Source organism: Pleurodeles waltl, chromosome 9, assembly GCF_031143425.1.
Source record: "Pleurodeles waltl isolate 20211129_DDA chromosome 9, aPleWal1.hap1.20221129, whole genome shotgun sequence".
Classification (NCBI taxonomy): domain Eukaryota; kingdom Metazoa; phylum Chordata; class Amphibia; order Caudata; family Salamandridae; genus Pleurodeles; species Pleurodeles waltl.
The window spans coordinates 627237545-627309633 of record NC_090448.1 but is presented as its reverse complement, the minus strand read 5'-3'; positions in this window follow the sequence as shown (position 1 = coordinate 627309633).

Here is a 72089-nt window from a genome sequence, read left to right as displayed (position 1 = left end):
CTGGCTGGGGCTGTGACTGGGTGGATGAGGGTCTGAGTGGGTCTGTGAGTGGGTGCATGAGTGTCTAAGTCGGTCAGTGATTGGGAGAAAGATGGAATGAGAGAGAGAGAAAGAGAGGGAGAGAGACAGAGAGTTTTTTAGGCTTTGATATATGACATACTATATAATGAGATATTTCTGGACCAATTGAAGAGAAAAATGTATTTGTCATTTAAAAATTGTAAGATCACCTTTCAGTATGAGCCTTAATCATTTGTAGTTAAAAAAAAGAGGAAAACGAGTCCGACTAAACGCTCAGTGTGAAGGTCTGTGACCTTCACACTGAGCTATTCATTCTTATGTTTTCTTTTGTTTTTTTACCCCTTTATTGGCTATCTGGTACAGCGGGGAAGCCCTCAAGGGCTCCATATGGTCCCTACATGTTTTATTTAATATTTATTTTTTTATTGTAAAACAAGCCTTTACGGGCTATCTGGGACCATGGGAGAAGCCTCAAGGCCTCCCCTGCGCTTCCATTGCTTCAGCAACCAAGGAGCTGCTTTAAGTGGCAGCTCCATGGTTGCTGAAGCAAACTTTTCATCTCTGTTCCCTGCACGCATATCTGCATGCAGGGAGCAGAGATGAAAGCTTTAAGTTTTGACAGCAGGGCCTGTTACAGCTGTCAAACAGCTGTGTCCCGGGGTTGGGAACCCTGGGACATTGCAGGAGCCGGCCCTGGGGGGTGGCGGTCCCCAGGATCAGTAGTGGCTCCTCGAGGGTGGGCAGTGCGCCCCCCCCCCTCCAACATAGGCATAGCCCCGGGGAGGTGATGGTCCCAGGGGCTAAAGGGTGTCCATAACGGACCCCCTTTACATTATTTAGTTTGTGCCCAGGGGAGGTTGTCGTCCCCGGGGCTGTGGGGAAGGCCTTCGGGCCTCCCCCACATATTAAAACCATTTTTGCCCCAGGGGTTGGTTGTCCCCAGGGTGCAGGGGGGCCATGTGGCCCCTGCTAATATTTAATTATAGCCCCGGGTAGGTGGTCATCCACGGGGCTGTGGGGAAGGCCTTCGGGCCTCCCCCACATATTAAAAGCATTTTTGCCTCGGGGTTTGCTGGTTTTCAGGGCGCAGGGGGCCATGCGGTCCGCGAACATTTCATTATAGCCGTGTGGAGGTGCGGCTGTGGGTGGAGCTAGGAGCCCCCCCATTATAACGAAAAGAGTGCCCCCGGAACCTGGCCCACCTGGGGGCTTATTTAAAAACAAGCATGCGAGCCTGCACTTGTTTTTTAAAACATTTTACTGCAGATTTTCAACCCCGTCTCCTTCCCTGCCTTCCTCTGTTTGTTTTCTGTGATGGGTTGCCCCAAATCAACCCTCTTTCACCCCATTGTCCGTGTTGGCCTGCCCCCTCCCACCTTCTCACCATTGTCTGTGCTGGCTTGCCCAAAACCTCTGTCCCTCCTTTCATCATTGTCCATATCATTGTGCCCCACCTGCCCTTGCCCTTCCTCCTTTCATTCTCAATGTTTCACTAAGCCATCTTTCCGTAAGTTGTTTATATCACCACCCACCATAACAAAAAGAAATAGCACTTTGAATAGACACCGCTGACCTCATCAGAGAGCTTTTTTACTCACACCCTCCACTCTCGGTTTTGCCTCTCTCCATATTGCTTCGCGCCCTGTCCTCCCTTTCGCCAGCAATAAAGAAAACCTATAAGACACAGCTATCACTGACATCATCAAAGTGCTTTTATAAAGAATTTTCTGTCTTGCTACATGTGACTGAAACAACATTGGTAAAGCCAATTTCTCAGGTCGGCAAGACTTATTGGCTTGGCAATGCTTTTTTAAGTTTGTTTGAAGGTTGGCAGTGTTCCCCTGGACCACTGCCTACTCCCCAGCAAATATTTGTTTAACATTCACAATGGGGAAGTGATACCAAAGGGGCATTGCATACCAAATTGGTATTTAGAATGACACCAACAAGCCCCTTCCAAATACTGATTTGTTATCTGGTTACAATCCCATTTTATGAGTTAGTATAACTTACAGGTTCCTAAAATGGGATTAGTCATTTAAAAAGCATTTATGCAGTTGCAAACTCCATTTGAAAGGTTTTCAACCATAGAAATGCATGGTATATTTGGCCCTTAATGGAATTAAATGCCTTCGACTCTCTCAAGGCTAGTATATTAATTCCTCAGTTCGCTAAGAAATGTAATTTATTGTGTCTGTTTTCAAAAGCAAGACTAATTGTGGCATGTCAAAGTAGTGTAGTGCGGCCTGTATAGAGTGCCCATTAAATGCCTCAAGAGTAAAACACCCTTAGGCTTGTAACAAATAAAAAATGTTGTAATTAAAAAGTACATTATTTTCATAAGGATTAAAGATCACAACTGTAATCATATAATAAGACCACTGTCCATATGTTATACTAAACAACAGTTACGAACATCAGGCCAGTTATCCTACATGGCTTGTGTTTTCTTCTACAGTTCATAATCAGATGGACTACTTCCACAGGCAGATAGATTCTGTCTTGCATGCTCATGTATCCCCATTGCATGCCATGAATTCATATAGGATGCCAAGCAATACCACTATGATGCCATGGTCACCTTTAAACCAGTGTTTAGCATCATCAGTCAAGGCATTGCCACAATATGTGAAGAATTACTGCCAATATGCCTGGCAATTATAATACCAAGGGTGGGCAGCACCATGCCATGGATATTTAAATTAGTCCAGTAATTACTATTAATATACCAGAACCAGCATTATACCAGGCACGAGAGCTGCCATGCAGTTAATACCTCTCAGATGACACTGATTACCACCATTAATCCAGGGCCAGCATTGTACCAGTTATGGGCAACACCATGACCTGGGCAATGACAATAACCAGATATGGACCCCAATATTCCTGGGCAGGCATTATATCAGAGGTTGGCACCATTATACAATAGACACCTGCAATATGTCTGGAGTTACCATTTTTATTCCAGGGTCAGTGTTATACCAAGAGTGTACATCACCAAACCATGGACTAAATAAAAACTATTCTTTTCTTTTTAATTTTTCTGAAGTCTTCATACAGTTTAATTGAAACTGGCCGTTGGAGATGCAGTGTTTCAGAGATTCCTAGATCTCAACCTCACAGGTTTCTCAGTTTAATCCCCAGCCTTCCATTTAAAAGTCTTTGGGTGCCCTTGTTCCTAATACACACACAATACATCAGGAATGAACACCATTATGCCAGTAAAACATTATACCAAGGATAGGCATCATCATCTTACCATTTATTGCCACAAAGAGCAAGGTATTGCCACCACTAAGCCAAGGCATGGTCAAGAAATTCGGGCTGGACTGTTTCCATCGGAGCAGGGTCAAGACTAATTTGGATAAGGCTGGGTCCAAACTGAGGTGGCATTGTGGCTGAAAAACTATGGATAGAGATGCTGTCTGAGTGATTTCCATTGGGCGAGACTGATTCAAGCATTACATCGATCACTTTGTTTTTGATGCTCATAGTGTAACAGGTATGCCCAGACATGAGTCTTGTGCTCGCTGTGCCACTGGAACCCTGCTATACCTGGCTGAAAAGCCTCAATCATGGCTAAACTTGTGCTGGGTAGGTTGTATTCCAGTTCAGGGAGAACCTGACCTGGCATTTCAGGCTGGATTGGTTCCACTGGAGCTGGGTCAAGACTGGTTTGCATATGACTGAGTCCAACCTGACGTAGCATAGTGGGTGAAAAATGATGGATTGGAATGTGGCCCTGAGAGATTGTCCATGGCTGGTGTTATTTCAAACATCCTGTTCATCAATTTCTTTTTGATGCTCTATGTGTGACAGATATGCCCAGACATAGGTCCAATGCACACTGTGCCACTGGAACCAAGCTAAACCTGGCTGATGAGCCCTATTCAGGGCAAAACCAGTCCTGGGTTGCTTGTGATCCGGTTCATAGAGGACCTGACCTAGCCGTTCAGGCTGTAATGTTCCCTTTGGAGGAAGGTCAAGGCTGATTTGCATGTGGCTGGATCCAAAGTAAGGTGGTATGGAGGGTGAAATATGATGGATTGGGATGCCTTGAGTAATTGCCTGTGGCACTGGTGCTGGAAACAAATTCTGAGTGGGGGTACTGCCAGTAAGAAAAAAACACTTGTGAACCGCATCAAAGGATGCTCCAACAGTTGCAGGGTGATCTTCTCAATCATCAGGGATTTCACCTCACCCTCAGCCACTGCCACCAACATCGCTGCCTCCCAGCAACTCTGCGACATCCTATCCAACTTTTTCCACAGCACAATCTCAAACATCTACAGCAACTTCGTACACCAACCTAATCCTAGAGAACTTGCTGCTAACCTACCCACCAAAAACCAACATGGTTACCTGACTGAATGGACAACCCTCACCAGAGACTACACAGTGGCAATCATGTGGACCATCCACTCAGGGGCCCCCACCAATTCTACAACCTGTGAACATCACCAATCAGCACCACTCTAGCCCACATCATCAACACCTCCATCACGTCTGCCACTTTTCCAGATAAATGGTCATTTGCAAAAATCCACACCTTCCTCATGAAGTCCACAGCTGACCCAAATCAACTGAGCAACCTCCGACCCATCTTCTCCCTTCCTTATCCAGCCAAAGAGATTGAGAAGGTCATCAACAAGCAACTCACAACCCACCTCGAACTTCACCATCAGCTAAACAAAACTCGATCAGGCTTCAGAAATAACCACAGCAATTAAACTCATCGTGGGCACCGATCGCATTCAAATTATTGCGGCCTGAGGAGAAATAATGGCCATCATCCTGCTCGACCTCCCTGTGGCCTTCAAAATTATCTCCCATAACACTCTCAACAGAACACTACACAAGATTGGCATAAAAGGATCCGCTCTCAAATTGATCTGTTCCTTCCTCACTGAAAGAACCAAAAGGGTCAGGCTGCCATCCTTCACATCAGAGACCAAGAAATTGGTATGTGGAGTCCACAGAGACCGTCCCTCAGCCCCACTTTTTTGAACAAGTACATGACACCACTCACCAACATCATCTGATCACAAGACATCACCTCATGTCCTATGCTGATAAACCCCAACTCATCCTTTCCCTGAAGGACAAAACAACCCATCCAGAAGTAGCTTCACCCGCTGCATGACCATAATAGCAGACTGGATGTGAATCAGCTGCCTGCAGCTCAACAATGACAAGACAGAAGTACTGGTCTTCGGCTGCAAGATCTCTCCAGGCACTCCACTTAGTGGCCGTCAGAGCTAGGACCAACACCCACACACAAAGACCACACAAGAAATTTGGGGATCATCCTGGATGACAAATTCAACATGACAGCTCAAGTCAACACAGTATGCACTTCTTACTACCACATCCTATGCATGCTGCAAAAAGTCTTCAAATGGTTTCCTCAGAACACCCAATGGACCGTCATGCAAACACTTATCACTATCAGGCTGGACTACAGCAACACTCTCTACACTGGAATCTCCAAACAAATCCTACACAGACTCTAGGCTGCACCTCAGGAAGCTTCACTGGCTCCCCATTCACAAACACAGCCAATTCAACACAAAGTCATACACAACACAGGACCAGAATGCTGAACAGCCACAAATACTTTTGCCAACTCACAAGACCCCTGCGCTCTGCCACACTCACTTGCACACATTCCCCGCATCCGCAAAATAAAAAATTGAGGTAGCTCATTCTCTTATATTGCACCCAAGACATGGAACAACCTCCTCCTCACTTCTTAAGATCCACACGAAGCTGAAAACTTTGTTCTTTATATAAGCACCTTGAGGACCACATAAACTACACACATGCACAAGCATTTGGATACCCTCTTTGGTGATTAGTGCGCTACACAACTCAATATAACATAACATGTGACATTCCCATCCAGCCTGAATGGTACAAGGGAGTGGTATGTAACCTGAGGGGCATTTTCAACCATTGGTGAGATAGCATAGTGTTATTTACAGACAGCCCATTTTTAGTTGAAATAGGAACACAATTTGCATAGACATGCAGTTTACCGGTAAAATGATATAGCCCAAAAATGATAACATGTGGAAATCATTTTTCAGTGAATATTTATTATTTGCACATCACCAAGTAATATGTCTTGATTTGTTTTGATCCTATTAAAATTTATGTTTCCATCATACTTCAGAATTACAAAAAATAGGTTTCATTAGTGCTTTCCTAGTTGCTGATATATTTTGAAATATGTGTGTAGTTCATTTACCAGTATTTAATTGTTGTGTGTTAGAAATAAATGACATCCTACAGCCTTTCTTATCATGTGTTGTACCGCAGGAGAATTATCACCTAGATCCCTTTTACAAAATCCTTTCACTTGCAGTCAGAGAACTAGAAGTACACACCAGTTTCCAAATGAGCAGCAATTTTTCAGACATAGCCTGACAGTGGACTTTTATCATTGAAGGGGCAGCAAATGTAACCAGATAAACACAAAATGTAAACGTTTTTTTCTGCTCATTCTCCTTTGAATTCCAACATAATTATTTCTGAGGGTGCTGTATCATGCCTACTTCCATCACCATGGCCGGTGGTTGAGATTAATTCAACCTCTCCACCCACTACTTTGTTTTTGATGCCATTAAGCCAGGGTCGTGAATGAACAAATGAAAATATACTTCATTTAGTTAATTAAAACCATGAAAGGAAGGGGGATTTCACCAACACACAGCAGCAAACACTTCCCAAAATTTCTTATAATTTAAAACATCGTTTTAGAAACCAATAAAAGTCCAGCCATCAGTAGAACCAAACATACTCAAATAGTAGGTAACACTACAATAAAGTTAAAATCTCACAGTTCAGTTCACCCTTAGAATAACTATATAAAAAACTTCCATACAATAGTGAAGCCTCTGTGTGATACTGTAAAATGGTTGAATTAAAACTAGGCTATTTACAATTCTCAATCTCAACTGATTGGTAAGAGTATGGTATAAGTAATAATTGGTTTTGATAAGTTTAAATCTTCCTTTGCAGTTACCAGCTTTACTGCCTGGTGAATGAATTTAACTAAGACGTATGACATTTGCAAATTATCCAATATAAGGCATGTCTTAAGGCCTCAATGACACTACTGTACAGCTGCCCTTTTTTTTAGAAAACTGGTTCTTTATCCATTTAATTATTTCACAGAGCAGGTGGGGACATATACGTACAATGTGTGTCAAAGATTCATTCTTGTAGCTGCGTGGGCGGCAGCTGGTGTTGGAATGGGTGCAAGTGGATCATGCCTTATGGAATTCTAAAGGTGGAACTAGAAAAAACTGTAAACCTAAAAAAGGAGTGTCTAAAAGATTTGAACATAGTAGTTACCAGATAGGCCTTAATTATTATATTGTCTATATATGAATCAAACATATACAAGGACGCCTTTTTACCTTGAAGGCGACTAAGTCAGCTGCATCTGAAGTAACTTCCACTTGCTTTTACAAAACTTTCTTAAACTGTGTTGCAGATGTTGGTAGGCTCCAGAGGGTATCAACCAGAAATGTATGCAAAGTAGAGTTGAGACAGTTTTTCTAAGGGGGGGGGTGACTGGCAGAGTCTGATGACATGGTAGGCCAGATTGCTGCCTTCATTGAAGGAGCGCTAGGTCTTTGCAACCATTAGGCCAAGGTCAGTATTTTACCAGTAGTAGTTACCACCTTGCCTGGATACCACCATTATCCCAGAAAATTCTCTATACAGCATTTGAGAAAGAGCTATGCACATCCTTTACCTTGGACCTAAGGACTGGGTGCAAAGTTCTATTGAAAAAGAACCAAGAGGCATATTTACTAATCTTTCACACAAAGCAGGTGTTGGAGTGTAACTTTTAAAATTAATATTAACATGAAAAGCTTGCAATATAATGTGTAATGAAGCCACGTAGAAGATATGTTAACCTAGAAGAAAATTAATATACGCATTTTAAATGTGCCCACGGGGAGTGTATGATTTTGTATTAACATTAAGAGTTATGTATTAAGGTTTTGCCAATCACTAGGCCTTAGTTAGCAAGGGTCTGGGCCTAGATGCCTGGTCTCATATTAACTGTGTTTTTCTAACATGCAATGTGCTGCTTTCCTGAAGGATACAAAGCTGTACTTTTCCAGAAGCCAGGGATATGTGTGTAGCCATAGTAAATTCTTTCTCATGGGACCTGCCTTGCTCAAGGAGACATTCTTGCTGAATGCAACAGTGTAATTTGCAACAAGTGCAAGGTCGCCTGGACTAGGAGAAGACAATGAAACTACTGACTGGAGTGACAAGTGTAACTTTTCTTACCTGACATTCCACCCGTTGAAGACATCAATCACAGGAGCCATTCAACAGCATGAGAACTGTCTTAGGTGAAAATTCTAGTAAGGAGTGTGACGGATTATTGGACAGAGATAACGATGCACCAAATATTGCCCAATGGGAAATTAGAGACTTGTTCGACAACTTTGATATAACGGCGAGACCCGAGGAGAAATCAGCCATTCTTATCAATTCTTCCTTACCATTACTGAGCTATCACTCTGCCATTCCTCATCATCCCTTTGCCAGTTAGAGAGACTTTGGGGCTCATTACAACATTGGCGGTAAAAGCCGCTTACCGCCGTGCAGAAGACCGCCATCACACCGCCGCGGCCATTATGACCCACAGCTCGGAATCTGCCAAAATTTAGACACCCACACAAGTCCGCACACCAAAGGTCAGTGATAAACAGGCGAAAACAAAACCTCCACCGTCACGCCAACAGGAATACGCCCACACTATCACGACCCAAGAATCCACGCGGCAGTCTTTCAACCACGGTATTCCATTGGCGGTACACACCGCCGCGCTCAAAATACACACACATTTACAAAACACTACCACATTGGACAATTCCAAATACACACACCTGATACACATACACACACCACTCTCACACACCCAATACAATATAAAACACACACCCATATCACCCACAAACCCCTACTACCAAAAATTCCGAAAGAACGCCAGAGAGAGACACCACAATCTACAAACAAGCATCCACAGGCACTCAACACCATCACCCACATAACATCCAAGCACCTCACACAACACACCACTAAATATCACCCCACACATCACAACACACACCAACCCACACATCATCCACACCACCCCATGGCATGGCAAAGACACCCCAGATTTTCTGAGGAGGAGCTCAGGGTCATGGTGGAGGAAATCATCCAGGTAGAGCCACAGCTATTTGGAGCACAGGTGCAGCACACCTCCAAAGCTAGGAAGATGGAGCTATGGCGAAGAATCCTGGACAGGGTCAACGCAGTGGGACAGCACCCAAGAACACGGGATGACATCAGGAAGAGGTGGAACGACCTACGGGGGAGGTGCGTTCCATGGTCTCAAGACACCACCTTGCGGTTCAGAGGACTGGCGGCGGACCCCCACCTCCTCCCCCACAACTAACAACATGGGAGGAGCAAGTCTTGACTATTCTGCATCCTGAGGGCCTCGCAGGAGTAGCTGGAGGAATGGGCTCTGGTAAGTCAAATCCTAACTATTACATCCCCCACCCTACCTGCATGCCATCACATACCCCCACCCTCGCCTTCACCCCCATCACTCCAACTCCTCACAAATGTCCCAATAACACAAACCACCCATCCCAACACCAAGCCCTGCATGCAACAACAAAGCATGGACACCCATCACCAAAGAATGGCCACTGCACATACCCATACACCCCTCTAAACCATCATCACACAAGGTCCCACACAGGAATGCAAGCACTGGGGTACACGGTCACCCACACATTGCACACCATGGCAAACACAGATGCAATAATCATGCTTTTACACCCCTGCAGGACCCCTACCCAACGTCACCGGACAGGAGGGTCCAGACATGTCCACACCACCAACAGAAGAGGCCCACAGTGATGACAGCAGCTCTGTCCAACTGGATCTAGATGACCAGCCCGGCCCATCTGGGACCTCGGGACAGTCGGTACCCCTGACACAGTCACAAGCTACCACAGAGCTTCCCCCCTCTGGAAACACCAGCACAGTACCCACCCAGCGGGCCCATACCTCTGTCCCCAGGACACGTCAATCAGCAGTGTGTCCACCACTACAGGGAACCCAGGCTAACCCACCACCCCAACAACAACAGGGACCTGGGGGCAGTGGTAGTGGGCACACGGTCGAGGGGACGGAGGCCCAGGAACACAGGGGAACTGGGAGGGCTGCTGTACGACAGGGGGCGGACAGGCCAAGGGAACCCACTCTCCACGAGGCCCTCTCCTCCATCATGGGAGCATACCACCACTCCCAGAAGACGATGGTAACGGTACTGGCCAAGTTTCAGGAGACCCAGCGGCTACAGGAGGAACAGTATTTGGGCTTCAGGGAGGAACTCAAATCCATCAATTCCACTCTGGGCACCATCGTAGGGGTGCTGAAGGAAGTCCTCAACACCAGGAGGGACACTGTGGCACAACAAGGGCCCCCTGACACTAGCCTGGACAATGAACTGCCCACCACCTCCGCCGGTGCTAGTGGACAGGAGGCACCGCCACAGGACCACCACACCAGCACCCCACCCCCTGCAGATGGAGAACCACCCTGCAAACGGTCCCTGAGATCCAGGACAAAGACAGAGAACGATGCCAAGACCCCCGCCAAGAAATGAGACCACCCTGATTGTCATCCTTTTGTCCCACCTTGTCACCCTGTCCATCCTCAAACTGCCCCAGCTCCACTTCCTATGCCCCTTTGGACAATGCACCTGTGAGACTAATAGCTTGGACTCTGCCATGGACATTCCTCCACCATCACCCCTCACCATTTTACAACCCCCTCCAATATTGAGCACTTAAATAAACAGCCTTAAAGCATGAAACAATCTGGAGTCTTTCTGTGATTTCAAATTAGTGTATTAGCAATTACAGTGACAAGATGCTCTTTCAAATGTAATTTCAACATACCTATGTCACACAGCTCTAGTCCATGAGGAAACAAAGCAGATGTCACACAGTGGGACCCACATCTGTGAAATCGTAAGGGAAAGTGAAAACTCAGTGACCATACACTGGGTGAAAAGGACAGACAGTAGAGAGGTAGTAGTGTTAAAGTACATGTAGCAGGCAGGTTTGTCTTCTTACCTGTGTCTCACTGGAAGTATTGCAGGATCACCGAGTTCCTGTTGTCAATGTCCTCTTCTTCTGCTTCCTCGTCTTCACTGTCCACAGGCTCCACAGCTGCCACAACACCTCCATCTGGACAATCCTCCTGCAGAAAAGGCACCTGTCGTCGCAAAGCCAAGTTGTGAAGCATACAGCAAGCCACGATGATCTGGCACACATTCTTTGGTGAGTATAATAGGGAACCACCTGTCATATGTAGGCACCGGAACCTGGCCTTCAGGAGGCCGATGGTCGACTCTATAATCCTCCTAGTTTGGCCATCGCCCTCATTGTAGCATTCCTCTGCCCTTGTCCTGGGATTCCTCACTGGGGTCAGTAGCCATGACAGGTTGGGGTAACCAGAGTCACCTGCAAATGGCGAGGGACAACTGTTAGACACACACTAACTCTTAGGGATATCCCCAGACAACTATTCCCACTGATTTGGTTCCAGGTGCTCACCTAATAGCCACACACGGTGCCTCTGGAGTTGCCCCATCACATAAGGGATGCTGCTATTCCGCAGGATGTAAGCGTCATGCACTGAGCCAGGGAATTTGGCATTAAGATGGGAGATGTACTGGTCTGCCAAACACACCATCTGCACATTCATCGAATGGTAACTCTTCCGGTTTCTGTACACCTGTTCACTTCTGCCGGGGGGGATCAAGGCCACATGTGTCCCATCAATGGCACCTATGATGTTGGGGATATGTCCCAGGGCATAGAAGTCACCTTTCACTGTAGGCAAATCCTCCACCTGAGGGAAAACGATGTAGCTCTGCATGTGTTTAAGCAGGGCAGACAACACTCTGGTCAACAAGTTGGAAAAAATAGGCTGGGTCTTCCCTGAGGCTATGGCCACTGTTGTTTGAAATTTTCACTTGCAAGGAAATGGAGTACTGAAAGCACCTGCACTTGAGGGGGGATTCCTGTGGGACGGCGGATAGCTGACATAAGGTCTGGCTGCAACTGGGCACACAGTTCCAGGATTGTGGCACGATCAAGCCTGTAGGTGATGATCACATGTCTTTCCTCCATTGTCGACAGGTCCACCAGCGGTCTGTACACCGGAGGATGCCACCATCTCCTCACATGCCCCAGCAGACGGTGCCTATGGAGGAGAACAGCGAGCACAGAGTCCACGAACTCTGCGGTACGTAAACACTGCTTACTCAGAATACTATTCATAAAACAAAATTTGCCTGTATGAGTGTTGAGCCAAGGCCTAGGTATGTGTGACGCAGTTAAAAATAAAGCCATGTGGGCTCCTGAAATGGCGGATGCCTGACCTGTAAAGTGGGACAATGGGATATGAGGTAACTGAGCTGGTGTTGTACACTGTTGCGGTAGGCGATCGAAGACCGCGGCACAATTCTGCATTGGTTAACATTGTACCCTATGGGTCCCAGGAGCCAATGACGATGTACGCCGGCGGTGACGGTACGCACCGCCGCGGACGTGACCGTCATTTTCTATCTGTTCAATCACTCAATACCTGATCATCGACAGGAGAGGACCAGCACTGCAAGTGCTGCTGTGACCTCAGTCTGGAAGAGACAATGCCTTTTTTCGTCTGGGTAAAGGGCCCCTGCCTTCAGCACGGAGGAGTTGGAGAAACTCATGGATGGGGTCCTCCCCCAGTACACACTACTCTACGGTCCTCCAGAGAAACAGGTAAGTACACTGGGAGCATGCTGTATGGGCAATGCTTGTGTGGAGTGGTGTGGATGAAAGATAGGGGGGGGAAAATGAGGCATGCATGAAACGACGTTGATTGCATGTGCCACATGGCAAGGGTAGGGATGCGGGCCAATGACTGTGACGGTGCAGTTGGTAATAACTTCTCTTTTTCCCCTGTACAATTCCTGTAGGTCAGCCCCCACCAGAAGAAGGACATTTGGCGTGCCATCGCCAAGGATGTCTGGACCCTGGGAGTCTACCACAGACGGAGCACCCACTGCCGGAAAAGATGGGATGACATTTGCCGCTGGAGCAAGAAGACGGCGGAGGCCCAGCTGGGGATAGCCTCTCAACGTGGGAGGGGTGCCCGTCGCACCATGACCCCCCTGATGTTCCGGATCCTGTCGGTGGCGTACCCGGAGTTGGATGGGCGCTTGAGGGCATCACAGCAGCAACAAGGGGGTGAGTACACTCTCATTCAGCTGATTCGGCGCATTATAGGTGTCTGGGTGGGGGAGGTGGGCTGTGGGTTCCCTTAGGCCAGGGCGAGTTTGCTAGTTAAGTGCCCTTTTTCAGGCAGACCCTGTGGCACCCCACCCCACCTGGGTACAGTGCCCAACTACACCTAGTCAGGCTACTGTGACATCCATGTGTGCAGAAATCGGCCATAGCCTTGTAAGCCATGTCCCAGGGATTGAATAGTGGACCCCAAGTGCGCGGCGTAGTGCAGGGGGCTTCTGTGTCTGTCGTGTCCGCCAACGGTAGCGGTATTGCATGCACTCAACATGTCTTTCTTCTGTCTCCCCCCCTTTTTGTGGTCTCCCTGTACTTGTGTGCATTAGCATCCTCAGGCGGAGGAGCAGTGGCACCGGAGCAGGAGGGAGCTGCATCCCACATGGCCCTGGAGGGTGAGACTACGGACTCCGAATTCACCAGTGGGACGGAGGGCGAGGGGAGCTCCACGGCGGGGACAGGAGCTGACACCAGCTATACGGACTCCTCCTCTGATGGGAGCTCCCTTGCGGTGGCGGGCCCATCTGTCCCCCCGCATCTACAGGTACAGCCGCCACCCCCCCTCCGGCACCGCCCTCCCAGCAGCCCCTCAGCCTTTACCCCGTGCCCGCTCACTCAGGAGGGTGGGTATCACCTTCGCCCCAGGCACCTCAGCCCCTGCCCCGTCACCCCTGCTGCCCTCAGTGAGGAGGCCATTGACCTCCTCAGGTCCCTCACTGTTGGGCAGTCTACCATTTTGAATGCCATCCAGGGTGTAGAGAGGCAGTTGCAACAAACCAATGCATTCCTGGAGGGCATTCATTCTGGTCAGGCAGCCCTTCAGCGAGCTTTTCAGACTCTGGCCTCAGCACTGATGGCAGCCATCGTCCCTGTCTCTAGCCTCCCCCCTCCAACTTCCTCATCCACACCCCTGTACCTCAGCCTATCCCAAGCACGCCATCATACCAGCATGCACACACCTCAAAACACAAAGGAAGCTCAGGCAAACATAAGCACCACACATCCCACAGGCACTCACGCAAGCATCAGACACATGCAGACATACCAACATCCACTGCCTCCACTGTGTCCCCCTCCTCCTTGTCTCCCTCATCCCTCCCTGTCTCGTCTCCACTCACACCTGCATGCACTACATAGTCAGCCACTACGTCCATCACCAGCACACCCACCACCACACCCTGCTCACATGCAGTCACCACCCCCACTACCATTCACACATCCCCTGTGTCCTCTCCCAGTGTGTCTGTGAGGCCACCTCCCAAGGTACACAAACGCAGCCACACACCCACCCAATAGCCATCCACCTCACGATAGCCTCCAGCCCACGCACCTTCACCCAAAGTCAACAAACGTACACCTCCTATGACCACTACCTCTTCCTCCACTCCCAAACCCCCTCCATCTACCCGTCCCAGTGTTCCAAAGAAACTTTTCCTGTCCACCCCTGACCTCTTTCCCTCACCTCCCCCACCCCATCAGTCTCCTAGGGCCCGACTCTCCAGGTCCCAACCTAGCACCTCAGCCACAACATCGGCGGGACCAGTGGTGCCAGTAGTCACTGGATTACGGAGTGCACCAGGCAGCAGGGCAGGCAGTGTGGCAAGGAGCCACAGCACGGACAGTCCCCCACCTGTCAAGCATCAAAAGTTGGCCAGTGCCCGGCGGGAGAGGGGGAAGACACCAGCCACCAAAGCCGCTCACAGGGGTACAGTTGGGATTGTGGAGTCAGCTGCAACACCTTCCAAGGTGGGGAAGGGGCACAAGAAAACCGGCATGTCTGGGAAGATCAGCACAGCGGAGAAGACGGCCATCAGCCCCGCTGCCTAGGAGGCGACCGCCAGCAGCCCCACTGCCCCAGACAGGACCGCCAGCAGCAGCCCCGTTGCCCAGGAGGCAACCACCACCAGCCCCACTGCCCCAGACAGGACCGCCAGCAGCAGCCCCGTTGCCTAGGAGGCGACCGCCAGCAGCCCCACTGCCCCAGACAGGACCACCAGCAGCAGCCCCGTTGCCCAGGAGGCGACCGCCAGCAGCCCCACTGCCCCAGACAGGACCGCAGCAGCAGCCCCGTTGCCCAGGAGGCGACTGCCAGCAGCCCCACTGCCACAGACAGGACCGCCAGCAGCAGCCCCGTTGCCCAGGAGGCGACCGCCAGCAGCCCCACTGCCACAGACAGGACCGCCAGCAGCTGAACCGCTGCCAAGGACACCGACGCCACAAGCACCGCTGCCAAGGACGCTGCCGCCACAAGCACCGCTGCCAAGGACACCGCCCCCACAAGCACCGAAGGCCCATGAGCGCCAAAAGCTCTGACGCTACTGAGGCCGCCACGAGCAGGATGAAGCACTCTAGGCACAAAGCCCCCTCCAGAACCAGTGGAGATTGACATCCACTACCTCAGTCCTTGGCAGGATGAAGCACTCTGGGCACAAGGCCCCCTCCAGAACCAGTGGAGTATCACATCCACTACCTCAGTCCTTGGCAGGATGAAGCACTCTGGCCACAAAGCCCCCTCCAGAACAGTGGAGACTATTATCCACTACCTCAGTCCTTGGCAGGATGAAGCACTCTGGCACAAGGCCCCCTCCAGAACCGGTGGAGACTGTTATCCACTACCTCAGTCCTTGGCAGGATGAAGCACTCTGGGTACAAGGCCCCCTCCAGAACCAGTGGAGATTGACATCCACTTGAGAGACTGTGGCTTTGCACTCCCTAGGATAAAGCAGTGGGCAAACCACCCACTGTAGAGACGAGAGACTGTGGCTTTGCACTCCCCAGGATTGAAGAGTGGGCAACCCACCCACTGTAGAGACTTGAGAGACTGTGGCTTTGCACTCCCCAGGATATGGCAGTGGGCAAACCACCCACTGTAGAGACTTGAGAGACTGTGGCTTTGCACTCCCCAGGATATAGCAATGGGCATACCACCCATTGTAGAGACTTGAGAGACTGTGGCATTGCACTCCCCAGGATTGAACAGTGGGCATGGGACCCCCTCGTGGATTTGGCGTCGTGCACTCAACTGGCTGAGGTGCCCACCCTTTCCCTTCCCCCTGAGGTGCCTGTTTTATTTCTATCTGATGCCCCTGCAGTGTTCTCCCCGTCTTGTTCGGGTATCTTGTGTCGGCCTCGCCCATGCCTTTTGGGCCCAGTGATCCACGAACTATGATGGTGGACTCCCTTGGACTTGTGTTCTTGATGTATTTAATTGTATATAGTATAAATGTATATATTTGTAAATATTTTTGATGCATGTAATTGAATATATCACAATTTTTCGTCTCATTTCCTTTTGTCCTTGCATTCTTCCAGGGGGGTTGGGAGGTGTAACTGTGATGTATCATGATGTATTAGTGTGTGTGTGTTGTAGTGGGTGAGGGTGGGGGTGGGGGTGTTGCGTGTGTGTGTGTCACTGTTTTTTACCTCCCCTCCCCTGTGTCATAGGTGCAGTACTCACCGTGGTCTTCCCCACCGGCGTTCGTGCTCCTGGTAGAGGAGCAGGAAGATAAAGGCTGGAAAAATCTGGAGCTCTGGTTCCATGGCGTCCTGGTTCCTCGTGGCGTGTGCAGAGGTGAGAGTTTTCCCTTCGAAGTCCTGTTTCCGCCGTGTTTTTGTTCGCAGTGAATCCGCCCCGGAAAAGGTGGCGGATTGGTGGGTTGTAATTCTGTGGGCGGTACATTGTCCTCCGCCTGTCTGTTGCCGGTGATCGCCGCTGTGTTTGTTTGTACTGCCGTGGTGGTCGGAGTGTTACAGTGGCTGTCCATGTTGGCGGTTTCTGCCACGGTCATAATTCCATTTTTTTTACTGCCGGCCTGTTGGCGGTCTTACCGCCGCTTTAACACCGACCCCCAGGGTTGTAATGACCACCTTTGTCTTATACCTTAAACCATCCTCACCTTATTCCTTGCCTGAGATGCACTTCTCCTCCTTATGAGGGAATAGCCTTTTTCTTACTATGCCCTACTGAGACTTACCCGTTCTATCCTGGCTGATGGCGAATCCACTGATGACCTGAGGAAGAAGGCTGGTCTTCGGATGGGTAACTATCTGATGATAAATTGTAATTGTCTGTTTGCCTTTTCTTTCTAGGTACCAACTGCTCTTTTGATAGAGACCATAGTTAGATGTTTTCCAAATTCATGTTGCTAAATTGTTTTGCATGAAGCCCAACATGCTGATGCTAATTAGAGGTTAGTTAAGGAGTTCACTAAATCGGATGCAAATAGACAAATGACTGAATTCTTGCTTTGTTGAATAATGCACTAATGTTACTCTGCTAATGTTGACTCATATTAACGTCATGCTTTGTTTTAATGTTCATGACCTATGCTTTGATAAAGTCTTACTCGAGTTGCCAAGTTATAGTGGTATTGATGTGCTTATTGATGTTGCGACTAATAAATATGATACTAGAGTGTAACTACTAGGGAATAAATATCCTAAACCTTATTAGATTTGTGTGGTTATTCATGGCTGAAAGGTCATGGTATGTTTGACTCTTATTAAATGTTATTGATTAGTTTGATTGATTAGCTATTGTGAATATCGATGAGGCTATTGATCTATTGACTGTAATGCTAAACAGATATCTTGTTCTGGGAAGTCCCCAAACATGGTCAAAAGATTCATTGGCCTAAAACGAGTCCCCTTGTAAGATAAAGTATCAAGTTTCGGACGCGTTATCAGTTCTGGTAGCAGAGGACAGTTTCGGCCCTTTGGGGCCCTAGGACGAGGGACCATTGTTTGAAAATTGTTTAGAGATAATGCAAATTGGAGAGATGATGTGCCCCTAAATCCCAAATGACTTTCCCGGAATCTCAGAGCTTGCCGAAGTAAGTAGGGTATATTCTCGGCATTCTAGTGATAGTGTGAGTGATGTAGGGTTTGCTCTTGCACAGCTTATGCATAACGCAGGTGAATTGTGAGGTTTGTGAGAATTTTAGGCCAGGTGATGTTTTAGTAGGAGTGTGCGTACTCCGCAGTATGAGTGTGGCGATTTGTTCTCAAAAATTGTCCACGTGGTTGTTGGTGATGTACGAACCCTGCGTGGTCTAAGACTCGGGAGTATACTGATGGTTTATGTTGTAATTTGTGCGGTTTAATATGTCAATCATGCGTGGTTGGCAAGTCGAGTTTGAATCAAAGTGAGTGGATGAAAACTTCGATGGAGATTTGGTGAGTTCTAAAGTGTACTAGGACAACCCATTGGCAAGTCGAGAGTAGAATTTGCGGGTCAAATTTTGCTTGCGAGCGCGGGATCTGAGAATGAGAGAGTAGCCGCTGAGGTTAAGCAAAATCTCTGTAAAGTTGTGAAGCGCCTGTGTTACCCTTCACTGCAGTAAACCTGCAAATTTGAGTTTTGTTAGTGCTTGCAATATATTGCATTAGTTTTTGTGTGAATAGAGAGTGAGGAAGACAAGCCGCAAGACTTTGTCAGCCGCAGTGTGTGAGTGTGACGTCATTTGAGCCGCGCTGGGATAGGTTGGTTAGTGAGAAGGGTCATGCACAGATTGGCAGCCGCCCATGAGAGGCAATTGGTTGAGAAGGTTGGGCGAAGAGAGTTCTGGGAATTAAAGTTACTTCCTGATTCGATTGTAAACAAAATAAAAAAAGTAGACATGAAGTTTTTCAAGGCTTTAGAGAGCGCTTTGAGGGGAGATGTGTACATTACCGCAAGTGTGGGGGAGCCTACACCGCCAGAGGATACACCGGCTTATGCTGCAATGGAGGACAGGGGAGTCGCGCCATGTCTTTGGCTAAAGCAATGGTGCAAAATGACAGAGAAAGAAGGGTCTTCGGCGTTTCCGGAGCACGGAACATTCAATATAATGATTTTGGAAAATTTGCGGAGGATGTTAAATGAGCAAAAGCCACCTCCGAGGCCAGCACAGTTTGAGGCATTAGCAATTTGGGAACTGATGGCCATACGGCAACGGCAACAGAAATTTGAGAGTAGGATGAGGAAAGCTGAAAAGACACTAGTGGAGGCTAGGTGGGATAGTGAACAGAGGATTTGGAGAAGAGAGATAATAGACGGAGTTAGGATGTTTCCAGCAATAACTCAAGAAGGTGGAACCCAAGGAGGGAAAGCCACTTGTAAGACGGATAAGGGTTCTAGCAAAGAAAAGGAGATTAAGAAGTCCTGGGCAGAGGCAGATGACTCGGATGATGATGAGTTCCTTAATCAGTTGCTACATGATCGACCACCGCTGTATGCCTTAGATGATAATAGACCAAGTACTAGTGCAGGTCCTGTAAATTCAACACAGAACCAGGGGACAACAAACACGGTACAGGTAAATACAGTCGCAACACCAGTTCCGATACAGAATAGTGTCAGTGTGTCTACTGCTCCAGAGATGCAGACACAGCTGCAGCCACCACCGGTTCAGAGACTCTACCCTGATGTCCCAGTATTAGAGACTACTACAAATTTGATGGTGCCGTCAGATCCGGCATATACAAGACCAAAACTAATCCAGATTGAGCCAACTCCACTTTTACTGCCTCAGGCGTAGCAACAAATGGTTCCGAATTACACCTCGGTCACGGGACCGCAGTTAGCTACAGCACCGATAATAAATCAGAATATTGGGGCTAATGCCCCACAGGGTTTGGGAAGCAGGCAGTTGCCAGCCGCCATATCCTTACCCATCACAGTTGGTCCGCCAGTATCATTATATGCACAGGCGAAGCCTAGTGTATGTGATCAGGGAATAATGACCCAGGAAATGACAATAGGAGGGTTCGTAGGGAGCTCTCAAGGGATGACTCCAGTGGAACAAACAATAGAAAGATCCAGGTCCTTGTTAGACTTCAGTCCGATTGGGGTTCCCCCAGATACCATGAAACAATCAGGTTTGGGACTGATGACTCCGCAGATCTCAAGTTCGAATGTACCGCAAACACCGATAATGCAGGCTGGAAATATCTCATTGAAAGGCTTAACTGCGCAACAACTGAATGAATGGTTAGACAAGCCAAATTCACCACAGACCACCCCTGCGACAGCAGAGCGGTCGGAGAGAGAGGAGTACCTGAATTTTGTAAGGTTGGGCATGGAGGCAAATGAACTAGTTGAAGGGAGCATGGGAGTGAACAGACTAGAGTCATATACTGAAGCCGAGTTGAGGTATCTGTGCCCAAAGATAACTAAAGAAGTGAGCAAGGTGCACCAGAAATTGGCAAACCTGGCAGATAAATACGGCATAGACTTAGACAATACTAAACATCTTAAGAGGAGTTACAGGTTTGACTTTGAGCCGAAGGATTTTGATCACATGAGGTCTACTGGGATGAAGGCACACCTTAAAGAAATACGGCAGAGTGCACAAGTTTGGGGAGCCTTAAAGAAGTGGGAAGGCAGATGGGCAAAGAAAAGAGATAAAAGGAAAAGTGACTGCCCGGAGCAGCAGCAGGCGAAACCAGTGCCGGATACCGGTACAATAAAGATGCTACCCATGAGAGAGATGGCTGGAGAGGTTCTTGTTCATGTACCATGGTCAAGAGGTGACATTCTGTCATTCACAAATTACTTTCCCAGGCTGAGGGAGAAGCCAATAGAGTGGTACCAGCAGAGAGATAGGTTTGTGAAGCTTGCGAAGTGTCTTTGGGAAGACTTGAATACCCTTTTTGAGATTATAGTTCCAGCTGATTTGTGGCTTGAGTGTAAGAGGAGTGTGGATTGGCCAAACACGGAACCAGCAAGGGATAGAGCCACAGGAGCACCGTCTCCTGAGGTGATGAAGTACTACTATAAGGTGATTGAGTTCTTGAAGCAGAAGGTGTCGCTGCAAAATATTGATTGGCAAAAGATTGATCGAACAGCGCAAGAGGCCAGAGTCGATACATGCCTACTATGAGAGGTTGTTGAAAGCGTTCAAGCGCTACAGTGGTACAGAGGTCATAGAGGCGAAGGACATGAATCACCTTGTGTTCAGGTTTGTCGAAGGATTGAGACCTGAGATTAGTCAGATGATTAAGAATCATTTGATCTTTTGGCAAGCGAAGCCGATTAACGAGGTGTTGCAGTATGCAAAATAATGTAGTGACGAAATTGAGTGGAAGCAGAGAAAGTTGAAGGAGAAAGTGATGGTGATGCAAATTAAGGCAGCACAAGCAGGGATGCAGGGAAATGGTCTACAGCAGATGGTGCAACAGGATGTTCCAGGCGCAAGGGAGAGGCAGAGGTCGAGGAGGTTTTGTGAACCGTGGTCCAGATTTGAATACCATAGTGGTACAAAATGATGTGCAGGGGATGAAGAAGGTGTTAACTTGTCATGCTTGCCGGGGCGTTGGACACTGGAAGCGGGAGTGCCCGATGATGGTGCAGGAGGGTGTTGTTCAACAGAGCAATGATGTCAATGTATTCCAAAATGTTAAAGGTCCAAGAATGAGGGGTCCAAATCTGAACTTCCGGAATAACATTGTTCAGATGCAGGGTCTTCAACCCATGCAACAAGTGAAGATGCCAAGTGTACAACCAGTGCAGATGCAGCAAGTGCAACAGCAGATTCACGTGGTACCTAGACAGCAAATGCAGTTGCCCTTAGCACCAATGGGACAGCAACAGGTGATGCTTCCTCAACAGGTCACAGGTCAAGGAATGAGTCAAAATAACACAGTACAATAGTTCCCATTGCGTGGTGAGAATGGAATAAACGATGAATGGTCGGGTGAAAGTTCAGATGGTGAGGAGTGTAGGCTTGCAGCATCCTTAGAGGTAGATCAGAGGGGACCTTACGTGCAAGGGAAGGTGATGGGTCACAAAGTTTCATTCTTGGTTGACACAGGAGCTACACGCTCTACAGTCAGAAGTGCAGAGGTTCCGAAGTTGGCTCTTTTGGGACGTACATTCAAGGTAGTAGGAGTGGCGAATCAGCTCTTGACTAAGCCGATCACAGATCGGGTTCAGGTTGAGATTGGTACTTTTCAGGGGTTGCACAGGTTTGTAGTTTGTGATTCGAGTCCCGTGTCCCTATTGGGAAGAGACTTACTGTGCAAGACAAGATGTTCTATCACCTGTTCCAATGAGGGAATTGAGGTGCAGACAAACAGTGATGATGAAGGGGATGACGGTCAGATCTCAGATCCTGAAACGGAGACGACAGATGAGGATCATCCTCTGATTAACTTCTTCCCAATGTTCGCAGTGACTGATCTGCCAGCAGATTTGCAGGGGACAGTTTGAGAGAAAGTGTGGGACTTGACAGGAAAGGAAGTGGGACTGATAAAAGGAGTAGAACCAGTTAAAGTTAGTGTGAAGGCAAATGCTGTGTTCCCCCAGGTACCGAAGTACCACATGTCGCAAGATGTCCTTATACAGGTAACACAAATAATTGCAGACTTTGTGAAACAGGAAGTCTTGAGAGAAGTGATGAGCAGTCCGTGTAACTCACCAATAATGGGACTGAGAAAGCCTTGTGGGAAAGTTCGAATTGTCCAAGACTTGAGGAAAATTAACGACATTGTGGTGAAATATTGCCTAGTAGTGCCAAATCCAGCTGTGATTATGTTCCAGGTTCCATGTGATGCAGAGTGGTTCACAGTAGTAGATTTGTCCCAAGCGTTCTTTTCTGTGCCTCTTCATGAGGACAGACAATTTATTTTTCGTTTAAAATTCTTGGACAAGGTCTACAGTTGGTGTCGAATTCCTCAAGGGTTTTCGGAATCACCTTCCATCTTCAATCAGATACTGAAGAAAGATTTGGAGTCATTGGAATTGCCTTTTCAATCGACTCTAGTACAGTACATTGATGACTTGGTCATTGCGTCCAAAACGAGAGATGACTGCAAGTATGATTCCATTGCCTTGCTGAACCACTTGGGAAAGAATGGGCATAAAGTGTCCCCTAAGAAGCTGCAGTATTGTCAGAAAGAGGTGAAATATTTAGGTCATGTAATTGAGAAAGGGTCGAGGAAGTTATCCAGGGAAAGAGTGACCGCCGTATTGCAGATGAATCCCCCAACAACACGGAGAGACGTTAGGATGTTTCTCGGTATGGTGGGATACTGACGCCAGTGGATCCCGAATTTCTCAGTCATCTCCAAGCCATTGGTGAGACTGACGGTTAAGGATGGGCCAGATGTCCTAACATTGACAGAGAAATAAATAAAGGCGTTTATCGAGTTGAGAGAGTGTATGTGTAGGGCTCCAGCTTTAGGCATGCCTGATTACATGAAGCCTTTTGTCCTGTTTCGTCATGAACGTGATGCACGTTCCTTGTCTGTCCTGACACAGGTCCATGGAGGTGTAAACCGACCAGTAGCATATTTTTCAGCTACTTTGGACCCAGTCGCAGCAGCCTTACCGGGTTGTCTGCGTGCAGTAGCAGCAGTTGGTCAAAGCCTCGCACAATGTGAAGGCATAGTGATGGGACATCCTTTAACAGTTATGGTCCCACACTCAGTTGAGATCTTGTTAACCCGTACCAAAACGCAACACATGACAAATGCAAGACTGACGAAATATGAAACGATCATATTGGGGTTACCAAATGTAACGTTGAAAAGATGTACAGTGCTGAACCCGGCAACTTTGCTTCCAAATGAAAATACAGAAGTTGAGGATGCTGATAATGTAGAACATGATTGTCTTGAGGTAACAGAAATGTGCACCAAACGAGGCCTGATATTAAAGATACCCAATTGGAAGAAAATGACAAAATTATCTTTGTTGATGGCTCATGCTTGAGAGACTCAGTAGGAGTACTGAGAGCCGGATACGCTGTGTGTACGATCACTGGTATCCTGGAAGCATCTTGGCTTGAGAGAGTATATTCTGCTCAAGTGGCTTGATTGGTTGCTCTTACTAGAGCTTGCCATGCCGCTGCCGAATTGAGAGTAACTACTTATACTGATAGCAGATACGGATTTGGAATTGTTCATGATTTTGGCCAACTATGGCCACAGAGGGGTTTCCTCTTCTGGTTCTCCAGTGAAAAATGGTGAAAGAATTAAGGAGTTGTTGCACGCAGTTACCTCCTGAAATTGCAGTGGTAAAATGCAGCACTCATGTGAAATCACAAGACTTTGGCCCTCATTCCGATATTGGCGGGCGGCGGGCACCGCCCGCCAAGCGGAAACCGCCATTTGGCCGCTGTGCGGTCAAAAGACCGCGGAGGCCATTCTAGCTTTCCCGCTGGGCCGGCGGGCGCCCTCCAAAGGAGCGCCCGCTGGCCCAGCGGGAAAGGCCCTGCAACAATGAAGCCGGCTCCGAATGGAGCCGGCGGAGTTGCAGGGGTGCGACGGGTGCAGTTGCACCCGTCGCGATTTTCACTGTCTGCAATGCAGACAGTGAAAATCTTTATGGGGCCCTGTTAGGGGGCCCCTGCACTGCCCATGCCAGTGGCAGGGCAGTGCAGGGGCCCCCAGGGGCCCCACGACACCCGTTCCCGCCATCCTGTTCCTGGGGGTAAAAACCGCCAGGAACAGGATGGCGGGAAGGGGGTCGGAATCCCTATGGCGGCGCTGCAAGCAGCGCCGCCATGGAGGATTCCCCCAGCCGGGGGAAATCCGGCGGAAAACCGCCGGACCCGGCTGGGCGACCGCGGCTTCACAGCCGCGGTCGGAATACAAAATGAAGCACCGCCAGCCTGTTGGCGGTGCTTCAGCCGGCCTCCACCCTGGCGGTCATGAGACCCTTTGTGTCAATGGGAAATGGATATGCGGATCAAGTCGCAAGGTTTTGTGCATTGAACTGTATATTGTTCAAGGATCAGTGGGAATTGTTACCTGAAACAGAAAATTAGACATGCACAGGTTACGCATTAAGGGTGGTTGACACGTTGGAGGAATTGAAGTTGTTGCAGGGACGTGCCAGCAGAGATGAGAAACGTTCTTGGGTTAGGATGCAATGTGTACAAAGACCAGATGATTTGTGGGTTTCAGACGAAGGGAAGATGGTTTTGCCGAACAGTCTACTGTCACAGTTTGCAAGGTTTTACCATGGGCAAGCACATATTGGGAGAGATGCCATGATCAGGTTGTTCAGAATTGACTGGTTTAACCCAAAGTTCAGACAAGCCGCAGAAGTGATTTGTCACAGGTGTATCATCTGTCAGCAGATGAATGCGTGGAAAGGGACAGTGGTGAACTTGAGCCACATTGGGAGAGCAGGAGGTCCATTTAGCAGAATGCAATTGGATTTTATTAAAATGCCTGTGTGTGGAGGTCTGAGATACGTGGTGGTGATTGTGTGTATCTTTAGTCACTGGACTGAAGCTTACCCTACATGCAGAAATGACAGTCTCACAGTAGCGAAGATGCTGCTTAGGGAATTGATTCCACGTTTCGGGTTTCCGATCTCTTTAGAATCAGATAGGGGAAGTCACTTCAACAACGAGGTGGTTAAGCTATTGTGTGCAGCACTAAACATTGAGCAGAAGTTGCATTGTAGTTACCGCCCTGAAGCATCAGGATTAGTGGAACAGATGAATGGCACCCTGAAGTCGAGAATGGCAAAAATGTGTGCAGCTACAAATTTGAAATGGCCTGATGCATTGCCTTTGGTGCTCATGTCAATGAGAAACACGCCCAACAAGAAAACAGGACTGTCTCCTCATTAAATTCTCATGGGCCGAGCTATGAAACTGCCCGCAGTGCCTGCAAATGCTCTTGTGGATATCACGGATAATATGGTGTTGGACTACTGCAAGGGGCTGGCTGACATGGTCCATTCTTTCTCTCACCAGGTGGAAGCCACCACACTGCCACCGATAAGTAATCCAGGTCACAACCTGAAAGCTGGTGACTGGGTGGTCATCAAGAAACACGTGAGGATGTCGTGTTTGGAGCCACGTTGGAAGGGGCCATATCAAGTAATACTAACGACTACCACTGCTGTGAAGTGTGCGGGAATTCCAAACTGGATCCATGCCAGTCACACGAAAAAGGTGACGTGTCCAACTGATGAGAAAATTGAATTGTCGAAAGTAACAGAAAAGGAAGTCTCAGGGCCGGAGAGTGATCGAAGGGGAACTGAGACAGAAGGAGAGCCCGTTGAGGACGGCTTAGTCACTCAATATGCGACGAAGGAGGAGAGACCCAGAAGGGTGACGGTGAGCCTATCTCAACTGAGGTGCCAGGAGGACCGAGTCAGAAGGAGGTTCTCCCAGAAGCAGATGGATATGGACAAGAATTTGAGCCCCTGACAGACCCAGAAGGCAAAGGAGTTGAGGCGGAAGAGAGTCAGAGTGTCCAGACTCCTCCTGAGCAAATTGCAGGTCCATCAAAGAAAACACCATAGAATCAGAGGAGGGCGACAAGCTGCCACAAGGAAGATCAAGGACTAGAGAGACACTGAAAGGAGATAAGTGGCCAGAATTGCAAGTGACTAAGGGAAAAGTCGTAGTTGAAGATGCAATAGAGGAAGAAGTCGATACTACAAGGAAAGAAGATCTGAGTGAAGGAGAGTTGCAAGGTGACCGCACGTTAAAAAGAAAGAGAGTAGCAAACAGAAGGTACGCAGGTCCTGAATGGGCATGTGCAACGTCAGCTGAGTGGCAACAGGAGTTCTTGGCATTCTGCTTTGATCGAGAAGTTCCAGGTCAGTACTTTGGCACCTGAGTCTGGCCAGAAGAAGAGACTGTGTTCATGTGAAAATTGAGTTAAAGAAAACTGAGAAAAGAGACTGATAAATTGCCGGATGTGACATTGTTAACCTGAATTGACTTTTGAGAACTGATTTTGACAAGCTGGTAACCAGTATTGACAAGGATCCTGGGAGGGAATGTGAAAGCTGTAAATAATAGCTGAAGAAAGACTTTCGCTTGCTTTACCTTGCTGAAAAAAAAAAAAGGGGCTTTGACCATCCTCAGTTGGTTGTTGTTTGGACTTATAATACTTCGCTTTCTGATTCTTTGCAGATCATGGCTAACACTAGAGATGATAATAGGGGAAGTAGGCGTTGTAAATGTTTGGGTGTTAGTTTGGGTGTCGTGTGTGTGATATTAATCATAGTTGTGATTGTGGGAATGCCATTGGTGGATAAGAGTGAAACTAACAATGCTACAATTCGTGAGACCGCCGCTACACTAACAGCTTGGGAGAGGTTTGAGCAGGACACAAGATATTTGCATGAGGGAACTAACGCGAAACGGGAACTATCAACTAATGTTTTATATCGCTTGCTGAGTGAGTACGTTGACACTATGGATGCAAAAGATTGTTATGTGTGTACACAGATTCCTGTTTCAGTGCAAGAGGGAGATACCTACCATAGTTTGCCACTAACATATGGGATAAGCTGTAGTTTGTTGCTAACACGTTTCTATAACCAGGAAGATATTCAATACTTTTATTCGAACAGTGATCTTGTGTTTTCTTATGTGCCTATCATAGAAGATTTGACTAGTGTAGCTAAATACTATAGCATAAAATTAGTTAAAGGGTTCTTTGAGGCGACATTAACAATTAGTACATCTTATGCACACCGCAATAATCTGACATGTTTGCTTACATCTGTAGAGAAAAGTTTTCTAGATCACACGGAAGACAGAAGGAGGGCATTGAAGGGGAAATTAGAGAAAGGATTGCAGCAGCAAGCTTTTATTAGTGGTGAGAGTTATGGTGCCGTTAGGGAACAGGGGAAATTAGCTTTAGATGCACTACACGTAGGCAAGCTTTGCATTACGCGACCAAAGTCATATTCTGACAATGTGTTTGTGGGAACGAGTGAATGTAAGCATGTGTTTTTGTTTCAGAGTAAATGGACGTTCATGTTAAATGGACAGGATCCAGCGATCCCTGGGATCTATTATATATGTGGACTTAATGCTTATTACCGTCTTCCAAAGGCATGGTATGGGACATGTTATTTGGGGATAGTTTTCCCAAAGATATATCAACTAAAAAGTTTCAGAAATTGTCTGAATTGAATCGTACTAGACAAAGGAGAGAGACTGCTGCTGGTGTAGTAGGAGACATATTTGATGTGATAATTCCTTCAGTGGGAGTTATTTTGAATTCCATAAAGATTCGAAAGCTGTCTACTATTGTGGATAACATGCTGACAAATTTCACAGGGACTATACTCCTGATGGATACTGAACTTGCTGCGGAGAGGGCTATGACTCTTCAAAACAGGCTTGCTTTAGACATTCTTTTAGCGAAAAATGGCGGAGTTTGTAAAATGCTTAATGAGCAACATTGTTGTGCCTATATACCTGATAATAGTAATGAGATTAGAAGTATGCTTACTAACCTAACAAGAGATAGTACAGATTTGAAGGAAGTGAAAGAACCTGGAGTTTGGGAAAAGGTTGGAAAGGGACTTGCTAAAGTGGGAAGTTGGTTTAGTAACATTTGGCATAAAATATTGGCAAAAATAATACAGGGATTATTGATTGTTTTAGCTTGCTTATTTGGATTATGGGTGTCATACAAAATTAGTAAAATAATTAAATTGAAAATGGCGAAAAATAATAAGGGGAGGGAAGAAAAGAAAAGGGAGAAAATGTTCAGAGCAAAATTAGAAGGGGCAAAGTTGAGGGAAGAAATTGAGATGAGAGAATTCTAAGATGCAAATTGTAAACGAAAAGGTTTGTGTGATGACAAGAGTCATCAGAGGAGGGATTGTTGGAGCGTAACTTTTAAAATTAATATTAACATGAAAAGCTTGCAATATAATGTGTAATGAAGCCGCATAGAAGATATGTTAACCTAGAATAAAATTAATATACGCGTTTCAAACGTGCCCACGGGGAGCGGCCACCAATGTATACGATGATTAATGAAACTGACTAATAATGAATTAACAATGTACTAATGTATGATTTTGTAAGAACACTAAGAGTTATGTATTAAGGTTTTGCCAAGTTAATCACTAGGCCTTAGTTAGCAAGGGTCTGGGCCTAGCTGCCTGGCCTCATATTAACTGTGTTTTTCTAACGTGCAATGTGCTGCTTTCCTGAAGGACACAAAGCTGTACTTTTCCAGAAGCTAGAGATATGTTTGTAGCCGTAGTAAATTCTTTCTCATGGGACCTGCCTTGCTCAAGGAGTCATTCTTGCTGAATGCAACAGTGTAATTTGCAACAGGTGCAAGGTCGCCTTGACTAGGGGAAGACAATGGAACTACTGACTGGAGCGACAAGTGTAACTTTTCTTACCTGACATTCCACCCGTTGAAGACGTCAATCACAGGAGCCAATCAACTGCATGAGAACTGTCTTAGGTGAAAATTCTAGTAAGGTGTGTGACGGATTATTGGAAAGAGTTAACGATGCACCAAATATTGCCCAATGGGAAATTAGAGACTTGTTTGACAACTTTGATATAACGGCGAGACCCGAGGAGAAATCAGCCATTCTTAGCCATTCTTCCTTGCCATTACTGAGCTATCACTCTGCCATTCCTCATCATCCCTTTGCCAGTATGAGAGAGTTTGTCTTATACCTTAAACCATCCTCACCTTGTTCCTTGCTTGAGATGCACTTCTCCTCCTTATGAGGGAAGAGCCTTTTTCTTACTATGCCCTACTGAGACTTACCCATTCTATCCTGGCTGATGGCGAATCGACTGATGTCCTGAGGACGAAGACTGATCCTGCATGCTGACTCATTCAGATGGGTAACTATCTGATGGTAAATTGTAATTGTCTGTTTGCCTTTTCTTTCTAGGTACCAAGTGCTCTTTTGATAGAGACCATAGTTAGATGTTTTCCAAATTCATGTTGCTAAATTGTTTTGCATGAAGCCCAACATGCTGATGCTAACTAGAGGTTAGATAAGGAGTTCACTAAATCGGATGCAAATAGACAAATGACTGACTTCTTACTTTGTTGAATAATGTACTAACGATGCTCTGCTAATATTGACTCATGTTAACGTCATGCTTTGTTCTAATGTTCATGACCTATGCTTTGATAAAGTCTTACTCGAGTTGCCAAGTTATAGTGGTATTGATGTGCTTATTGATATTGCTACTAATAAATATGATACTAGAGTGTAACTAATAGGGAATAAATGTCCTAAACCTTACTAGATATGTGTGGTTATTCATGGCTGAAAGGTCATGGTATGTTTGACTCTTATTAAATGTTATTGATTAGTTTGATTGATTAGTTATTGAGAATATTGATGAGGCTATTGATCTTATGACTGTAATGCTGAACAGATATCTCGCTCTGGGAAGTTCCCAAACGTGGTCAAAAGATTCATTGGCCTGAAACGAGTCCCCTTGTAAGTTAAAGTATCAAGGTTCGGTCGCGTTATCACAGGGCAGAAAGCAAATTGGTTGTACTGCATTGCATGAGAGAGAAACAAAACCGGATCATTTCTGTGCTGCCGTACTATGTGCAGACTAGCACCAATGCAGGCACCTGTGCACCATTGTGCAAGGGTGCCTGCGTTGACAGTAGTTGTGAAAGGGTTATCTTCCTGTACAAAACCAAATTTTAAGGACATTTTCTTCTTTCTATGTGTGAAGCGGAATGCACCACACATAGAAAGAGGACGTAACGAGGAGAAATAGAGATATTTCTTCTCTTTACACATTACTGGGGAAGGTGTAGCATTTGACACATTCTCAGTCTCACTATCTGTAAAAAATCTGGGAATGTGCCAAAATCTATGGAAACGCAACTCCTTAGTAAATCTGATCTATGTTAAAAAGTTTTATTTTAACAGGTATAGGTACTTCTAAAATAAACTTTTATAAGAACAGTTTGTTTTTTAAACTATAAACCTAAGAAAAATGAAAAGCTTTACTACAATATAATCAGTTTAGTAACTTTAAGACATGTAAAATAAGGATCACTTCCTCTCTACAGGTTTTGCAGTGGATACCTTAAGATTATGGATATTGTCTTCTGGCCGATACTTAAGTAAAAACTTGACATTATCGTAATCACTTCTATTGCTGTTGCGGGATTTGGAAACTTTTGCGGCACGACCTATCTGTCCCTCGTCTTTCTTCTCAAGCACCCGACACTCACTATACTTTCTCCTGTGGTGTGCCTTAACATGCCTAACCAAAGTGATATTTTGTAAGAGTATTGTTGGCAGGTCCTTCACATCCTTTGTGAGTTTTGCAGATAATAACCTGTTTATTTCAACTGTGGCTAGCAGCTTGACGATGTTTCATTACCTTTTTTATTTTTCTAATTTGGAGTATGTGACATGTGCCTGATGGTTCAATAATTACATCAGCGTTCAAGGATGTGAATGCTGTTAGTGAAGGGTGCTTATTAAACACACATGCCTGTAGTGTTGGGGCCCTAGGCCCCCATGCTACTAAAAGAGACGACACGGACACAATCTCTTGGTAGTTGGAACTGGCCTGGGCACATGCGCCCGGCCCTTTTTATTGCCAGGGTCACCTGACCGGTGACGCCTGTGTTGGGTGGGTGTGGGGTGTATGTGGGAGGCCAGCCCTCAGCAGAGAGGCTGGCCAAACACTAGAACATGTCCAGCAGGACACTACATTCCTCCAAAACTTTGAGTAACAAAAACAAAGTCCAACCTGCAAAAGAAAACACAGTAACAAAAACACCATCAGTCTCTCGGCTTCGAGAAGGCAGGCCGCAGGATTGCAGTGGGCAGGTGCAGCTGGGAGCACACGGATCCTTCTGCACGAGTTCATGATTCGACCAGGTACAGCCGGGCATGAACACTGTGCGGAAGAGGTCCGGACTCTGACAGTCAGGTGGTTGGTTAAGTGTCCACTGATGCGCTTTGGTTCAGTCCTGTGGGCACTTGTGGAGAGGCTGGTGGTGTTTACAGTTCAATTTGTTCAAAACGGGCGTATCATTCGAATTGTGTGTGTCATTCGAATTGGGTGCATCACGAGTGTTGGTGGAGTCCACTGTGAATCTGCTTGCCGAGACATCCTGGCTTCACGAAGACCAATCCCTCGAAGACGGACGACATCTGTGATGGCGTGAAGTCCTCCTCTGAAGCCTTTGTGCATCCTGACACTCTGATGGCAGAGCTGCTTCCAGACCACCTCTCGTTTGTGGACTCTTCACTCTGGAACTTCCTCGAGGCCTTTTCGATCGGTTTGCCACGGGATTGGCATGGACTGTGCGGGGCTGCATGTGGGCCATCTGCAGGCCGCTGCAGGCTCTCTGACAGGAGCCATGGTCAAATCATTCGTGCAACCACAAGGGTGGATGTTCCGTAGTCAGGGCGCTTGTAGCATTTCCTTTTTACTTCGGTGCGTGTCTGCACCACTTGCACTTTCTTGCTCATAGGCGACCGTGGGAGTCAGCCCTCCTGCTGCGGCCCGAGCCTCGGCTTTCTTGGCATTTTGGGGGGCAGCCCTGGGCATGTTTCTTTTCATTTGGCTTTGGTGCACGGCAGCACCATTCTTCATGACGGCACCATTTTCCTTTGTTGTGCACGGCCCCAGCAGACTTCTCACACGCTGGGGGCGCGCTTCAGCTGACACGTGAGGGGAACGGCTCTGGGCATTTTCACTCAGTGCGGACGGCACCATCACCTTCCTCTTTGGGCGACTGCAGCTGTTCTAGCAGTGCTGCGGGTCCCCAAACCACTTGGTGGGTGCTTGCTGGGCGAAAGGACGGCCTTGGGCATTTTTCCTCTCTGTGCGCAACAGCACCATCGTACATTCTTTATCTCGGCCGCCACAGCTTTCTCTGACGCTGTGGGCCATTCCTGCTGAGATGGGGGGCGGCCTTGGGCATTAATGACATCTTTTTTCGGTGCGAACTAGCACCTTCATGTTCATGGCGACCACAGCCGTCCTGGCAGTGCTGTGGCCGCCACACAGCCTGGTGGGTGCTTCTTAGCACTGTAGCGCTTCTCTGTTCGCGGCCGCAGCTGTTTTCTCAGAGATGCGGGCCGCGTTGGTCACTATCAGAGGGGCTTTCCTCATACCCCCGGGCTCACCTCATGCTCGGTGTGTGTGTGTGGATGGCACTCTCGTTCCCCTCCTTCCACGGGGCAGCATTCATGCTGCTACTTCATGCGGAGCTGCCTTGGGCACAGGCAGCTCTTCCCCCTTTAAGCAACATCAAAGTTGCTGCCAGTGCCCACGTGGAATCGTCGACCCTCGTCGTCAATGTAGTGTTGGGGCCCTAGGCCCCCATGCTACTAAAAGAGACGACACGGACACAATCTCTTGGCAGGTGGAACTGGACTGGGCACGTGCGCCTGGCCCTTTTTATTGCCAGGTTCATCTGACCGGTGACGCCTGTGTTGGGTGGGTGTGGGGTGTATGTGGGAGGCCAGCCCTCTGCAGAGAGGCTGGCCAAACACTAGAACGTGTCCAGCAGGACACTACAATGCCCATTCCTGCTATCCATTTAGGACACTGTACATGCCCAACTGAGAACCATGGTTGGGAACCATGGTTGAAAAACACACATCCGTACTGGAGAATACCGTAGTGCGTGTGATGATGCGCATGCACATCAGTAAGTAGTTCTTCTAGAATATACCTATACGCTTGAGATATTTATTTTTGCAATTGCGCACACGTGCTGTAGGAGCACCCCTTGCAATTTTAAACGTTCGTTTACACTAATGATAAAAGGCGCTCAATAATGCATCTGTGTTTTGGAACCTTAGCTGTTTTGAGTGCGTCTATGTGTTAGAGAAAGTCATTTTACACATGTTGCAAGACTCACCGCCCTCTGTGAGCTCCAGATTTTTCACTAAGGGTCCATCCTTTTGCCAAGATAAGTAGAGAAAGTCAATCATATTAGAAGAAGGGGGCTACTCCTGGCACATTTTTTGCCTGGAAAAGGCGGCATTATTGGAAGCAATCAGGAGTCCTAACTATTGATAACTTTTCAGCTTAGCCAAATAAATTAAATGTCCCTAAACAATGCTCTAACAGTGAACTCAAGACGATCCTCCACTCCTAAACATTACCCTCCCCTTGAGGATGTGATGCCCCTCTCCCAACCCTCTATGTTCCTCATTTTAGCATGGTTATCTTAAACCGCCTACTTCTTATTATTTATTCTGAAGGCCCATCACGTTTGTTTTCATCGAGCATGCACAACATCCAGGCTGTGTTCTATTCCATCCTCAATCAAATATTTTCCTATACTTCTCTTCCCCTAACCTTTCCATCCCTCTACTTTCCTTATCCTGACCTCCCCTTCACTTCACCGGAAAAACGTTCCCATTATGTTATTTCACCTTCATTAAATACACCCTTTTATCCTTCATATTGCCGAAATACCATGGGACATTTATACCCTATGTCAACACTCTCCTGATTTTGCTAGCCATGAAAAACACAGACACCTCCATGTTCACTCATTTGTGTTTCCTCTATGCAGCTGCTGGTTTATATGCAGCTCAGCATACCCTCCAGGAAAGACGTTGAGCCCAGAACATGTCTGTCATTCTCCATTATCTTGCAACACCTTTAGATACTTCAACATGTTCAACAACTCAAGCCATGTAAGTTGTACTAGGCCATTTTCCTACAGCTGAACTATTATTATGTATGACCAATGCCTCCTCTACTCAGTTCCCAAATCATAATTAGTGTCTGCTCCTAGCACATGCCTTCTAAACCATACCACCCCTCTACTACCTTAATCTCGCTCTTTCCTAATTGATGGCCATGAGGTTGCCTCCAGTTTATTCAGGAATGGCTACACGTCCAGACCTTCTTTCTTCTCCTGCCTGACAACCCCTGACAACCCCACTTCCGAGGAAAACCACAACCACATTACCTCAACCCCCTGGTAGTGCCCTCTGCCTAACATATACCCACATGCTACTACACCTCCACATACCTAGACTTTGTAAACTAGCCACACTCCAACCCAATAAATGTGACTCCTACACTGTAACTATCCTAAAGAAATGCATCCCAAAGAGATGTTCAGACAACTACCTCAAACATTTTCAAATCATCACTAAAACTTGCCTGTCTGTCATCCTGCTGTGTAAATGCTCTGAGTGGATCCAAAGATCCCATTTCCAGGTAGCATCTGTATGCCAGTATCGAACTGATATTCCTTTCCAACCTCCCTAATGTCCTGCACACTCCATTTCCCTTCTAGTCTGTCTTTCTCCTTGCATCATAATTTGTAGTCTATCCTCACTTACTGACAAGTCTGCCAGTTTCTTGCCTTCTGGTATTCTAAATGCACCAAAAAACGTAATGGTAAATATCGCCCTATATGCAATGCATTCCCAGGTTGATGTGCATGCATATCCCCCTGCACATAACTCCTTTCAACACCTATGCTGTTATGAACCTCCTCCTGTCAATCTCACTACCGTTCTCTCTGTCCCATTCCTCCAACACTCAACGTGCACATTCTCCTCTGTTTGGTTCATAGCTACAAACATTTCCCATAAAAGACTATCTTTGCTGTGTTCCTGAAATAGTCACTTTTTCCACCACTGCTTTCACGTACTTCACCACATCTGTCCTCCCTACTGCCATTCCTGTTCTGTCATCTTTTCTCTTCTGCGTTCCACTTCATATGAATTCTGTCAAGCCTTGAATAGAAGAATTTCGTTGTTAACAGAGGCAAGGAACCCTCATCTAGCAGCAATGCTATATCTCTCAAAGTGTCCACATTTCTTCTGGCACAACCACACCTCGCTATTCCACTTTTGGTGCCAATCCACAGAATGTCAACCACTTAAAAAATTAGATAAAAGATCTGCCCCTCATCCTCTAAGCTCGATATGTGTCTGGTGCAGAACATCAAATTCTATTGTAAAAATGCCAAAACCTGCTCTCAAAACCCCTTAGTTCAAATTATTTTAGTCGCCTCTACTGCTCCATTGTCTATCATAAACATCTCTTTCCTGTTAGTCAATTCGTAACCCCACACCAGAACTACTGGGAACAATTCTAGCTATGCTGTGCTGGCGCTGCATCGATTCCAGTCCTCAGGCTATTGCTCAGGGCACCATCTAACTTTCCAGTAGAGAGTAACACTGTTTGTCTCTGATGCGTCAAAAAATATGTACAACATCCATGTTAAGGGATGTGTGTAGTCTCATCATTGTACCCTTTTAACTGTCTAAAAACCATATCCATGTCCACATGTCTAGTCTTACTTCGTCAGTTACTCTTATATTGTGGTGAGGTTTCATCACTCCTATAAAGGCTCTGCTCAAGGCAACTGCCTTATATGCAAAAGTCACATGGCCCAACACCTGTTGCAGCTTCCTCAGCTTGCACTTCTTCATGCTTACCATCTCCGGCATTAAGATCCTCAATTTATCCAGTTTCTATGTTGATAAACTAAATAGCCGTATTCTGGGTCTAATTCTACAGTTAAAAACATTAATCCCTTTTCACAGATGCCAGTGGCATTCCAAAATCCAGAGCTCCCTGTTCCATCATCCTCATCAGACATGTAAATTCTTTACTGCCATCTGCCCTCCCAATTCACAGAAGATCACTAAAATAGAACAGCTTGTACTCACACCCGGATATCATTTTTAGCAGCCACTCAAGGAATAAACTTAAAGTCTCAAACACTGCCCATACCAAAGAACATCCCAACAACATGTTCTTGTTAACCAAAATATCCCTTTATACTGTATGCCGAACACTGGAAAGTCATAATGGTGTATTGATAGCATATGGAATGCTGATTGTATGTTTTTCCCATTTCTGCCCTTGCTTGTCAATTGTGATCATCTCATTTGATTTGTCAATGTAGGCATACTATACAAAACATTCTGCCAGGACAATGTAGTCATTATTTGTCTCCTGCCCAAGGCAGGTTGTAGATCTTGCTGAGCTCTTCCACTCTTTTAATCTTCACAGCCTGTAATGGTGAAATCATTTAGGTCAAAAGAGGGATCTCCTCAAAAAGACCTGCCATCCTTTATGCTTGCACCTCCTTCACCAATTTCTTAACAGAACTTAAAGTTGTCTGTCCAGCAACTGAGATGTGGGACTTCGGATGGGATTCTTCTCTCTATAACTGTTGCCCTCAACCTCTCTGCTGCAATTCTTTTGGATATTCTCTTAACTGTAGAACCATGGCTTTCAATTTAATTAGAGCATCTGCCCCTTGAACCATTTCCCATTATTTTTCCTGTAAAGCAGTGGACCAGCAGGCGTTTTCATTTGCACCTCAAGGACTCATGCTTAAATGTGCACAGCAACCTAGAGCATTCTCTTTTGATGTTTCAGAAAGCCTCAGTGTTACCAATCTTGTTCTAGTTCCCTTAACGGAGGTGGGGCACCCTGAAACAGCAGTTTCAGGGTAAGGGTAACCTGCTTGCTGAGTACACTGCCAGTACTGGTCCTTTCCCAAAAAATTAGTTGCAGCCACACTTCGTTTTGGATTTCTCCCGAAGACTCTGAAGGGCCCAGCCCTCATCAGGCTCAAAATTATTTGCTTATTCTTTGCTATACCTCTGGACATCTGAGACAGTCTTTGTCATTGTGTCAGCCTCCACTTGTGGCTTTTTCGGTCCTATTCAATGTTCTTGAGCCCCTTTGATATTTCAAGTCTTAGCCTTATTGAACTGGGTCGTGTCCTATCTTCCTACTCCCTTTGAGTATCAGCAGAGTTTGTAGCCATGCCCTACTCCTCCATATCCCACATGCTGGTAGCACATTCCCTTCCTCAATTTTATTCCAGGTTTAAATTGGGTGCACTCCATAAGCAAGCTGGGAGTTCTCTCAGTGTTCTTACCTGCTGCGACCCCTCTCTCTTTGAGGGCCTTGGCTACCTCTTTCTCACAGCTATTGAAAGGCCAATCATTGACTTTTTCTGTGCTTCTGCTTGTACTTTCATGTTACGATCTTCTCCTGCGCCCTAACATTGAATGGACACCTTGTACTCTGGCTCCTTCTTGTGAGCCGTCTTTCTATCCTTCCTTAGTTCAGGACAGCTGTTCTAAGCCACTTGGCTCTCTATGGTCAAGGTCCATAACCCGTTGTATTATATGTTCGGCATGCTCCCTTCTGATGTGTCTCCCAGTGATGCGTGAACATCTGCAGCCTCTGACCTCTTCCCTTTGGACCTGACCTCCTCCTTTGTTCATCTAAATGTGGGTGGGGGGTCCTTTGATGCTGTGGGTTGCTCCTATTCAGCAGAGGATACACACACATGCCATTGTTGCTACGGGAATCCACTCAGATCCCTCACTTTTCTGGGCCTCCCTACATGCCAAGAATTGTGGGAGAACCAAAACCACGCTGCACATGTTTGCCTCAGAGGCCTCAAATACTTATCTGGAAGGAGTGATAGCTGAGGCTTATAGTCATCATAGCGCCACGAAATTGCTTTGGCCCACGCTCAGGCTTGCTATGATACATCAGTTCTATAACGAGCGACAGCATACGCATCCCCAGGAACTTCTCTCCCAGTGTCCCAGCGCTAAGAGGGCTTTTCCCTTCCCTCCATGCAGGGCCCACCTTGAAGTGGTTTCCCAGGAATAGGCCACTTAACCTGCTCTTTGTTAGCTTGGTCCAAATCCACTAGATCAAGGTAACACAGAAGACTAATATGTAGTAAAAGTAATACAGGCCGCATCCTCGTATTAGAGGTGTTTCCGGCTGCCCGAGGGAGTAGGGGAGTAACCACATATAATTATCAGACAGCAATTTGCACACTTGGCAATAGACTGACGTCTTAGGAAATAATTGCCCACCAATAGCCCTTTTGTACCCATCAATTTTACTTGAAACATTAACATTTGACACCCATTTGCATATGGAAATTAGAAAATACTGTTATTCAGAATGCACCAACAACTACTGAAGAGGGAACTCAATCTACCTTGGTTTGCACTGGGTTCCAAAGTTCATTACTCCGTAGAGCAGAACACTAACTTGCCCTTTTGCAAAGAATAAGCACTGGTTTGCATTAGTTTTCTTTGCTTGAGTGCTGTTTTTGTTTGCCAATTCCAGGATGTTCCTTGTTTTGACTTTGCTGAAAATTATTTATAAGAAATACAGAACATCAAAATCCTTAGACATCTTTTTCTTAAAAACTGCCAGTTTAAGAAAGTGAGCTGATTACATCCACTCCTCCAATATCAGCATAAATAGGGCACGGTATGTGTTTACATTTATAAGGCAAAAAACAAGTGGCAAATTTCAGACCTTCAGATATACTTAAGGGCCTGATTACGACTTTGGTGGTCGGACCGTTGGACCACCAAAGAAGCCAGGAGGAGACCACCGTCAAGCAGCAACCTCCCCCCGTTGTATTATGATGTTTCCTCCATGTAAAGGCTGGTGGAAAGCAAAGTCTTGATCACACAGCGGTGCCTCCATGAGCACAGCTGTGGCTGACCACAACTTTGACTGCCGCCAACCCGTCAGGATCTATGATCCTGGCAGTAGCAGAGGTCTCCTGGCGGTCCTACCACCAGGATCGTAACCCAGCAGTCGGACCGCCAGGAGTGCAGCGGCCTGACCACCACACCAAGTTTGACGATCCTAGGACTGGCAAACTCGTAATCAGGCACTTAGTTGGTCATTTTGACATTGGTGGTAAAAAACGTCTACGGCCGTGGTGACGGCCGCCAAAATACCGCCACCGCTGCTACCATCCGTATGCCATATTATGAGCACTGCTGGACTTCCGCCACAAGAAGGGCGGAAATCTGGCAGTGATCATACTGGCAGATGGTGGTAAGCTGGCACTGCTTCCACCAGCAGCGCCACACCAGTACTGTGACAAGTAATTCAGCCTGGCGGTGTTCTGCTGGCGGGTTGCTGCTGGTGGTAGCAGTGCCCCTTCCCGTTCCCTGCTGGAAGACCTCCTCGACAAAGGTAAGACGGGCTTCCGACAGGGGAGGGGGTGGGCGGGTGTTGTGTGTGTGTGTGTGTGCAATAATGTGTGAGTGAGTGTGTGAATGCGTCTGTGTGTGTTGTGTTGTTTGCGTGGTTGTATGAGTGTGAGTGAATGCGTGTAAGCATGGTGAAGTGAGTGCGTGTCTACATGTCAGTGTGATTGTGTGTAAGAATGTGTGCAAGCATGTCTTGAAGTATGCGTGTAAGAATGCGTGTATGCCAGTGTCAGTGATAGAGTGTATGCATGGTGCATGTCTACGGGTGTGTGCATGTATTGGGGGAGGGTGTGTGATGATCAGAGGGGGTGGAGGGGTGTTTGTTTGGATCAGGGGGTGTATGTGAATGTCGGGGTGGGGGGGTTAGTGTGTGTATTGGGGGCTTTGGATGGAGAGGGGTGGGGGTGTCAGGTGTGTGTTGAGGGAATGGGGGGGCTGCCTACCAGTGACAGGGAAGGAATTCCCTGTTACCGGTAGGGCCTACCGCCATGGTTTTCATGGCCTTGATAACGCCACAAAAACCATGGTTGTAGACAGGCTCATAATGCCGGCGGTAGTATTGTGCCAGCTGCCGGGCTGGAGATTGATATCTCCGGACCAGCAGCTGATACCGCCATGGCGGTATGAGTGGAGAAGTGCCAACCCGCCATTCTCATAATGTGATGGTATGTACCACCAGCCTGTTGGCAGTAGTACGGACACATTAACAATCATTGCCTGGGTCATAATGACCCCCTTAGTTTCTACTGGACAGAAAACAATGAATTGAGGGATTGGCCTCTGAAGTGAGATGTGCTTAACCTCATTGGCCTGCAGCACACTGCACATGAGCTTTAGCCATGCACACCAGCCTTATTGGGAAGGTGGGGTTTGTGTCCTGTCCCTTCACACTCTTAGCATGGTTGAATGACAGTGGCCTGTTGACACAGCCCTATGGGCACAACATTTGTACATGTTTGTTGGAAGTTGATGGAAGTTGTGAAATGTAACCAAATTTGCCACATAGCACATAAACCCAGGACATAAGACGCCAGGCCTTTGGCTATGTGTAGCAGGCTGTGATTAGTCTGAACATTGGAGGCCAAGCCTTGCCTTCTCCTAGCCAGGTCGCCAGAGCTCCACCACTTCATATTATATAATTTATTAGGGCAATTACATTGTGTGGCGAGAACAGGTTCTGATTTAAAAATGTTAGTCAGGATCTTATCCATCCCAGGAGCTCTACCAAACTTTGGCGAATTCAAAACATTCAATTCTTCTTCAATTCAGAATGGTGCGTAGAAATTTAACTCTGTCCCACTATGCTCAATAATTGCAGCATTTTCTCTCTCACCAATATTATCATCAAGTGCTACATATGAAAAATCAAAAGAATAAGGCGTGGACAGAAAAGACGTGAACCACCAACTTTAAGCCATGTGTATTTCATGTAGAACCCACATTTCCCTAGCTCGTTAGCTACTAATGTGGCAAAATGGCCAGCTGTCTCTTAACTTGGATGCTTTTAATAGATGTCCCATTTAATGTATAACCCATGCTTTCTTTCTATTCTTCAATTAATCATTATAAGCTTTACGCATCATTGTGCTGTCATCTCTGGATTTGTTCTTTGAGGTATCTAAAAGTGCTTTTTCCCCTGCCTGCATTTGGCATTGAATCAATAGTGGGTACCCTGTGATCTGCTGCTACAACAAATAGGCCCAGTATGAAGTTGAATCATAAAGGAGGGTTCCTCAGGGGGCGTGGCTGAGCCGGTGATCAAGATGGACGCGTGGCGTTGAAGCTCCGAGCAGTGTCAGTGCTCCACCATGAGGCTGCCTCGATTTATACTGCCATCCGTGATGCTGGGAGACTCCCCTGCCTCATACCTATTCAGGCGCTTTTGGCCTCACGAGACCCTATGCAGGCTGAGCCCTTTCTGAGTGTTGCTGCAGCCTGACATGTCTCCCGGAAGCCCTGTGGCAAAAGGGGCCATGGTTGGGCTTTGGAGCGTTACACTCTGCACCCATCTGCTGCCTCCAGAGTTCCTGGCTGCATGGGAAGTACTGATATCCTGCCCTGAGCAGTCTCTTCTCACCTGCTATCGTCAACATCGGTGGGTGCAGTGCGGACTGCTGTGACTTCCCTGGATGATCTGGAGGTGGTCCAGCAGTGCAGCGCAGTCCTACCGAGGCCTTAACACTCTGCTGCTGCCACTGCGCCTACTGTGACCAAATGACAAGGAGGGCCATCTCCCCTGCATTGGTGCTGCTCCGAATGAACTGCTGTGGGTCCCTCCTTGCCAGGACGGTAATAGGAAAATGTTATTCATACCATCTCATCATGGGCTTTGTGGCTTTGGGCCTGCAATCTTTTCTATGGCGGTAAGCTAACTGTCCTGGCTGGTCAGCAGCATTTCCTCACAGCCCCCATTACGCAGAAAGAAATCTCCCAAGCCATTGATGCCCTTGGAGGATCTAAAGCCCCCGGTATTGTTGGCTTTACAGGACACTTTTTTTAAAGTCTTTAAATTGGTCTAGATCCCAGATCTTTCCGAACTCTACGCAGATGCCCTTGAGGGCGGTACTGTCCCTCCCACCCTGTGGGAAGCAGTCATTACCCTGCTTCTCAAGCCGGGCAAGTTCCTGCACATTTGCACCTCTTACAGGCCCTTGTTCCACTACTCAACTATGATGAAGACATTTTGGCGAAGATGATAGCAACCCGGCTTGTGCTTCTTATGGAACATATCATCTGTCCTCTTCAATCAGGGTTTGTACCACACCGATCCACCTCTATCATCCTAAGTACACTATGCACAATAATTAATCAAATCAACCCTAAACTTCCCATGGCTGTCACCCTCCTCGACGCAAAGAAGGCGTTCAAATTCCTTGAGTGACTGTTCCTGTGACCCACAATTGATAAACTGGGCATCCCCTGGGGTTTCTGTGATGGGTTTCCGTGACCTGATTTTACCTCTCCATTTCAACCTGATGCCCTTCTGCAAGTCAAGGGATGCTTTACTGACACCTTCCCTATTTCTCGAGATACCTGACAGGGATGCCCCCTGTCCTCTTTTCTTTTCATTATCACTCTTGACCCATTAATTCGATACTTCCAAGAACACCACCTCCACAAGGAATTATGGTTCCTGAACGGCTCCATCTTACCACTTTCTAAGCAGACGACATACTCCTCTTTGTCAGAGAATGCACCTACCCCTCTCCCCAGTCATTCGGGAGATCATCAGATTCAGGGCTTTATCTGGTCTCTTGATAAACTGGTATAAATCTCAACAATTCCCCCTCTCTGAGGCTACTATCCTCTGCCCCCTTGGATTCCCCCTGAAATGGTGTGATGACTCTCCCAAATACCTGGGTATCTTCCTTCATGGACAAAAGGATGAAGTGACGTATCATAATTACAGACCTGCTATCTACACCCTCGCTTCCCAAGTAGACAGGCAGATTTGTCTCCCACTTTCCACTTCAGATGCATTGCTATTATTAAAATGGTGGTGCTTCCTCATTTTCTCTACCTGTTATTCAATATACCGATTCCACTGAACAATTGTTTTTTCTCTACACTACAAACCCTCCTGACACGCTTAATATGGGTGGGACGTCGGCCCAGAATCAAGTGGGAAACACTTACACTCCCCATTCCGAAGTGCAGCTTTGGAGTCCCATATCTCCACCTCTACAATTCGGTAGAATAATTTTACTTTTCTTACTATTGGTACCACCTTGAAGGCAGACTCCCTTACTTAAAGCCGGAAAGACACCAAGCAGACAACCTCCCCCGATGCCACTTCTCCCAAAGCGTTTGCTCCAAGAAACTAGGGACATCCACACCCTCTCTACCATGTGTTGGCCATGGTCCCAACTTAGAAGATACCTGGGATTTGGTACCCTCTACTGACCAGACATCCCTCTTCAGGACAACCAATGACATGGGAAACACTGGTGCAAAGCATGCTTTTACCCACTCAGCTTCATCTGCGAGGCCAGTGGCACAGTAACCCTGATGAACTGCTTTGTTAGTATCTGACTATATAGCACACTACGGGAGATACTGCCTACCTGCCTGGAAGAGCCACCTGAATCCCCCCCCCCACTAAGATTATCTCCAGGGTGGAGAATACCTGGATGATCTCTTGCCTTTACCACACCAGCCTTGAGCTGTTGTAGGAGGCTGACCTGGCTTATAGTGGGTACCTTGTGGTACTTACACCTTGTGCCAGGTCCAGTTATCCCTTACTAGTAGATTAGAGGTGTTCTAGCAGCTTAGGCTGATAGAGGTAGCTATAGCAGAGCAGCTTAGGCTGAACTAGGAGACATGCAAAGCTCCTACTATACCACTTATATCATATAGCACTATATCATAGGAAACACAATACTCAGAGTTACTAAAAATAAAGGTACTTTATTTTAGTGACAATATGCCAAAAGTATCTCAGAGGATATACTCCCTTAGGAGGTAAGTAATATACACAAAATATACACACACAAACCAAAATCAGGTAGGTAAACAGTTAGAAAAGAAGTGCAAACACTGTAGAATACAATAGAATGCAATAGGGAGAAATAGGCCTAGGGGCAACACCAACCATATACTCCAAAAGTGGAATGCGAACCACGAATGGACCCCAGGCCTAGTGTAGTGTGTAGAGGGTTGCTGGGAGTGTAAGAAAACACAAAGGGTGTCCAAGATACCCCATCCCAAGACCCTGAAAAGTAGAAGTAAAGTTACCCTGCTACCCCAGAAAGACAGTAAAGTCGAGATAGGGGATTCTGCAAGGACAACAGCTGACTGCAAAGCACTGAAGACTGATTCCTGGACCTGAGGACCTGTAAAGGAAGGGGACCAAGTCCAAGAGTCACGCAAGTGTCCGGGGGGGGCAGGAGTCCACTAAACCCCAGATGAAGGTGCAAAAGGGCTGCCTCTGGGTGGAAGAAGCCGAAGATTCTGCAACAACGAAAGGTACCAGGAACTTCTCCTTTGGTCAGAAGATGCCCCACGGCGTGCTGGAGGGTGCAGAGTTGTTTCCACGCAGAAAGACTGCAAACAGGCCTTGCTAGCTGCAAGAGTCATGGTTGAAGGTTTTGGGTGCTGCCAGGGCCCAGGAAGGACCAGGAGGTCGCACCTTGGAGGAGGAGACAGAGGGGGCGCTCAGCAATACGGAGAGCCCATGCAGAAGCAGGCAGCACCTGCAGAAGCACCTGAACAGGCGTTCAGAAGATCTGAGCACGACGGTCGACTCAGCACAACAAAGGGGGGTCCCACGAAGTTGGAGTCCACCTCAGCGAGTTGGGCAATGCAGGACAGAGTGCTGGGGACCTGGGCTAGCTGTGCACGAAGGAAGTCTTGCAAAAGTGCGCAGAAGCCCTAGCAGCTGCAGTTCACGCAGTACACAGGATTACTGTCTGGCGTGGGGAGGCAAGGACTTACCTCCACCAAATTTGGACAGAAGGGCCACTGGACTGTCGGAGACACTTGGACCCAGCTCCTGTGTTCCAGGGACTACGCTTGTCAGGATGAGAGGGGACCCAGAGGACCGGTGATGCAGAAGTTTGGTGCCTGCGTTGGCAGGGGGAAGATTCCATCGACCCACTGGAGATTTATTCTTGGCTTCCAGTGCAGGGTGAAAGCAGAGAGCCCTCAGAGCATGCACCACCAGGAAACAGTCGAGAAAGCCAGCAGGATGAGGCGCTACAATGTTGCTGGTAGTCTTCTTGCTACTTTGTTGCGGTTTTGCAGACGTCCTGGAGCAGTCAGCGGTCGATCCTTGGCAGAAGTCAAAGAGGGAAGTGCAGAGGAACTCTGGTGAGCTCTTGCATTCGTTATCTGATGAGAAACCCACAGGAGAGACTCTAAATAGCCCTCAGAGGAGGATTGGCTACAGGGAAAGGTAAGCACCTATCAGGAGGGGTCTCTGACGTCACCTGCTGGCACTGGCCACTCAGAGGTGTCCATTAGGCCCTCACACCTCTGCATCCAAGATGGCAGAGGTCTGGGACACACTGGAGGAGCTCTGGGCACCTCCCCTTGGGAGGTGCTGGTCAGGGGAGTAGTCACTCCCCTTTCCTTTGTCCAGTTTCGTGCCAGAGCAGGGCTGGGGTGATCCCTGGACGGGTGTAGACTGGCTTATGCAAGGAGGGCACCATCTGTGCCCTTCAAAGCATTTTCATTGGCCAGGAAAGGCTACTCCTCTCAGGCCCTTCACACCTATTTTCAAAGGGAGAGGGTGTAACACCCTCTCTCAGAGGAAATCCTTTGTTCTGCCTTCCTGGGACTGGGCTGCCCAGCCCCAGGGGGGCAGAAACCTGTCTGAGGGTTGGCAGCAGCGGTAGCTGCAGAGAAAACCCCGGAGAGTTAGTTTGGCAGTACTCGGGCTCTATGCTGGAGCCCCAGGGATGCATGGAATTGTTTCCCCAATACCAGAATGGTAAGGGGGTGACAATTCCATGATCCTAGACATGTTACATGGCCATGTTCGGAGTTACCATGCTGACGCTACATATAGGTATTGACCTATATGTAGTGCACACGTGTAATGGTGTCCCCACACTTACAAAGTCCGGGGAATTTGCCCTGAACAATGTGGAGGCACCTTGCCTAGTGCCAGGGTGCCCTCAAACTAAGTAACTTTGCACCTAACCTTCACTAAGTGAAGGTTAGACATATAGGTGACTTATAAGTTACTTAAGTGCAGTGTAAAATGGCTGTGAAATAATGTAGACATTATTTCACTCAGGCTGCAGTGGCAGTCCTGTATAAGAATTGTCTGAGCTCCCTATGGGTGGCAAAAGAAATGCTGCAGCCCATAAGGATCTCCTGGAACCCCAATACCCTGGGTACCTAGGTACCATATACTAGGGAATTGTAAGGGTGTTCCAGTGTGCCAATAAGAATTGGTAAAATGAGTCACTAGCCTGCAGTGACAATTTTAAAAGCAGAGAGAGCATAAACACTGAGGTTCAGATTAGCAGAGCCTCAGTGTTACAGTTAGGCACCACACAGGGAACACATACAGGCCACAAACCTATGAGCACTGGGGTCCTGGCTAGCAGGATCCCAGTGACACATATCAAACACACTGACAACATAGGGATTCTACTATGAGCACTGGAGTCCTGGCTAGCAGGATCCTAGTGAGACAGTAAAAACACTCTGACATAAACTCACAAACAGGCCAAAAGTGGGTGTTAGACTTTTTCATCCTTGGCGTGGTCTCCCTTAACTTTTTGCCTCTGTTCCCCAGGTTGTTGATGTGTGCTGGACTCTGATTTTGCTGTTTTTGTTACTCTGGGCACTTTACCACTGCTAACCAGTGCTAAAGTGCAAGTGCTCCTGTTTAAATTGTATGTAAGTGGTTCATCCATGATTGGCATATTTGAATTACTAGTAAGTCCCTAGTAATGTGCACTAGAGGTGCCAGGGCCTGTAAATCAAATGCTACTAGTGGGCCTGCAGCACTGGTTGTGCCACCCACATAAGTAGCTCTGTAATCATGTCTCAGACCTGCCCCTGCAGTGTCTGTATGTGTATTTTTACACTGTAAATTCGACTTGGCAAGTGTACCCACTTGCCAGGCCTAAACCTTCCCTTTCCTTACATGTAAGGCACCCCTAAGGTAGGCCCTAGGTAGCCCCAAGGGCAGGGTGCAGTGTATGGATAAGGTAGGACATATAGTAATGTGGTTTATATGTCCTGACAGTGAAATACTGCCAATTTCGTTTTCACTGTTGCAAGGTCTGTCTCTCTCTCATAGGATAATATGGGGGCTACCTTTAAAGATGATTAAAGTGTAGATTCCCCTAGAGAGTAGATGGACATGTGGAGTTTGGGATCCCTGAACTCACAATTTAAAAATACATCTTTTAGTAAAGTTGATTTTAAGATTGTGAGTTTGGAAATGCCACTTTTAGAAAGTGAGCATTTTCTTGCTTAAACCATTCTGTGACTCTGCCTTGTTTGTGGATTCCCTGTCTGGGTCAGTTTGACAGTTGGGTTGTTTTTCACCTCACACCAGACAGTGACACAAAGGGAGCTGGGGTGTGATCTGCATTTCCTGTTAGCCATCTCTGCTAGGAGGGAGGGGTGGAGTGGTCACTCTCATCTGAAAGGACTGTGCCTGCCTCTGACAATGCTGTCTCCAGCCCCCTGGTGTGTGTCTGAGGCCTTGCCTGGGCAAGGCAGGATTTCACAAGAAGGTGCGAGTCCCCTTTGAAGGAAGGTGACTTCAAAGACTAAAATGGGTATAAGAAGGGCACCCAAACTTACAAACTTTAGAAACACTTCTGGAACCAAGAGGAACCTCTGCCTGGAGAAGAGCTGATAGCTGAGGAACAAGTGCTGCCCTGCCTGTGACTGTGCTTTGTGGAGCTTTCCTGCAGTGCTGCTTCTGCCAGAGTAAGAGGGCAAAGACTGGACTTTGTGTGCCTTCCATCTTGAAGAAGAAATCTCCAAGGGCTTGATGTAGAGCTTGCCTCCTGTTGTTGAAGTCTCAGGGATAGCAAAGACTTCTTCCTGCCAGCACCTGGAGTCTCTGGAGAGACCCCTACTCTGCTCTGTGGTGCCCTTCCAGTTCCTGGGACCCTGAAAGGAGAGGCTGGCAGCCTAAGGACAAAAATACACGCACTGAGCGCCGTGCGGAGAAAAGATCGACGCGAATCCGATCGCGGCTGAGAAAACGACGCGACGCCGGCTCCGCAGCTGAGAAACGACGCCGCAGGAAACGCGACCGGAGAATCGACGCCCGGAGCAGGAGAAACGACGCGCAGCATCGCTGACGAAGGCTGAGAGATCGCAACCTGCGCCGCGGGACTTTCGGACCGTCGCGTGGCTGGCTTTTTCGACGCGCATCGCCGTGCCGAGTTGTTTTCGACGCATATAACCGTGCAGGGTTATTTTCGACGCACACCGCCCGTGCGGGGTTATTTTTGACGCAAACCAGGTACATTTACACGCTAGCAGCGCTAGTGTGTTGTTACAACTACCTAAAGACTCTTTTTATTTTAAACCTTTAAAAAATCATAACTTGACTTGTGTATGTGGGATTTTTGTCGTTTTGGTCTTGTTTTGTCTAGATAAATATTTCCTATTTTTCTAAACTGGTGTTGTGTCATTTTGTAGTGTTTTCATTAAGTTACTGTGTGTGTTGGTACAAATACTTTACGCCCAGCACTCTGAGGTTAAGCCTACTGCTCTGCCAAGCTACCAAGGGGGTAAGCAGGGGTTAGCTGAGGGTGATTCTCTTTTATCCTAACTAGAGTGAGGGTCCTTGCTTGAACAGGGGGTAACCTGACTGTCAACCAAAGACCCCATTTCTAACATTGGTGACCAGCGGTCGGGATTTGGACTTGTATTTGTACTTGACATACAGTAATTAAGTGTACACTACTGTTTTGATCTCAGACCACTACGTGACCACATACTACTAGTCTTGTGATTTTTGTTTTTTTCTACTTGGACTGTTTTTCTCTGCATTCAGTTTCTTTTTTTTCGCTGATCCCGTGATTGACTTTTCTGGAACTTCATTTGAGAACTTGCTTTTCTGTTTTTGGAACTGTGCATATTTTTTTTAACCTCTCATCATGTCTCAGTCTGGAGATGCCCTAGCTGAAGCTGCTTTTGACTTGGAGAAATTGGAGAGCTACAAAGTGGCTCAGTTGAAGCAGTTTTGTAGTAATGTTGGCTGTCCCATTAAGAGCTCATCCAAGAAGGATGAGCTGCAAAAGGCGCTGAGGGCCTGGGTGACAGCCAAAGCAGCTGAGGGGCACACAGATGAGGAGCCAGAGGGGGAAGAGGAGTTGCAAGTCACTCACACTGATGTAGTGGGTGGGCCTGCTATGTCTCAGGGGAGAATCTCCAGGGCAGGTAGCAGTGTGTCCTCCAAGAGTCTGACACCTGGAGAGTTACAGGACAGACAGGCAGAGAGGGAGTACCAGTTGGAGCTGAAAAAGCTCAGTCTAGAGATGGAACAGAGGAAGCTGGCCCTTGAGGAAAGGAAGATAAACATGGCTCATGAGCTCAGTTTAAAAGAGATTGATCAGAGGAGTCAGTCCAGTAGGGATGGTGGCAGCAATTCTACAGTGCAGCCTGAGAGAAGGGTACACATCCCAAAAGACCTTGTGAGGGATTATAAGAGGGAGGATGATATCTACTTGTGGTTCAAGGGTTATGAGTCAGCTCTCCACATGAACCTGGTCCCTGAAGCTCATTGGGGGGCAGCCCTGTGGAAGCATTTTGAGGCAGAGGGGAGGGACACACTGACGGCCTTAGGGGATGCTCAGAGTCTCACCTACCCTGCCATGAAGGAGGCCTTACTTACCAGGTATGGTCTCACCCCTGAGCAGTACAAGGAGAAGTTTAGATCCTACAAGAGAAAGGAATCCCAAACATGGTTGGAATGTGTTGATTCTTGTTGCAGGTCACTGGATGGTTGGGTGAAGGGCAGTAAGGTAAACACGTATGAGGGGCTTTACAATTTAATTGCTTGGGAGCACTTGTACAGTTTATGTTTTCCAGAGCTGCGCCAGCACCTCATTGACAGCAAGCTGACTGACCCCAGGAAGCTTGCACAGGAAGCGGACCGCTGGGAGAGCACCAGGGTCCAAAAGAGGTATGGGGGAGACCACGCCAAGGGTGGGCAGGGTCCCTCTCAGAAGAAGGGGGGGGTAAGGGCAAACAGGATGAGTTCTCTAAAGGGCCCCAAACTGATTCCCAGGGTAAGGATTCCCAACCCCCCAGTGAAAAGAAGCCATGGTTCTCCAAAGGGAAGCCAATGGCAGGTGGTCCCCTACGTAAGTGCTATTCATGTGACCAGGTGGGTCATGTGAGGGGGGACCCCAAATGCCCCAAAAGTACACCGGCACCCACTGGTGCACCGTCCCAGGGTTTGGCCAGTGTAGCGCTTGGGGAGGAGTTGGTTTCAGGTGGGTGGGAACCAGCAGAAATGACCCTTGTCTCACTAGGGGACAGTGAGATGGTCCAGAGAAACCTAGTGCCTGATAACACTAAGAAGTACAGGCAATGGGTGACCATCAATGGACAGAGGGTGGAGGCTCTAAGAGACACAGGAGCCAGTGTGACTACAGTGAGGAGTCACCTGGTGTCTGAAGAGCAGATTGATCCCCGGGTACTTCACCAAGTAGTTGCAGTAGACAATTCTGAGCGCCTCTGCAGAGTGGCGCAGGTTCCCTTTGAATGGGGGGGGGTCTCGGGTTCCTGGAAAGTAGCTGTGAGTCCAACCATGCCTGTTGATTGTTTGCTAGGCAACGACCTGGAAGATTCCCCTTGGAAGGAGGTGGAACACAGGTCTCACTTGGAGATGTTGGGTCTGCCTGGGTGGGTATGCGTATCCACCCGGTCTATGGCAGCCAATCAGGGTAGTCAAGAGCCCCTGGAGCCTGAAACAGTGGCCCAGGGGACCGCCAAGAAGAGGAAAGGCAGGAGGTGCGGGAAACCCGCCCCAGAAGTTCCCACGGTCCGGGAGGAGGCAGAGCCTGAGGGTGATGCACCGGAACCTACAGGGGAACAGGTGGCTGAACTGGGGGAGGTCCCTGAGCTGTCGCAGTGGCAGCAGGAAGGGGGACCCACCAGGGAAGTATTCTGCACAGCGCAGAAGGAGTTCCCTACTCTTGAGGGACTGCGGCAGCAGGCTGCAGCCCAGGCGGCTGGCGGGGCGCCAGGTACTCACCTGATTTATTGGGAGGATGGCCTTCTGTATAGTGAGCCTAAGGTTCCTGAGCCGGGGTCAGCTCGTATGCTGGTGGTACCCCAGGGCTTCAGGACCTTCCTACTGGGTTTGGCTCATGATGTGCCTTTGGCAGGACATCTAGGGCAGGACAAGACCTATAAGAGGCTTGTCTCCCACTTCTACTGGCCCTTGATGAACAAGCAGTCAGCTGCTTATTGTAGATCTTGTCAGACTTGTCAGGCAAGTGGCAAGAGTGGGGGGAAATGCAAAGCTCCCCTCCAACCTTTACCGGTAGTCAGTACTCCCTTTGAAAGGGTAGGAATTGACATTGTGGGGCCTCTGGATCCCAAGACAGCCATGGGCAACAGGTTCATCCTGGTCTTGGTGGACCATGCCACACGGTACCCAGAAGCTATTCCTCTAAGGACGGTCACCGCCCCCGTGGTGGGACGTGCCTTGATGGGGGTTTTTACCCGCATGGGGTTCCCCAAGGAGGTAGTATCTGATAGGGGTACAAACTTCATATCCACTTATATGAAGTCTCTGTGGAAGGTGTGTGGGGTAACCTACAAGTTCACCACCCCTTACCACCCCCAAAGTAATGGTCTGGTTGAGAGATTCAACCGCACCTTGAAAGGCATGATTCAGGGCCTGTCAGAGCCCTTGAGGCGTAAGTGGGACGTCCTCTTGCCATGCCTTCTGTTCGCTTACAGGGAGGTGCCTCAAAAGGGACTTGGCTTTAGCCCCTTTGAGCTCATCTATGGCCACCCTGTGAGGGGACCGCTCAGTCTGGTGAAGGAGGCTTTGGAGAAAGCTCCTAGTAAACCACCCCAGGATGTATTTAGCTACATGCTGGCACTAAGAAACCAGACTGCCCGCTTCAGGAGTCTCGCTCAGGAGAACCTGGAAGCAAGCCAGGAGGATATGAAACGGTGGTACGACCAGAATGCCACTCTGGTTGAGTTTCAGCCTGGACAAAAAGTGTGGGTCATGGCACCAGTGGAGCCTAGGGCTCTCCAAGATAAGTGGACTGGGCCTTTTGAGGTGGTGGAAAGAAAGAGCGAGGTCACCTATCTGGTAGACTTGCAATCCCCCAGAAACCCCTTGAGGGTCCTACATGTCAACCGCCTCAAACCACACTTTGAGCGAACTGAGCTATCCATGCTCCTAGCGACAGATGACGGGGTGGAGGAAGAGAGTGAGCCTCTTCCTGACCTCCTGTCTGCAGGAGAGAAAGATGGGTCTGTGGAGGGAGTGATCCTCTCCCCCTCCCTGACTGAGGAACAGCAGAGGGACTGTCGCCACGTGCTGGGACAGTTCGCCTCGCTGTTTTCCCTGATCCCAGGAGTCACACACCTGTGCACACATGATGTGGACACTGGGGACAGTACACCTGTTAAACATAAGGTTTACAGGGTGACTGACAGGGTGAGGGCTTGCATTAAGGAGGAAGTCTCCAAAATGTTAGCCCTCAGGGTTATTGAGCACTCCAGCAGTCCTTGGGCCAGCCCAGTGGTCTTGGTCCCAAAGGCTGCTGCTCCTGGTGCCACTCCAGAACTTAGGTTCTGTGTGGACTACCGGGGTCTCAATGCGGTCAGCAAGACTGACGCACACCCCATCCCCCGAGCTGATGAGCTCATTGATCGGTTAGGAGCTGCCAAGTACCTCAGTACGTTTGATTTAACATCTGGGTACTGGCAGATTGCCTTAACTGAAGGGGCAAAGGAGAGGTCAGCATTCTCTACCCCCGATGGGCACTTCCACTTCAATGTGATGCCCTTTGGGATGAAGAATGCCCCTGCCACCTTTCAGAGGTTGGTCAACCAGGTGTTGGCAGGACTGGATGAGTTCAGTGCCGCCTACCTGGATGACATTGCTGTGTTTAGTTCCACATGGGAGGAACACCTGCAACACCTCTGGAGAGTGTTAGAGGCCCTGCAGAAGGCAGGCCTCACTATTAAGGCGAGCAAGTGCCAAATAGGGCAGGGTTCTGTTGTGTACTTAGGACACCAGGTGGGGAGTGGCCAGGTGGCACCCCTACAGCCTAAGATTGACACGATTCTGGCTTGGGAGCCTCCCAAGACCCAGACTGAAGTGAGAGCCTTTTTAGGTCTCACAGGATACTATCGGAGGTTCGTTAAGGGATATGGTACCATTGTTACCCCCTTAACTGAGTTGACTTCTAAGAAGCAACCCAAGAAAGTGATCTGGACAGAGGCTTGCCAGAACGCTTTTGATGCCCTGAAGGCTGCCATGTGCACAGCACCTGTGCTGAAGGCACCTGACTACTCCACGGAGTTTGTTGTACAGACAGACGCCCCAGAGCATGGTATTGGAGCAGTACTCTCACAGCTGAATGAAGAGGGCCTAGATCAACCCGTAGCCTTCATTAGCAGGAGGTTACTACCCAGGGAACGTAGGTGGAGTGCCATAGAACGTGAAGCGTTTGCTGTGGTCTGGGCACTGAAGAAGCTAAGACCCTACTTGTTTGGGACTCACTTCCGAGTTCAGACCGACCACAGACCCCTCAGATGGTTAATGCAGATGAGGGGTGAGAACCCAAAACTGTTGAGGTGGTCCATTTCCCTACAGGGGATGGACTTTACGGTGGAACATCGACCCGGTACAGAGCACGCCAATGCTGATGGTCTGTCCAGGTTCTTCCGCCTTAGTGATGAGAACTCCCATGAGGTTGGGTAGTTGCTCCCCACTTTTAGCTGGGGGGGACACGTGTTAGACTTTTTCATCCTTGGCGTGGTCTCCCTTAACTTTTTGCCTCTGTTCCCCAGGTTGTTGATGTGTGCTGGACTCTGATTTTGCTGTTTTTGTTACTCTGGGCACTTTACCACTGCTAACCAGTGCTAAAGTGCAAGTGCTCCTGTTTAAATTGTATGTAAGTGGTTCATCCATGATTGGCATATTTGAATTACTAGTAAGTCCCTAGTAATGTGCACTAGAGGTGCCAGGGCCTGTAAATCAAATGCTACTAGTGGGCCTGCAGCACTGGTTGTGCCACCCACATAAGTAGCTCTGTAATCATGTCTCAGACCTGCCCCTGCAGTGTCTGTATGTGTATTTTTACACTGTAAATTCGACTTGGCAAGTGTACCCACTTGCCAGGCCTAAACCTTCCCTTTCCTTACATGTAAGGCACCCCTAAGGTAGGCCCTAGGTAGCCCCAAGGGCAGGGTGCAGTGTATGGATAAGGTAGGACATATAGTAATGTGGTTTATATGTCCTGACAGTGAAATACTGCCAATTTCGTTTTCACTGTTGCAAGGTCTGTCTCTCTCTCATAGGATAATATGGGGGCTACCTTTAAAGATGATTAAAGTGTAGATTCCCCTAGAGAGTAGATGGACATGTGGAGTTTGGGATCCCGGAACTCACAATTTAAAAATACATCTTTTAGTAAAGTTGATTTTAAGATTGTGAGTTTGGAAATGCCACTTTTAGAAAGTGAGCATTTTCTTGCTTAAACCATTCTGTGACTCTGCCTTGTTTGTGGATTCCCTGTCTGGGTCAGTTTGACAGTTGGGTTGTTTTTCACCTCACACCAGACAGTGACACAAAGGGAGCTGGGGTGTGATCTGCATTTCCTGATTAGCCATCTCTGCTAGGAGGGAGGGGTGGAGTGGTCACTCTCATCTGAAAGGACTGTGCCTGCCTCTGACAATGCTGTCTCCAGCCCCCTGGTGTGTGTCTGAGGCCTTGCCTGGGCAAGGCAGGATTTCACAAGAAGGTGCGAGTCCCCTTTGAAGGAAGGTGACTTCAAAGACTAAAATGGGTATAAGAAGGGCACCCAAACTTACAAACTTTAGAAACACTTCTGGAACCAAGAGGAACCTCTGCCTGGAGAAGAGCTGATAGCTGAGGAACAAGTGCTGCCCTGCCTGTGACTGTGCTTTGTGGAGCTTTCCTGCAGTGCTGCTTCTGCCAGAGTAAGAGGGCAAAGACTGGACTTTGTGTGCCTTCCATCTTGAAGAAGAAATCTCCAAGGGCTTGATGTAGAGCTTGCCTCCTGTTGTTGAAGTCTCAGGGATAGCAAAGACTTCTTCCTGCCAGCACCTGGAGTCTCTGGAGAGACCCCTACTCTGCTCTGTGGTGCCCTTCCAGTTCCTGGGACCCTGAAAGGAGAGGCTGGCAGCCTAAGGACAAAAATACACGCACTGAGCGCCGTGCAGAGAAAAGATCGACGCGAATCCGATCGCGGCTGAGAAAACGACGCAACGCCGGCTCCGCAGCTGAGAAACGACGCCGCAGGAAACGCGACCGGAGAATCGACGCCCGGAGCAGGAGAAACGACGCGCAGCATCGCTGACGAAGGCTGAGAGATCGCAACCTGCGCCGCGGGACTTTCGGACCGTCGCGTGGCTGGCTTTTTCGACGCGCATCGCCGTGCCGAGTTGTTTTCGACGCATATAACCGTGCAGGGTTATTTTCGACGCACACCGCCCGTGCGGGGTTATTTTTGACGCAAACCAGGTACATTTACACGCTAGCAGCGCTAGTGTGTTGTTACAACTACCTAAAGACTCTTTTTATTTTAAACCTTTAAAAAATCATAACTTGACTTGTGTATGTGGGATTTTTGTCGTTTTGGTCTTGTTTTGTCTAGATAAATATTTCCTATTTTTCTAAACTGGTGTTGTGTCATTTTGTAGTGTTTTCATTAAGTTACTGTGTGTGTTGGTACAAATACTTTACGCCCAGCACTCTGAGGTTAAGCCTACTGCTCTGCCAAGCTACCAAGGGGGTAAGCAGGGGTTAGCTGAGGGTGATTCTCTTTTATCCTAACTAGAGTGAGGGTCCTTGCTTGAACAGGGGGTAACCTGACTGTCAACCAAAGACCCCATTTCTAACAGTGGGGGTAACAAGGCTAGAAAGAGGCTACCTTCCTACAGCTGTGCCTTGTACACCACATTGCAACACCAGCAGCCTGGTAGCGTGATTTCAACTCCTCCATTCCTGACAAAGTATGGGTCCTTTGTTGCCTGCAAGTCAAGGTGGTTTCAATTAATAGTCAACACAAACTCTTGCACTAAAAGTTCCTCCACCGAGCGCACACCACTCCCCAGGGCCTTGCTAAATGTGATCCCTCTCGCTCTCACAATTGCCCCAAAGGTACTGCAGACAATGCCGGTTTCGCCCACCTCACCTGGACTTGCACCATTATTCAAAGTTTTTGGCAAGCTATATTCTCTCTTCTGTCAGACATGCTTGACCAAGTGCTGTCCCTGAACCCCTGTTAATACTTTTAGGATACGTCAAACCTGTCGCACCACAACACAGAGGATTTGCAGTGATGGCACTTCTACTAGCTAAGCGGCTCATAGCTTTGCTGTGGGGTAGCAGAAGGACCCCTACCACGGCTGACTGGTTATGGGACCTCATTTACTGTGACAACACAAGTGAGCTCCAGCCTCTCTTCTTCCCCATACTTAAATACCCAGGGACATCTAGAATCATCTTCACTCACACTTACTAAATCATGAAATGCCTGACTCCTCTGTTGATGTGTGTGACCCATAATCTTTTTGCTGATTTCATGACCTATGCTTTGTACACCTTACTGAACTGTGCATGTTGCTTGGATGCTGTTTCTCTCCTTTTGCTTCCATCAAGTTTTGTTTTACAGATTGCTGCTCTTTGTGTTGTTTTTTGGAAAAATTCAAATAAAAACATTAATGAAAAAAGGAGGGTTCATTAAGGGCTAGTTCAAGTAATAGTAAAATAGCAGAGTGTAGATATGGGAGGTGGTTACTTGCTAGACAATCTTTCCATTTTAAACTTCTACTGTTATCAGCAACTCATATCTTCAATCCTTAAAATGTCCATACATAGTTGCAGTATCCAACTTTAACAATACAGGGAGTGGGTTGTGATCACTTTCTGCTCCAATCTCACACGTGTTTCAAGAGTTGCCAATCAGACATCAGACTGCTTCATATATTTATAGTCAATGTGGCTAGAATGCCTGCCAGTATTAGGAGTAATGTTTTGGACACAATCTAACTGTCTTCTACTGTTAATGGCTCTCAGACTATGCCCAACCATCATCAGAGCATTTGTCAAGCAACCTCAATGAGTTTTTATTAGTAGATAGCTGGATTGATGGAATAGCACATAATGAATTCCCTTAATCTAAAAAGTCAGGAAGACCAATTATGGGTTCTCAAATAGTGGTAAAATCCTCCTCTATTATTGAGATAAGGGGTGAGAGAGGACAATTGTTAATCTCACTTGCTGGTGACATATTATCTAACAGCAATGAAACCTTTGATATGCTACCTGAGCAAGTAAGAGTGTGCACTGAAAGCATCCGTCTCACTGGAAAATGGTGATAAATCTATACAATACATGTTAATGAGCTTAACTCGACAAATAAGCCTAATATCTTCCTGGATTGCCATTCCACCAGATATTCTTCCTCTCTGTACGAGAATTGAAAGTAAACTTTTGTTTGTATAATCCTGCATGCACTAAACACCAGGTTTCCTGGAAGACACTATGGGGGTCATTCTGACCTCCGCGGGCGGCGGAAACCGCCAGAAGACCGTACCGTGGTCGAAAGACCGCGGCGGTCATTCTGAGTTTCCCGCTGGGCTGGCGGGCGACCGCCAGAAGGCCGCCCGCCAGCCCAGCGGGAAACCCCCTTCCATGAGGATGCCGGCTCCGAATGGAGCCGGCGGAGTGGAAGGGGTGCGACGGGTGCAGTTGCACCCGTCGCGATTTTCAGTGTCTGCTTGGCAGACACTGAAAATCTTGGTGGGGCCCTGTTATGGGGCCCCACGACACCCGTTACCGCCAGCCAGGTTCTGGCGGTCAAAACCGCCAGAGCCAGGCTGGCGGTAAGGGGGTCGGAATCCCCATGGCGGCGCTGCCTGCAGCGCCGCCATGGAGGATTCCCTTGGGCAGCGGGAAACCGGCGGGACACCGCCGGTTTCCCGTTTCTGACCGCGGCTGTACCACCGCGGTCAGAATGCCCATGGGAGCACCGCCAGCCTGTTGGCGGTGCTCCCGCGGTCGTTGGCCCTGGCGGTCCATGACCGCCAGGGTCAGAATGACCCCCTATGTTAAAGCTCTTTAAGACAGCAGAATGTGCTGCATGATTATTAACAGGCTATTTCTCAAGGCTATGAGGTTCCTTCAAAAGTGCTCCCTCCATTGTTTAATCACTTACAATAGATTCTTCAATAGTAGCTAAAGCACCCACAGTCAGTCAGTCATACTTGTTCAACACTGATTTCTCTATGCAGCAGATTACACTCTTGTGTAACACTGGGCTGGCTCACTGATGAAAAATCAAATGTATTTCTCTGAATCTTGGGCCTACTTGATCTTAGATCGTACTTGACTTCGGGGTTAAAAGTATTATGAAAAAAAGCATCAATATTTGTAGATGAATTTCAAATATAAACTCAGAGGGGTCCTTGGTGGCTTTGGAACTTATTTTTAGTAACAACTGATTGTGTCCTCAAAGGATAATATTTAGGGATTGATTATGAGTCTTGCAGTCTCAAGACCGTCAGACCCACAGTGGCAGTCAGCCCACCGCTGCTGTGGCGGTCCAACTGCCACATTACGACCCTGGCGGTCCGACCACCATCTCCGCCAGGATCTCTGATCCTGATGGGATGACGGCGGTCTTGGTTGTGATCAGCTAGGGAGGCTCTAAAGTCAGCACCGCCCTGCTATTTGCAACCTTGTTCTGACAGCCATGAAAAGGCTGGCGGAGAACAATTGCAAGGGCCCACAGGGCCCCTGCACCATGGACAGCGCAGGAGCCTCCATGCCCAGCACTCTGCCAAGCACCCTGTGCAGACAGGGCACAATTCAAGGGTGCTGGAGCACCCTGCGTGCAACAGTATTGCCGCTGGCTCAGTTATAACCCAGGAACAATGCTGCCACATCTATTCCACCCCGCCCGTCAGCCCAATGGGAAATTTGTAATGGGGCTGGTGGGGAGACAGCCAGCAATGTGGTGGTCTCCTCGTTGGGAGTTTGGTGGTCGGATGTTTTCGACAGCCAAACTCGTAATGATCCCCATAATCTGAATTCCTGTATGAGGGTTGGAATTGTTCTTGAAGCAACGCCAATTACACCATCTGCAAGTGCCTTTATAACTAGAAATAGGTGAATGTAATTGTGTAAGCCATTTGTATCTCAAAGTTTTTGTGCCCTTTGAACATCACTGTGTAATAGTGAGTAGATACACCTAACCTCCCTCATCCAGTGAATAGCTTTATTAATCAATTAATCTTTGGTTTCCACTTTCCTGCCCCTCTGCAGTTTAGGTATACCTAACATATAAACTACAGTGGGTTCATTGGGAAATACGTTGAGTTTGAAGTAATGAATGTGAGACTAATGGTGTTCCATCCACCAGGGTTCAAAACATTAAGGCCCTCATTACAAGTTTGGCAGTCACACTGCCGCCAGACCAGCGGGGCAGACTGCCATATTACGACCACAGCGCTGATCTCACCACCACACAACCAAGTTTCCACTGGTACCACCAGAGGTCGGATCGCCGCCGACAGCGGTAGCCAACTCCAGGCCGGCAAGGACCAATTCACCGCCCACCATATTATTAGTCAGCAGACTGCCAGGATTTCCAGGGTGGTCCGATCACCACGAAAAGCCTGCCAGAAACAGTCAGTATAAAAGGAGACAGTCACTTCCAGGTACACATACGCGTCCATCATGGAACTTGAACTGGAAGACTTCCCACTGCTGTATCTCACCATAAACCTCCAGGACCAGCGACGACGATGAAGACGACAACCGTAAGTACACCCGCCTAGCACACACTGGAGGGAAGGGCAGTATTACACACCCACACACAAAACACACACCCGGAATGGACATCGATGGCCACACACACACGCAAACAAACACCTATATGAACACACACATCTACAGGCACACACACAAACTACACAAACGCATATGCTAAATACACACACTTTGGCCAACAGGCATGTGCCATACACACAGCACACCGCACACCACCGCCACTGTCAAACACATCCATAAACAATACCCCACAATCACACAACACCAACAACATCACAAACACACAAACGCATTGTCAGAAAGGCACATCATACAACTACACTTGACAACACATACTGGCAGCAATTCTTAGCAACAATCAAATACATAGTACAGACATCCAAACAAGGTCTCAGATGACACACCACGTCCAACCAACATACAAAGGACATCACAGATGCATCACTATACACATGTACGCACACACTAATATCAAACAACGCCACACACCACCATAACAACACATCACAACAAGCACATGGCACAAGTCATCAACCCAGGACATGCAGCAACACAGACACATCCCATACACATACGACACATACACCAATGTATGCAGATGTAACACATCCTTGTCGAAGGAAATCAAGGACAATTTCTTAACCTTGATAGCAACATCTGGTGCAGATTTATTGAAATAATTAATACATTTTAAAAACTATATACAACTTAGGCCTATTGGCCAGTCCAATTGTCACAAGTGCCCGAGGCACATTGGGCACAGTCACATGCCCCAACTTGACTCCTGACTGTAATTTGGCCACCACATGGCAGGGGCATCAATGGGGCAGGCAGGCACCTTAGGTGTTAGGAAGGTGCGGTGGTGGGGGCTTGGACGGGGGGTCCTTGGGTTTAGGTTTGGGAGTGGGGTTAGCCTTTGATTTTGATTGTGGGGGAGGGGGTTTGGATCTTGTGGTAGGAGTAGGGACCTTAGGCCTTAGAGTGGTGGTTTATTTGCAGGGGGGAGGGGCATTGGCACTACTAGGGGGGAAGGAAAAAGATTTTTAGGTACAGAGGGGCGGTCAGGGGTAAAGGTTTTAGGAGTGGAGGTAGAGGGAGTGGTTGTAGTAGGTGTTTGTGTGCTGGACGTGGATGCAGATGTGTGCAATGTGTGCTTGTGTGTGATAGGTGTATGTTCGGTAGGTGAGTGAGGGCATTTATGTTATTTGGGAGGGGGAAGAGGTGAAGGGAAATGGAATGCAAGATGTATGAGTGTATGTTGGGGTGGTGTCTGCAAGTAAGGTGGATGTGCTGCATGTGATCATTAAGGTTGTCGTGGTGAGTGTGGATGTGGTATGTGGGTTGGATGTCTGCGCGTCTGCTCTTGTGGTGTTTATGGGTATAACATGACTGGTGGCAGGATCAGGGAGTGTTGGTGTAATGATAACAGGTCTGAGTGGTGATGTGACTATGAGGGAGGAGGTGGCGGGGAGACAGTGTAGGGAGTGTCTGTTGTTGTGTCTGCAGGTGTGTGTTGTCTGCGTGCATGCTTGTGGTGTGGCTTGTGGTGCCTATGTTTGTCTTTGTGCACCTTGCCTGTTGTAGTGGGTGAATGCTGGTCTGAATGTGTGCTCTATATGGGTGAGGGGAGAGGGGTGTAGGATTGGGCACAGGTAGCTGGAGAGGGGACAGAAAATGAAGGGACACTGGCTGCCATCAAAGAGGAGGCCAGAGCTGAAACAATCTCTGCAGGCCAGCCATGGCTTTGTGAATGCCTTCCAGGTAGGCATTATTTTGTTTAGTCAGGGATGCCAGTCCCTGGATGGTATTCACAATGGTTGACTGCCCCACAGAGATGGACCTCAGGAGGTCAATAGCCTCCTCTTTGAGGGAAGCAAGGCTGACTGGAGCAGGGACAGAGGTGCCTGCGGTGAAGGAGACGCCCACCTTCCTGGGTGAGCAGGTACGGGCAACTGGGTGGGGAGCCACAGGGAGGGCAGTGCTGGTAAGGGGGGTGGCAGACCGGGATGGTGCGGGGATGGACCCAGATGGGTCCGCCACCACCAGGGAGTTTCCATCGAAGGAGGAATCCGAAGATGATGTAGCTGTACCAGTCTCCCCTGTGGTGCTCCCCTCGTCCTCCATCCCACTGATCCCTTCGGCATCAGTGGACTCTGCCTCCTGGGTCCTGTGGGCTGCAGCTTTCCCACTCGCTGCTGCCCTTTCTCCTTCACCTGATGATGCTGATGCACACAAGGATAGAAGAGGATGGGGAGAGAGGGTGGGAGAGAAAGAAAGGGAGGAAAGGGTCCATACCTTCCCATCTAGTACACATACCAATAAGTACTCAACTCCTCCTCTGGCGCAGCAAGGAATGGCCATGATATATTGTCCCCAAATATTGGCCATGTAGACATGACCTAATATTCAAGCTGTTACTCCTAATTTCCACAAAACGACTAGTTTGGACATGCTGCAGGCTGTAATCAGTCGTTCTACAATGGTAATAACTATTAACTACCCACATATACTTACCAATCTGACACTTTGACACTTTTTTAAAAATGTCATGTACATTGCACACAAAATACAGAACAGGTAGGTAAATGACTCATGATGTACAGAAGTCAATTGCCAATGCAATGATTTCACAGAGGAAGTTACCTACTCACAGTACTTATTATCCAATATCAGCCTTCACAAGATGGCATTGGCTATCTAAAGCAGACTCAGGGATAGAGAATAGAGGTTTGAGAATCACTCAACATAGGATTGTGTCTAAACATAACTGGCCAAGGATGTATAGCACCAACATATTACTGCCTGCATGGTGTTGAAAAGCTACCTTACACCACTTCTAAACAGTGGAGTAATAGCCAGAGACTATGATCTAATCTTATGTACACATACCTCATTAGTACCTAAGTAATCTAACTGACACAATAGAAGCCCATACAACTGATATTAAATAGTCTGTACCAACTCCCTTGTGGCTGCTGCTCTGCCCTCAAGGACCTATCTATCTCCGGGTAGGCTACTGCCAATATGCGGCCCATTAGGGGGGTCTGGATCCAACGGGCACCTCTCACTTGTTGGGAGGATGTCCCCAGCTGGGCCTCCGCGGTCTTCTGTGCCCAGCATTTCAGGTCCTCCCTCCGTTTTATGTAGTTGGTGCTCTGCCGGCTATGGACCCCCATGGTCCACACTTGCTTGGCGATGGCTCTCTATATCCCCTTTTTCTGATGGGCGCTGACCTGCATGGGAGACACAGACAAAATAATCATGTAGAGTTACAGCACACCTACAGCAGTGGCCTACACACAGCATGGACAACACATGCTCATACCGAGTGCACACATTATGCCATTATCAATCATACAACACAACCCTAGCAGTCAATCATGCCATGTCAGTATTCACACACTTTCACCGTCAAACACCACCCTAGCTGATAAGCATTCCACTTTGTACTGATCTGTTTATCTGGAGCCCCATACAACTGTCCATACAGGGGTAGGACCCCTTCCACCAGTTTCTCCAGTTCCTCCTGGCTGAAGGCTGGGGCCCTATCTTCTGCAGGATGTGCCATTGTGGCTTCCAGATACATAACACAGCAGCTCACGCAGTGGAGGTCTTGCTTGCGCGAGTGTCAGGAGTCATGTGAGCTGGGCTATGGAAAATGGCAGTCACAGCGACTGCAGTCATGACCGTCACCGCCAGCGGTCATCATCATTGAACCCAGTTTCCCATAGACCTCAATGTTAACCAATGAGGAGTTGCACGGCGGTTCCGACCGCCTACCGCCATAACAACTAACGCCAGCGGAATGAGGTCACTTCCATCTGTCCTCTGCATGCAGGACAGGCAGCTGCCATTTTACATACTTTTATGATTTCTATGTCATCCTAGTGTGTCATAGCTTGATGTTAATCACTAGTTGCTTGATGTATGAGGTCAATTCATGTGAACTCACTAGTGAAGTGAGTGTCACTTGCCATTATGTATGATGTATCATCTTTTCAATGTGTGGAAGTTTGATAACTGTATCCCACTTATGGACGAGATTATTATTTCTGACTTCCATCTCTGTACAGTCTCCGTGTGACAAGTTTAGCAATGGTATTTACAGCCAGGATGTCGCAGTTGTGTAGTGTGTGAATAACTGTTTCCCTGTGTCAGCTATCAAATACATTACATGACTTGTCCTGTTTGCGACTTCTATAGTATACTTTTTGTAACAATAGTGTAAGAGGTGTCAAGAATTTTCTTCTATCCTATGCCTAGATAATGTCTAATGGGGAGAATGAGAAATGCACAGGTCTACTGGCCCCTAGTCGACCTTGCTATCATGGAAGAAAGACACATTATACAGACATATCGTCTGAACCGTCAGACCATCGGGAACTGTGTACCCAGCTGGATCCGAATCTCCTGCCAGCCATACGTAATCCCTATTGCATCCCTCCACCAGTACAGGTGTCATCAGTGCTCCACTTCTTAGCCTCTGACTCTTTTCAGGTGACAGTGGGCTTGGCAGCAGGTATGTCACAGCCCATGTTTAGTTTTGTGTTGGAAGATTTACTGTCTGCTTTGGTGAAACACATGGACAGCTACATAAGGTTCCCACAAAGTTCTGACTTACCCACTGTGAAGGCTGACTTCTATGATGTAGCACATATCCCTCATGTGATAGGGGCCATAGGTGGCACCCACATTGTGTTGATCCCTCCCAGGATCAATGAACAAGAATTTAGGAACAGGAAAAATTATCATACTATGAATGTGCAGGTGGTGTGCCTTGCTGATCAGTACAAATCCCAAGTGAGGGCCAAGTTCCCTGGATCTGTGCATGGCTCCTACATTCTGAGGGACAGCAATGTTTAGTTTAGTTTAGTTTTTGGGATTTATAGAGCGCATAGTTACCCAAGGGCATCCCAGCACTAACAGCAGCAGAAATCACGTACAGGTAGGAGGACAAGAGTTAGTTACGGAAAAGAATAGTTTAAAGTTTTTTCCTGAAGAGTCGCTCTGAGGATTCATGGTGGAGCTCCGAGGGAAGGGCATCCAGAGACGGGCAGCTTTACTGGAGAAGGAGTTGCTACCCCAAGTTCTCTTAGACCGAGAAATGTGGACATACCTAAAAGAGGAAGACCGTAGATTCCTAGATGGAGTATACAGGAAAATCCGTTTTCTTAAGAGGATTGAACCCCTACCATGTAGGGCCTTGTGAACAATACAAAGTGATTTAAAGTGAATCCGCTCCTTGATGGGGAGCCAGTGGAGAGTAGAGATAGCCGATTTGGCAGAAGAATATTTTGGTAATTGAATAAGAAGCCTTGCTGCTCCATTTTGCACTCTCTGCAACTTCTTTATTACGTAAAGCGGAGAGCTAAGGAACAAGGAGTTTCTGTAGTCAAGCCGAGAGAGAATTAAGGCTTGGATAAGAATTCTTCTAGCGGTGGGAGGAAGAAGGGTGAGAATCTTCCTAAACGCGCGTAGGAGACCAAAACAAGTGGAGGAAACTTTATTGGCTTGAGAATCCAGGGTAAGCCGAGGATCGAGCCACACGCCCAGACTCTTAACTTGAGATTTGGGAGGGGGAAGATTATTAAAAGTATCTGAGACTGATGGAAGAGGGAAGGCAGGGGAACCATTGCCTGGAACCAAAACTTCCGACTTCCCATCGTTAAATTTAAGTTTGGATTCGATCATCCAATTAGTGATGTCTCTCATGCAGCGGGAGAGGTTATTTACAGACGCGTCTCCAGAGCTGGAGAGGGACACCACCAATTGAGTGTCGTCTGCATAAGTGACCAATGAGAGGTTGTGAGGGACGATCACTTTGGCTAATGGCGACAGATAAACATTAAAAAGAGTGGGACTAAGAGAGGAGCCCTGAGGGACTCCACAGGTCAAAGGGAGAATATCAGAGAAAAAAGTGCGGTCCAGAACTTGAAAGGATCTACCTTTGAGAAAGGAAGAGAACCAGGACAAAGAAGATCCTCCTACCCCTGTTTCTGAGAGTCTGCAGCAAAGAAGATCGTGATCGACTGTGTCGAAGGCTGCACTCAGATCAAGCAAGATAATGGCTACATGAGTCCCTTGGTCTAAGAGCTGACGAGCCGACTCAGTTACAGTAAGAAGAGCTGACTCGGTGCTATGCAAGGCTCTGAAGCCCATTTGGGTGGGATGAAGGAGCTCATGGTTCTCAAGATAGCTAGTTAGTTCAGAATTGACATGCTTCTCCAGGATCTTGGCGACAATGGGAAGGAGGGCAATAGGTCTGTAATTTTCTGGTAGGGTCGGGTCAAGTTTGGGTTTCTTCAGAAGAGGCTTAATAACAGCATGTTTAAAAGACTGAGGAAGGGAGCCAGAGGATAGAGAATTGTTCCGAATTTTAGTAAGCGGAGGAACAATAGTATCCGATACCCGTAGAAGAACAGAAAGAGGGGCAGGGTCCAGGGGAGAACCAGATTTAATTTTGGACAAAAGGTTGTCAGTTATCAATCAGTGAGAGGGGAGAAAGTAATTAATGAGACTCCTTCAGAGAAGGAATCTAAGGCCTGGCAAATAGGGAGCAGATTCACTGAGGTGGGGAACCCAGAGTATATACCGGTGATTTTATCCTGAAAATATGATGCCAGTAGATTACTGTGGGTAACAGAAGCTTCAGTCATGGGGGCAGATATGGGAGGTGTAGTAAGTTCTTTAAAAATTTGAAAAATGTATTTCTGGGGGCATGAGGAATTTTCTATTTTCCCACCGTAGTAGGTGGACTGGGCAATTTTAATATTGTGATGGTATACTCTGATAGACTGTCTATAGATATCTCTATCAGAGAGACTGTAGTTTTTTCGCCACAGCCTCTCTAACTTTTTGCAGTTCTTCCTAAGTTCAAAAAGGGGGGGAGAAAACCAAGGTTTGGGTTTATGAGAAGATTTTTTTACTCTAGGGTTGATGGGCAAAATAACATCCAAGGAGGATAAAATCCATTTGTCAAATGAGTCTGCTGATTCTGGAGCAAGCGAGTAGTTGGTTTTACCAAGGGCCCGGAGGGCACTACGCCATTCCTCTGGGTCCAGTTTTGTCCAAATACGCCCAGATGTTGAAGAACTAAGGGGCTGTTCCTGAATAACATCATAAGGAAGGTAAAGGATAGAAGGGAGTGATCAGTCCATATTAGTGGCAGAGGGAGAGCAGCCGTCAGGTTAGCAATATTACTAAAAATAAAATCTAGCGTATGGCCTTTCAAATGCGTAGGGCCAATTACGTGCTGGGTTAATTGAAGTGCCGAAAGAGAAGTTACTAATAGTTTGGCCGAGGGGCAATCCAAATTATCAAGGTGAATGTTAAAATTCTAGAATAGTTAAATTAGATAATTTGCAAATATGGCTGGCTGCAATCTCAGGTAAGGTGTCCAGAAAACGGGAAACAGGTCCAGGGGGTCGATAAAGCAGGATTCCCAAAAAACTGGAGGTAGAGGACATGTATAATGAAAACATCAGGCTCTCACAATCAGAAATGTCCAAAGGTGAAATGGTGCACTTAATAGTAGTTTTATGAATAATAGCTATTCCCCCACCTCTGGTGACAGGTCTATCTAGATGTAGCATAGAGTATGTAGAGGGCAGAGAGTTACAAATGTCTACTGTAGAGTCATCGTCCAACCAGGTTTCCGTAAGGAATAGTACCTCGGGCAGGAGTTCTTCCAGGAGAGTGTAGATGTTTAAGGAGTGGGCTGGGAGGGAGCGGCAATTGAGCAACATCATTCTGCCAAGGTGAGGGAGGGGGACGTCAGAGGACGTCGGCTGCAGAACAGTACACGAAGAATGTGGACATGGAAGGAGGGAAAGGGTCTCACACATAATGGCACAACTACAGAGCGGGCGGGCTTGGCTCATTGGTGAGTCCATTCATTTGTTGTTCCACAGTTAGCTATTCATTCCTCACAGATTATTTTATGCCGCTCCTGGATTGTAATGTGTGCAAATGTCTTCTGTACAGGTGACTCTGAGTATCCTAACCTATCAGAGCTGCTGACACCAGTGAGATATCCCAGGTCAGAAGGTGAAAATCGCTATAATGAGGCCCATCGAAGGACATGAAGGGTGATTGAACACACGTTTGACTTACTGAAAGCAAGATTCTGATGTATGCACATCTCTCGAGGTTCCCTGCTCTACTCGCCGCAAAAGGTCTGCCAGATAATTGTTGCCTGCTGCATGCTACACAATTTGGCCCTGAGAAGACATGTTCCTTTACTGGAGGAGGAGGAGGTGGCTGCTGTACCAGTGGTAGATGAAGGTGCAAATGACAGTGATGAAGATCGTGATGATGAGGATTATGTGCACTCAATATCTCAGCTGATCCTCCAATACTTCCAATGACAATCAGGTATGAATTCAAAAACTGTTATCTGAAACTGCTGTAATCTGAAGTATGGCTGATGAGATGTCACTCACTGGCATTATGGCTACTGTGCAGATGGTGATTGATGTATTTGTACACAATGAGAAAACGAGGGATATGATATATACATTCAGCACAAGTGTCACAGTACAAATTGTCTTATATGTTTATGCTAAGTGTTGCACTACCTTGTGTGACAACTTTTATTGGAAAAAGTTTACAGTCTTTTCACATGGATTTACCATTTGGGCTTATTGACACAAACAGATCCTCAGTTGTAAGTCTCTCCCTGACAGAACTCCCAGCCCAGGATGTTAAGAAGCAGTCATTAAAATTGTAACTTTGGATACTGTTTGGATGTGTCAGCTGTGAGGTACTGACATATGTTATGATGTGGGAGATGTCATGTACTGTAGGCAATGTTCCATTCGTCCACATTGAGTCATTCAAATTCCATTCTGTAAGTTTGTAAGAGTTCAACATGTTTAGTGGCCACCTAAATTGAGATCCTAATGTATCTATTCTCACTGTCTTGCACTATTTACAGGTAATGTTATGTTAACTCAATTTCCTGCCTCATCTGCTGGCTGCCTTTGGAGAAGAAATCAGATCCTGTGTGAGGAAGACCTAGGTCCTGATTTATACTTTTTGGTACAAAACTACACAAACGCAGTTTTGCACCAAAATGTTTGCCACCGGCTTGCACCATTTCTGTGCACCAGCCGGGCACCGTATTTATGGAATGGTGCAAGCCGGTGCAAAGGGTATGCTAGTGTAAAAAGAAAAATTACGTTAGCCAGGTGGGGCTGGTGGTATGGGAGAAGGGGGTTTTGCACCAAAAAATGACGGTAGGCAGGTTAGAGTAAAAAAAGAAATACTCTAACCAGCCTAGAGTCATTTTCTGATGCAAAACTATCGATACCACATGCCTCCTGTCTTAGAAAAGACAGGAGTCATGCCCACCACCCCAATGGCCAGCACAGGGGACCAGGGTCCCCTGGGCATGTCCACTGCACCCAGTGCCATGTAGGGGGACCCATTTTAGGGCCCCCAATGACACTTAGAAAAAAAAACCTTACCTGTACTTACCTATACTTACCTGGAATGGGGTCCCCCATCCTCCGCTGTCCTTCTGGTGTGGGCGGGGGTGTCCCTGGGGCATGGGGCGGGCACCTGTGGCTTATTCCATGGTATTCCCACAGGTCCCCTAACACCTGCCCTGACCCAGACGTTAAATTATGGGGCAAAGCAAGCTTTGCACCATTATTTGACTCCTATCCCCCCATGCCTGATTTCCAGGGGCCAATGGAAAATCGGGCAATGACAGTGGAGAGTAAATACGGTGTCTCAGTGGCACACAAGGGAGACAGTTCAGGAGAGGGTCACTTCCTGGCAGAGTTATTGGTATTGCCTTCATTTCCTGCAGGATGTCAGGCTCGGCGACCACATTTGCGGGGGGTTCCTCAGCTACAGTGAGAGGGGTGCTAGTGGCATGTGACTCCTCTGGCATGGCCTCCATTCCACTAGCTGTAGCAGATGTTTAGAGCTGTGCTGAACTCTGGCTAGTGGAAGGGGCCTGCTGATGGGTGGAGGATTTACGCAGGATGGTGGATAGTCCCTTCAGGACCCCTGCTATAGAGGCCATGATGGTGTTGAGTGCCTGCCACTGCTGCATGGCACCCTAGTGGTGTTCCCTCTGCGGCCTCTGATTCTCCTGCAATGTGGCAGGTATATGGCCCACCCTGTCCTGGGATTGCTGGTATGCTCCCAGGACTTGAGAGATGGCCTCCTGGCCAGTCCTTTTCCTGGGTGGCCCAATACCTTGACCCACAGGTGCCCTCCCAATGGCCCTACCCCCCTGTGGCTGTGTCCCTGGCACAGTGTGTCCTCTCCCAGTGCCACCAGGGCCTTCATCATCTTGGGTGGTAGGGGAACACTTCGGTCCCTGTACTGTTGGGCAATCGTGGAGTTGGATGAGGTGTTGTGGCCACAGGTGTGGGGTCCTCTGCAGTGGGCTGGGAGAGGCCAGTTGTGGGTGATTGATCAGATGTCCCAGATGGACTAGGTATGTCATCCAGAACCAGACATCCCAAGTTGTACTCATCACCGGGGCCTTCTTCCTGTGGAGCACTGGCAATTTTGGTAATGTGATGCCGGGTGACAGTGGCTGTTGTACCTGTGGATGGACCAGACTGTTGTAGGTATCAGGTCTACAGGATTGTAGTCTGATGCCATGGTGTATGCTGCTGTTTAGGGGCTTGCCATGGATGACAATGACAGTTGCTACAGTCCAATTTTACATTGCTGGAGTATTCTTTTCACGTAGGTTTCAGCTTGGATGTGGGATTGTGTCTTTTGTAGTGCATTACTGTCATTGCCATGTCATGGGTTTGAAATGACGCCTCACGATTATGTAGCATATGTCTTGCTCATACATGCAGGTGTTCCAATGTTGAATGTGCACATCTTAGAATACTTTAGTATGTATTGATGCATTGTGGCAGTGCCCATCCAGCTGATAATGCTTTCCTTTAACCTTGGAGGGGATTTGGTTGGGATGGTGTGGACATGCAGGGGAAGGGTTTTAGCTGGTTAAGGAGTTGAGGATCAGTGTAGGATGGGCTGATGTGGGAAGTGATAGGGGGATGGGGTCACATGTGGTACAATGTGTCAGGGGACTTTACATGACTTATCAGTCTCCAGTCCTCCGGGCATTCCAGTCAGGCCCTCGGAATGCAGGACAGCCAAGACCTTCTCCTCCCATGCTGTGAACTGTGGGGGAGAAGTTGAGGGCAAATTGCCAGTATTGTGGATGGCAATCTGGTGTCGTGACGCCATGGAACACATCTACCCCCGTAGGTCATTCCACCTCTTCATTATGTCCTCCGTTGTGCGTGGATGGTTTCACACTGAGTTTACCCCATCAACGATCCTCCGCCATAACTCAATTTTCCTGGCTATGGATATTTGCTGGACCTGTGCTCTGAACAGCTGCGCCTCAACCCTGACAATTTCATCTACCATGACCCTCAACTCTTCATCAGTGAAGCGTGGGTGTTTTTGTGGAGACATGGTGATAGTGTAGTGGTTGTTGTGGGTGGGT